The 72089-nt window shown below is 46.0% G+C and overlaps 1 long non-coding RNA gene across 1 annotated transcript; it reads left to right on the top strand.

The window, feature by feature from the left end:
* Positions 1 to 54251: 54251 nt before the first annotated feature.
* Positions 54252 to 67735, top strand: LOC129484088 (uncharacterized). The gene is made up of 3 exons (XR_008658352.1): positions 54252 to 54389; positions 55105 to 55203; positions 66596 to 67735. It is a non-coding gene; the product is annotated as an uncharacterized lncRNA (long non-coding RNA).
* The last annotated feature ends 4354 nt before the right edge of the window (positions 67736 to 72089 follow it).

Genomic DNA, 72089 nt, shown 5'->3' with positions numbered 1-72089 from the left:
GTAACTGTTGAAGTAGCTAATAGACACAAAACCAGTCAGAATTCTCACCACCAAACTCTGCTTGGAAGAGACAAATCACAAGTTGCAGACTTGATGAGAGCCTGGATGAGTCCTGTCCCCTCAGGAGAGTACGGAGTGGAAGAGGTGGTGTCTGAGGGCTGTCTGATGGGGTGGCCTCCAGGACTCTGATTCTGTGCCGGTAGTGGAGTGTGTCCCTTTCACTCCTTGAAGACAAAGCCCTTCCATACCAAGATGTCCATAGTCTGCAGTTGTTCACCTGACTCAGGTGAATTCTGTCCTCTTCTTGGAGTCAAAGATGAAGGGCCTATGATCTCAAGTTGGTCATTTTGAATTCAGAACCCGTCTTTGCCAGAGAAGCCTCAAAGGCAGCTGCTGCCTAAGATTCTAGTGCTTTTGTGCAAAATTCAGTCTGTTCCCTAGGAAGAGGGACAAGGGAGAGCAAGATACAGAGCTTGATTTTTTTTAGAGGAAAAATTAAGAATAAAGAGATGTTTTTGGGTGACACAGAAAACATGGGAAACGTGGCATTTTTGCTTAGGTCCAACAAGGCACATTTTACTCCTCACATTATTATGTCACCAGCATCTCCCACCTACACCTCTCTTGACCTCTATTCCCATCTTCCTCCCAGCCCATGAAGCACACCATTTTCCCAGCCATGTCAAACCTACCTTCCTTCCTTCCTTCTTTCTTTCTTTCTCTTTCTCTCCTTCTCTCTTTCTTTCTTTTTTTCTTTCCTCCTTTCTCTTCCTTATTTCTTTCTATTTTGTCTTTTTCTTTTCTTTCTTTTTTTTTTTTTTTTTTTGAGACGGAGTCTTGCACTGTACCTCAGGCTGGAGTGCAGTGGCGCCATCTCGGCTCACTGTAACCTCCGCCGCCTGGGTTCAAGCTATCTCCTGCCTCAGCCCCTTGAGTAGCTGGGATTATAGGTGCCCACCACCACGCCCGGCTAATTTTTTTGTATTTTTAGTAGAGACAGGTTTTCACTATGTTACCCAGGCTGGTCTCAAATTCCTGACCTTGTGATCTGCCCACCTCAGCCTCCCAAAGTTCTGGGATTACAGGTGTGAGCCACCACACCTGGTCCAAACCTCTCTTTCAAGATGTTTTTTCCTGGTCACTTTTCTCATTGCCTGAAATACCCTTCCTTCTCTGCGAAGTGGTTAATTCTCATTTGTATTCCAAAGGTCAGGTAGGCTCAGCATCACCTCCTCCAGGAACCTTCCCTAATGCATCCTTTTTTCTGGGTCCCCGTTGCACTCCATGCCCACCCATCCCTCTATCACAGTGCTCTTATGTCGCACTGCCATTTTATCTATATTCACCCATGCAATCTTAGAATGCACTATTAATAGTTTGAAATCTATCATCAGACATGTCTGAGCCAAGTCCAACTCATGAGGACGTATTTTTTAAATGTCATAGGCCCCAATATTAAAATAACTTCTCCAATTGCTTTCCAATTCTATTCTTCCCATCACTATCATGACCTACATCTAAAGGAGAGATGGAAAAGACATTGTTATGTCCACTGATCCTGTAACTTAACTTCCCTTAGTACCCACATAGGTTGTTGTCCTTATGACCCCATGCCATGCACCAGCCATCCTGAATTACCTAAAGCATGTTTATATAAATGTATATATGTATGTATGTATTTAATAACTGCAATGGCCTGGCACTGACCAATCAGAACTGGTGCTGGCCTACCAAGTGAGGTCTTGGGGCCCTGATGCACCAAAGGTATCAGATGTGGCAGGTGATGAGGAGGGATCTGGCACACATCACGGGGACTATTTAATTTACTTAACTGGTATGGAAATGTTACAATGTTTTAACCAGAATTCATCAGAAATGAGAGCCTTAGAGATGTTATAAACCAGAAAGGGGCCTAGATACTTACCTATTCTCATCATTGTTCACTGAGGCTCCAACTGGCCCCAAGCTAAGATGCCCACAGACCTGTAGAATACATGGCAAATTTTCAAACTGTTTTCTATTTTGCCTTGAGGAGGTAGTATCAGAGGAGTGGGAGTAAGACCAAAAGTTCAGAGTTCCCTCCAATGCTGTCTGCCTATCAGAACTTCACCAGCCCCCTTTAGATTCAAGTCTCTGAAACTAATCTGGTTTCTATTCCTAAACAGTGTTCAAGTCTTGGGTTGAGAGTTATGGCTGTAGTATTCTCTCTTTTCCTAGAAAGAGAAACTTTAGATTCTCAAGATAACTGATAATATTCTCAAGATGACTGAAAGTACTTTCTCCATTGATGGTAATTTTATGATTTTGTAATACCCATTCTTTTCAGTTATTTGTAAAATTGAACAGATAACACATGCACACATTCTTACAAATTAAGATAATACCAATAAAGGGAAAATACCCTGTAGCTATCCTTTCTCCACTCTAACTCTCCACAGAGTTAACCAATACCACCATTTTATCCTCTGTCCTTCTCTGCTTTCGATAAGTATGTACATGTATATATGTGCATACAGAAAAATAAAGATTTTGCTTAGTTGCTTGATTTTGTTTTGTTTTTTTTTACATAGAATTAAATGAATTATTCTGCAATTTTTTTTTCATTTAAAATACATTTGGCCAGCCGCAGTGGCTAATGCCTGTAATCCTGGCACTTTGGGAGGCTGAGGCGGGTGGATCACGAGGTCAGGAGTTTGAGATCAGCCTGGTCAACATGGTGAAACCCCGTCTCTACTAAAAATACAAAAATTAGCCAGGCATGGTGGCAGGCACCTGTAATCCCAGCTACTTGGGAGGCTGAGGCAGGAGAATCACTTGAAACTGGAAGGCGGAGGTTGCAGTGAGCCGAGATCACACTGCTGCACTCCAGCCTGGGCAACAAGAGTGAAACTCCGTCTCAAAAAAAAAAAAAAAAAAAATACATTTTAAAGATCTTTTCACCTACCTTGTTCATTTTTTTAATAGCTCTGGCTTGAATTCCATAGGTTAAATATCTCATAATTTTTTTAACCATCCTATAGGCAGGGCTGTGGTTTTCAGGTTTTCACTATCACAGACACTATTTCAATGAGCATTCTTGAACATGCCTATTTGGGCACCTGTATTCTTTCTGTAGTAGATTACTAGAACTTCCTTTGCTGGACAAAAAGTTATGTGCATTTTTACTGAGTATAAGCTCAGTACCAATTTGCTCTATTATGCCAAATAAGGTTTGACAGTACCTGCTTCTTAAAATGCTTGCCAAAATTAGATGATTTAATTTTTCTCAATCTGGTGGATAAAGCATAATGTCTCTTTATCATTTTAATCTGAATCTTCCTATTTGTAAAGCTAAACATCTTCTTTTAAGGTTGTACATCATAACTTTTTCAATGGATTGACCATTTGTATTCTGTGATAGGCAGACTGCTAAAATAGACCACAATGACCTTTACCACTTGGTTTTTATGCCCTTGTGTAATTCTCTTCCTTTGAGAATAGGCTGGACTTAGTGACTTGCTTCTAATGAATAGATTAAGGCAAAGATAATAGTCCTGACTCTTTCAAGGTCAGGTTACAAGAGGCCAAGCCTTCTGTCTTTTTAGCACTCTTTCTGCTCTTCAATCTGATGAAGTAAGCTGCCATACTTGGACTTTGCCTATTTTTCTATTTTTTTATGTGTAGGCATTCTATATAACACAGTTGAATATTCTTTGTGTGTTATATATGTCACAAATATGTTCTACCAATCTTGATTATCATTAACTTTGTTTATGGTTTTTTTTGTCATATCAAACTTTAAATTCTTAAAGTCTTCAAGTGTATCAGTCTTTTCTACTGTAGTTTTTAAATTTTGTGCCTTGTTTAAAAAGATCTTTGCTACCCCATAGTCATAAGCACTATGATAATTTATTCACTTCTTTCTCAAGACTTCCACTCTAAGTTCTATGAAGGCAGTGGCTCTGAGCCTTGCTCATCTCTGGATTCACAGCCCCGAGCATAGTGCCTTGCAGGGTGCTGGCTTTCAGAAACACTTGATTGCATCCACGCAGATGGACTTTACAAGTCCGCATTCCTCCCTCTCAGTGAAGGCTCTCTGGTGTCTAATCTCAATTCCTGGGCTGAAGTGTGTGCATATCTCTGCTTGGTCTTTGCTAAGAGAGAGAACAGATACCCTTTCAAACCTTCCCACAGCTTCCTCCCATTGCCCCATCAAGCACATTAATGCATACACTTCATTGTAACTGCAAAATTTTGGCTCTTAAATATTGCTGGTGTGCTGAAGTTCTAGCACTCTAAAAGGAAAAAAAAAGTGTGTGTAGGGGGGAAATAATCTCAAGATTTTACTTAAAGTGCTGGTAAGGATTCAATGCCAAGAAATGTAAAAATTTACAGCACGAATTAAAGTTACCAGAAGACACATCTGAGGAGAGACTGCCATGCTGAAAACAAGCCAAGCCTCAACCCCCACTGAGGCATTTACGTGAAGTCAGAGGCTAGCAGGAGCAATGCCAGTGGTAGAGAGAATTCAAAGGGGGAAGAGCCAGGCCAGGCCAGGGGACTTTTACCACATAGCACAAAAGAAATTGAGACCTAGAGAGGTGAAAGCTGTACCAGGCAACTGGGATATAATTTAATACAGAAAGGGATGATTTGAGATTATACACTTTACCCTGCCATCAATGCATGTATATAAAAACTGAGTCCCAGAGAATGAAGTGAGTTGTCCACAGTTAGGAGCAGAGTGGGGATTAGAAGCCAGTTGTCAGTTTCCCTGGTCAGGGATCTTTCCACACAGTTCCAGAGAGGAAGTCCTGGCTCCAGGCAGAAGAATGAATGTTGCACTCCACATTTCTAGAAGGCCCTATTCCTGGGGAAGTTGGTAGGTGAGCTGCTGCTATCAGCTGGCATTTACTCCCTAGGTTGTCTTGGTAGAAAGGGATTTTCAACAATCTTGTAGGTGGGAATTTAACTCAGGCTGTATGGACTCTGAGTCCATTCTCCCCACAGGCAGAGGTTGGCTGTATGGCCAAGTATGGTCTAGGCCTAGGCCACTCAGCCTCGTACCTCAAAAGTCAGGCATTGCCTTAAGGGGAAGAACAACCACGCATCACGCATGGTTGTTCTGGAGTAGGGAGTGGATTCCACAGCGGGGGGTGGGTGAAGGAGCTCAACATCTGATCAGCACAACCACCAGTCCCAGAGACAGTTTGTACAAATTAGAAAAAGACACCCCTTCATCAGGATGATTTACTACCTGCCATCTGTCAGAAAAGTACAATACATATACAAATCAACAAAGACAGGATATGCATGGCACGCCCTGGAGTTGCACAATGCACATCCATAACAATCGCGTGAGTCAGCCTCTGAGCCACCCTCACCTTACTCTCGTCCATACAGCTGTGCAGGTGTTGTTCCTGGAGCCAGCAGAGCCAAAGACATTCCAGCCTCAGGACATCCTTTGTGGTGCCTCTGGCCTTCAACTTCTGCTCTGTTCCCATGGGTGCCACCTCTTATGGGGCAAATAGATTTTTCTCCTAGATTCTACGAGATTCAGAGATCACCAATCTGGAAACACTGCAAGAAAACAAGTCTTGCATTCACCAAGTCCCAGCCCCTTGAGTGCAAAGCAGAATTGCCCCTGAGCCTAGAATAGACCAGTGACTTCCTAGGCCATGGCCAGCCAGGCCATGCCACCATTAACCTCTGTGTAAATGGAGGTGGCTGCCTGCAAATGGGACAGCTTCCATGGTCATTGCCTGTACTTACCGAAGTATGCATACTGCAGTTCAAAAGAATCAAATAATTGAAAGAAATGCAGGTACTAGCTTGTATTTTAGCAGAGCCTTGCAAAAAAAAAAAAAAAAAAAAAACTGAGAGAAAAGTAGATCAGATACTCAGGCTGTAATGTGTTCATGCAAACACGGTTAATTGTTTTTCACTTGTGTGGTTTTTGCCATGAAAAGATTTTTCATGCTATGTAGTTATCAGAATCACTTTGAGGGAAACAGGAATCTTTGTTCTCATTTTACTCAGAGAAAATAAAAAATGAAGCAGAAAGACTTGGCCAAGGCCTCACACTGAGCTGTTACCCAGTTTGGATTGGAACCTGAACTCCTCATCCAGTGCTTTCTTGGCCATACCACTCCCCCTGTACTCCTGTTCTGCAGGGCTTCCTCAGCCAGCACAGGCTCCCAGCCCACTCTCAGTCTCCCTTACCCTGGTTTGCCTAGGAGAAGAGGAACCAGAGATCTTCAGAAACATAGCAGGAAGGAGGGTCTTGGATGGCTTGGAAGGGTGAAGCCAGTTACTGCCTGAGAAGGGGCCACTCTGCACCAGCCCTGCCAGGAGCTGAAGACAATCAATATCCTGTAGAGTCCATTTTCTTCCTCCATTGTCAGAGTTAGTGGGTGAGTGCTCTCTTATCACATGCCACTTCTCTTCCATAGCAGAAAGACAAAGGCAAGTAGGAAATGCGATTTGAAGATATTAAATGGTCTTTCCCTTCTTCTCCTCTGCTTCACCAAGTCCTTCCCCAGAACTTAATATATGACTATTCATGACTCTTTGGTTTGGCATTAAGATAGTCCTCTCTCAGATATTCATGGGGAAGAAAAGAAAATAAAAGAAGCAAACATTTTAAATTGTGAATTATAATCCAGGAAAGTTCACATTTAAAATTCCACAAACACTCCCAGAAAAATGGTTAAGTTTTTTTCAAAAAGACTAACAATATCAGGTGTTGGTGAGGATGTGGAGCAACTGGAATGAATGCCTAAACATTGCTGATAGAAGTGTAAATTGGGAAAATCACTTTGGAAAACTGGTAGTATTGACTAAAGATAATTAAATGCTTTCCTTTTGACCAAGAAATTACACACTTGGGTTTACACCTAATAGAAATGAGTTATCATATCCTCCAAAAGAGAGGTTCAAGAATGTTCATAGTGCCTTTACTCGTGATAGCCCCCAAATAGGAAACAACTCAAATTTTCACCAACAATACAATAGATAAATTACAGACTATGTACACAATAGGATACTACATAACAATGAAAGAAAATATAGACAACATGAATGTATCTCACAGCCATAATATTGAACAAAAGAAGCCAGATGCAATACAGTGCATACCATATTATTTTATTTACAGAAATCCAAAAACAAGCAAGGTCCGTAGATGGTGATATAGAGCAGAATTGTGGTTATCTTTGGGAAGGGGCACAAGAAATTCTATAGGGTGCTGAAAATACAATTGTCCCTCAGTACATGCAGAGATTGGTTGCAGGGCCACACCTCCGATACCCACATCCACACATATTCAAGTCCCATAGCTGACCTTGTGGAACCTGCAGATACAAAAAGTTGGTCCTCTTTATAAGTGGGTTTTGCATCCCACCAATATTGTATTTCTGATCTGCATTTGATTGAAAATAATATGCCTATAAGTGGACTCACACTATTAAAATCCATGTCATTCAAGTGTCAACTGTAGCCTGGATCTCAGTTGGGATGGTTGGTGCCTACATGGGTGCACACGAATGCAAACATTCATCAAGCTATATGCTTAAGATATATGAACTATTCAACCTCAACGAAAGAAAACAAAGGGAAAAACTCACAAATACCATAAAACTGTGGTTCTCAAAATGTGATTCCCAGTCAGCACCAGGGAACATGTTAGAAATGCAAATTCCCTGACCCCGTCACAGACCCACTGAATCAGATGGGGATGGGGTCTAGCAATCTGTGCTTTAACAAGCCAGGGTAATTCTGACACATGCTAATGTTTAAGCATCCCTACCATAAGATGTGGGTATTATTAGCCCCACTTTGCATATTTAAAAAAGCTAAGGCTCATAGAGAGAAAGTAACATACCCAAGTTCAGCCAACTGCTAAGGAACTAAGTGTCATGAGCTGCACAAGATAAGATATAACCAGGGCCATGCATGTTTGTGTCTTTTCATAAGGTCAGATTTATTGATGCTTATTCAACCATAAAAGCCACAAGCTACATGGAGTTCCCAAGAAGGCAATTCTTAGTACTACCCATTTGCTTGGTAGTCAGAGACATGGCACACAGGCTCAAGCCATTGCACAGGTCAGTCAAAATTGCAAAACCATGCATGGCATTATACTCAATATATAAATGTTATAGATTACATCAAACGGAGTAACATTTAACATCAAGAGAAGAGGGGTGTATTAGTGAGGGTTCTCTAGAGGGACAGAACTAACAGGATATATGTATATATGAAAGGGAGTTTATTAAGGAGAATTGGTTCACACAGTCACAAGGTAAAGTCCCACGATAGGCTATCTGCAAGTTGAGGTGCAAGGAAGCCAGTGGTGGATCAGTCTGGGTCCCCAGACCTCAAAACTGGGGAAGCCAACAGTGCAGGCTTCAGTCTGTGGCCAAAGGCCTGAGAGCCCCTGGCAAACCACTGGTGTAAGTCCAAGAGTCCAAAAACTGAAGAACTTGGAGTCTGATGTTCAAGGGCAGGAAGCATCCAGCATGGGAGAAAGATGAAGGCTGGAAGACTCAGCAAGTTTGCTCTTCCATCTTCTGCTACCTGCTTTATTCTAGCAGCACTGGCAGCTGATTAGATGGTGCCCACCCAGATTGAGGGTAGGTCTGCCTCTCCCAGTCCACTGCCTCAAATGTTAATCTCCTTTGGTAACACCCTCACAGACACACCCAAGAACAATACTTTGCATCCTTCAATCCAATCAAGTTGACACTCAATATTAACCATCACAAGGGAATTTAAAATGGGGTTAATAAGCCAGTCCAAGGAGAGTGAAGTGTACAGAGAGAGAGTGTCCCAGGCTGATCCGGATGGGAGTCAACGTCTTGCAAGGAAGAGTCCTTGATTTGGGCAGAGACTTCAGCAGCAGATGCTGGGTGCTGAGGTGCTGAGTGACAGCAAGACAGTGTCTATTAAGGCAGCCACATTGAGCTGGTGGAGTCCTATTCATTTTATAGCTCTTGAGTTCGCTGGTATAAATTGATAGTGAAGAATGCGAATGGTCTTGTCCTTATCTAGTTGGGTGTAATCTCTATTGATTAGGCAAACATCCAGTCCCTATTGGCATCATGCCTTTTGAAATGTAAGACAGAGTCTTTTTCTAAGATGAAGTTACTTATGTCAAGGGTGCTGTATACACTAAGCTAGCATTTGAACCTGTATCTGCCTCAGTCCTGTGCTCCTTTTGCAAAACCACACCATCTGCCTCTGTAGAAATATGGCTTCGCCAAGAGGGATGTGATATGAGGCCATGTTGTATCACTTCATTAATAAAAACAGGATTCTAGTTCTGGGTTCCTATAGGCAGACAGGGCAGAAGGGCATGAAGTTCAATTTCACAGGTTTTTTGCAATGGAGAAAGCCAGCTGAGACCTATTTCCTTGTTTTTCTAAACTGGTCTGATGCAGGAAAAGTTGCTGGAGGTGAAGCTGGAAAAAAAGTCAGAGCCTAGGGTCTGGCACACCTTTTAAACCGTGTTAAGGAGTTTGGACTTGGACCCAGGAGCAACAGGAAATTCATCATCTCTTCCCACTCTGACTGTAAGCTTCATGAGGGTGGGCACTATGTTTCATTCACCAGTACATACCCCACCCTAGCGTGGTGCCTGCCAAGTGGTAAACGCTAAATAAAGATTTGTTGAACTGATCAATTATTTTATGCTGGGGATGAAGTGACCCATTTTCTGTTTCTGAAAGCTAGCCCTGGCTGAGGCATGGGGGATAAATTTAAAGAGATCAAAGTTGGAAGCCATGAGACAGACTGGTTGGAAGACTAGTATAAGAATCCAGGCCACAGTGGAGGGGTCATGGCTAAGGTTGATGTCTGCAAGGATGGAGGGAAAGTAATTTATCTGCCAGCCAACCAAGTGAGGCATCTTGGTAGGAAACTCAATGTCTCTGACTGCCTTTCCCACTTATAAAATGGGGGGAATTGTAGTATATACTTTATAGGGCTATGAGAATTAAATGAGATTGTAGACACAGTGCCTGGTACATAACCAGTATTCAAAAATGTTAGTTTAATATTGCTGCTGTTGTTTCAAATGCTGGGCCCAGGAAAGAGCCCTGCATTGCCATTCTAGTGATCTTGTCATGGCTCTGCTTGACTTTGAGCCTTATCAATAAAATAAAAGGTGTGATGAGCTGACCTGGTGGGCCCTCGCAGTGCTCCTATTCTTTATTCTTTATTGTTATTATTGCTGTTTTTTGGAGATGGAGTCTGGCTTTGTTACCCAGGCTGTAGTGCAGTGGCACGATCTCGATCTCAGCTCGTTGCAACCTCTGCCTCCTGGGTTCAAGCCATTCTCCTGCCTCACCCTCCCAAGTAGCTGAGATTACAGGTGTGTGCCAGCATGCTCTGCTAATTTTTGTATTTTTAGTAGAAATGGGGTTTCTCCATGTTGGCTAGGCTGTTCTCAAACTCCTGACCTCAGGCGATCCACCCGCCTCGGCCTTCCAAAATGATGGCATTACAGGCATGAGCTACTACGCCTGGCCACAGTGCTCATATTCTGCACACACTAAAGCTTTTACTAGCCCTGACAGACAAACACTGCATTACAGGAGAGAGGTAGACCCTCTGCCTTGGAAAAGTAGCACCTGCAAAATTTTTGGTTTGCTCCCTCAGACTTAGAGCTGCCCAGTGCCACAGAAGCAAATTGGAGGACAAAGAGTGTTAACTGTAATATCTATTCAAGGGCCCTTTATTAGCTTCTGCTATTAGTAAGGGGAGGGGGGGGCATCTACACATTTCTGAAATATCTGTTTTCTTCTTGCAAGACAGGGAACAGAATTCAAGCTTTCAAACTGTTTATAAAGTAATCAGCATTAATTTGTTCTGTTCAGGTTTTAATTATACACTGTAGGCCATTCTGACAGGACACCACCACCGCTGAGCCTGTCAGAGGAGATAATTTCCCACCAGGATGACCACATACCTCATGAATTATACATGAAACTTTGTTTCCTTGTGACTGTTGCTAAAAGATGCTGTCAGCCTCCTGGAATCTCAAAAGATGTGCAATTGTTTTTCGATAAGTCTAATTAGCAGGAAGTAGGTGGCGGGGGGGCGGTGTTAAGAATGACTTCCCAGGGATGAGAGCTGCGGAGAGACGCCGAAAGGGCCCTTCCTCAGCTAGTGACCCTGGCAGCCTCAAGGCAGGGTTGGCCTCCGCGGTGAAAGTCAAGTTGGGATCCTTGCTCCCACAGGCAACAAGATTTACACTTGTTCTCTCTGGGACTGAGCCCCAGCAAGCCAGCCTGAGATTCCAGACATAATTCTGTTATTCAAATGGGAGAAGAGTTTGATAGCTATACTAATGACTTTTATCTGTGAAAACATAACTAATAGCTTGGTTTACATTTGCGTACATTTATGAGCATAATTTTAGCACATAATTTTATTGCACAGTAAAACATAATGCAGCATTAGTTGGCTTCACTAAAAAAAAGGGGGGGATACCTTAGAGTGATCTGCATGTAAACCTTCACACTGCATTTATATGACAGTATCATTTTAAAATGTTGATCCATTTGAATTAATGAAAGAGTTTCCCAGTTAACAATTAGCTGCATAAGGCCATTTCCTGTAGACATAATATTTGGGGGCAATGCTTATGATTTGCTGCATAATTCATCGCAGAATTGATTGCTAAACATTGTTTTTCAATGCTTTTATTCTTACAGTTAAATTGGATTGAATGAAGGTGAGCCTTCTCTTGTGCATGCATGTATATTCCTGGAGCCTCTGCAGTGTGGCTCCCATTTGAGGAAGGCAGAGACACCAGCTAGGCCAAAAGGCTCCCTTTTGGTTTGAGGAGGGTAAGACCTTGGAGATGGCATGAGAACACTGCTTTGCACAAGAGAACAAATGAAGCAGAGCTCAGAGATGGAGCTTGGGGGCAGAAAGGGGTAAGGCTCCCAGAGTGAAGGCTACGGTTGCAAATGCCAATGTGAAACAAGAGAATAGCAATGAATAGGACATTGTCAAGGAAGGAAGAAATCTGAATGACCAAGGATGAAGGCAGAGTCAGGGCAGAGGGCAGAAGCAAGGAAGTTTGGTGATGCCCAAGGCTAAACACAGCCATCATTCCTAGGCAGCCCACTGGGGAGCACTGGCTGGACTGGATGTATTAGCCAAGACTCTTTCTTGCAAAGGCAGAAACCAAAGTACTTCAAACAAGGATGGAATTTTTAAGCTCACATAACTGAAAAGTCAAGGCGTGGGTCAGCATCAAACACAGTTGAATCCTGACTGGTCCAAAGATATCATAAGGGACAGCTCTCTCTCTCTCTCTCTCTCTCTGTCTCTCTAGCTCTCCATTGTTTTATATTGTGCTGACAGAATTCTGTGTAAGAGCCTCTCCCAGGGGTGGGAAAATTAGCCCTCTAGTAGCCTCAGGCTTACATGATAATTACAGCTCCTAATCATAAATTAATCCCTATAAGAATCCAACCCTACACACTGTGTCCAAGGGTATGAGGTATTCTGCCTGGGGTCCTATGCTGTCTCTTGTGGTGAGAATGTTTAGACCAATCTTGAAAGGGCCCAAAAGCAGTTCCTACATAGAGTACCTGGAAGAAGCAAGGCTATTCCCTTGGGACCAGGAGACCTTAGGGATGATGACAGCTCTCTGCAAATACTGAAAGCCTGCTTCTCCCCATAATTTTGGAAGGAGAGAAAGAGCAGTGGGTGAAGTTACAGGCAGGCAAGCAGGGTTGACATAGTAGATGGCTCTTATGGACTGAATGTGCCCCTCCAATCATATGCTGATATACTTATCCTCAATGTGATGGCTTCAGGAGGTTGGGCTTTCAGGAGTGTGGAGCCGTCATGATGGAATTAATGCCCTTACAAGCGACGAAAACATGAGATCTTTCTTTTTCTCGTACCATATGAGGCCACAAGAAGACAGCCATCTAAGAAGCTGAAAAAGAGCCCTAGCCAAGAACCCAACCATGCTGGCATACTTACCTCAACTTCCAGCCTCAAGAACTGTGACAAATGCATGCTTGTTGTTTAGGCCACCCAGCTTATGGTAATTTGTTATAGCAGCCCAGACTGACTAATACCATGGCCAAGATAAGGTCCTCTTAAACAGACAGAATCTAACTGAACAGACTGTCCTGGGGTTGGTGAGCTTTTCATCTTTGAATAAACATAAGTAAATGCTAGAAAATCCCTCTGCCAATATGTTGTAGAGACAAAATCAGAATAGAGAGAGAGAGAATGGATTAGATGACCATCTACTATAAACACAGGGATGGGGAAGGCACTTGCTGCATACGGCCTCAAAGCACAAGCATCTTCAGGCTGAAAAGGGAAGGCTGAGATGCCCGTGTCCAAACTCTCTGAATGTTAAAAAAAAAATAAGTAAAATAAACAAGGCTGGAATGTGGAGATGTCAAAGAGAAAATAATGGATTTGGAAGATCAGGTGAACAGATAAAACTCAATAGGGAGAGGAACAACTTTCTGAATAGAACAGGAGAATTGAAAGTTAGGAGAAAAGAGACAGGAAGGCAACCCCGGTGTGAACAATTAAATTGTCTTCCCCGGGGGAATACTGGAGAGGGGGTTGGGAAAGACCAGGGCCTGATAGAAAGCAGACTAGACTAGTATATTCATTCCCTAGGACCGCCATGACAAATTATCACAAACTGCATGGCTTACAGCAAGAGATATTCATTCTTCTACAGTTCTAGAGGACAGAAAGCCAAAACTAAGGAGTCAATAGAGTCACACTCATTCCAGAGGCTCTAGGAGAGAATCTTCCAGTCTCTTCCAACCCAGGCAGTTATCAGCGATCCCTGTGGCTGCAGTGCTCCAGTCTCTGTCTCCAGCTTCACATGGCTTCCCTTCTTTTCTGGCTGTATCTTCTTCTCTTCTGCCTCTTATGAGGACACTTGTCATTGGGTTTAGGGTCCACATAAGGTAGTCCAGGATGAACTTATCCTGAGATTTTGAACTTACTTATTAAAATCTTAACCTTTTTCCAAACAAAGTCGCAATCACAGATTCTGAGCAGGCCTACAACTTGTAGGGGCCACCATTCAACCCATTACAACAGGCAACCAGCCAGAGTTGAGGACACCACAGGAGGACAACAAGGTAGGCGGTTGTGGCTGAGAGGAGAGATGCTGACCTCAGGCAGAGCTAAGGCAAACTCCTGGCTTCTTCCAAAATTCAGCATCCACAATGAATGCCCCGGATAGGGTAAAAAGTGGAAGTGTCTTGTATACTTTTGCATGTTCCTGAGGATAAGAAATAAAATGCCATGGATTACAAACAAATTTTGAAGACTGAAGTCACCCCAGAATTCTCAGAATTCATCTTTTGATGAGCTTTGTAATGTTAGATACCTATTTACCTCCTAATCAAATATTAAATCTAATATAACTTCTGGTAAAAAGTGTTCATTTGTGTTTCAGATTTCCCAGGAGTGTTGGTAAATAACATATGCCAAGAGAGTAATTATGTGGCCAATCCATTAGAAATCTCACAGAAAGCACCCACCAATATAATCAATTATCAATGTTAATGTGAACAGCCACATTCACCAGAGAGTTGGGTGAAGGAAATCACTATAAAACTTCATGGTTCAGCAAGCCCACAGTGTCTGAAGAATGGTTCCATCTACCCTGATTGTGAAGTCTCCTATTGTACAATATGCTATTTTGGGGCTAAACTGAACTTGATGGTTGTGCTGCCATCCTTGTCATCACCACTCCAGTTGAGGACACCCTCATCACCACTGTTAACCAACTCCCTTAATACAATGAGTGTGGTGGGGCCACTGAAGGCAGGCAAAGACAGCTGTGATGTGGTGAAAGGACTCCTAGACTTGGAGCCATTTCATTGTATCATTCCACTGGCCCTTTGTGGCAGGTACGATTGTTCTATTTTGTTGTTGTTGTTTGTTTTGTTTTGTTTTATTTTTGAGATGGAGTCTCGCTCTGTTGCCCAGGCTGGAATGCAGCAGCACAATCTCGGCTCACTGCAACCTCCACCTCCTGAGTTACAGCAATTCTCCCTGCCTCAGCATCCTGAGTAGCTGGGATTACAGGCACCCGCCACTACGCCCAGCTAATTTTTGTATTTTTTTTAGTAGAGACGGGGTTTCACCATGTTGGCCAGGCTGGTCTTGAACTCCTGACCTCTGGTGATCCACCCGCCTCAGCTTCCCAAAGTGCTGGAATTACAGGCATGAGCCACCACGCCTGGCCGATTGTTCCCATTTTCCAGAGAAGACAATGAAGGCTTTGAGAGGCGAAGTCATATACCCAAGGTCTCAAAAATCTGAGGCTTTCTTGACTTCAATATTCTTTCTTTGTGTAGCTCTGCTAGGGCACACAGGATGATAATGAGTTCACACTGGGCCTGTGTCCTGGTAATCAACTCAGTCTGCAGGTTCAGGTCACACTCTCGGTTGGTCTGTCCTAAGCACATCTCTGAAGTGGTTGCTAAGGGAGATTCCTATTACAAATGTCACATACAAGCAAGCCAAAAGAGGCAATGCAGTTAATTATTCTTGATAAGTTGGCTGATTTCAGAAGATGAGAAAGTTACAGTATTTTTAAATATCTAAGGAGGTAAGAGAACCTGTAGGATGTAGAGGAAGAACACTGCCTAGAAGTCCAGGAACTCTTCTTTTTCCAAACCTGGCTCTGCAGGATTTAGGACCAGCTATGGTTTAAAGATTCCTATCTTACTGGTATTCTAAAAGCTTCTTTTTCCTCATGGCCCCCACAATTGCAGAGAGGCCCAGAAATTTCCCACTGAGTTTATTGCTTAGGGAACTGACATTTGGTCCCAAGTTAACTTGTCTTTACTTTTTTTTCTTTTTTTCTAACTTTTACAATTTCTTGTCTTTGGTCCTTTGTCCATCCCGCTCCTCTTTGTAATTAACCCTTTTTTGTGTCTCTGGGGGAGGTAGACCAGCCCTTTACAGGCCTCTAATGACACCTACTTTGCCTCCCACTGAGCCGCAGGAGATAATGGCCTGGAAAGCTCTCTCGGCAGCACGTGGGCCTCTCCCTCCCAGCCTCTGTGTGCCCCAGCACTGGGCAAAGTTTTATATTCATAGACACTCAGTTTAGAAAATGACACAAAGGCAGACAGCTTACCCTGTTGTGTCTAAAAGACACAACACCACGTAAGTGTCTTCCTGTCCCTGAAGCCAAATGTTCATGAAGTAAGCTCAAGGCTCTTCTCTTCGACTCCCTGGGAGGTTCAGGTCAACCTTGACTAACCAAAGTGTTCAGGAAGGGGGAAGAGGGAGGAGGACAGTTATAAGTAATTGGAAAGTTCTAACTTACTGAAAGTAAGCCAAAAGAGCTTTTTTTCCCTAGCCTGTATTTCAGCCTTTTTCCTGAAACAGTGAAATCTCATTTTTGTATTAGGGTAGACTGGTGAACATAGTTATTGTTCTCTTCTCAACTTCTTCAAGAAGGGATAGTTGAATCTTCCTCTATGTTCCCAGGACTCTGGGTTCAATTCCATTAGCCCTTAGCTCAGGCTATTCGGGTTTCTCTTTTGTATCCGTTGTCATTCCTCCACACTTAGAGAGCAGGAACTACGTCATATTCATGTACCTAAAGCAGCTTGTTTTGGCCCAGCCATTTTGGCCACAAGGGTATTTGACCCCAAATTTTATCTCCTCCATTTGCTACTTGCATAGCCAATGACACAGTAAGAACACAGTAGGCAAAGAGATGAGAGGCAGAGAGACAGACTGGACTGGCCATGCAATAGACCAGTACGGAGTAAGAAAGCAATTCTGGAACCCCAAGCAGAATTGTTCACAACTTCCGCGAGGATCAGCTATAAATAATTATTAACTATTTTATGCGAGTCTTAATGAATACTACCTGTAGAATAGTTAACATAAAATATTATAGAATGAACAATAAATAACATTTAGATATGCACAATTTGACCCAGAAAAATTGAACTTTATGGAAGTAATGGCTAGAAGAAAACAAAAATTCACCTAAGCCAAATCTATTATCAATATAATTTGATATGAATCAACAGATCTCTACTGCAAAATTTTCAGGGCAAAAAACTTAAAAAAAAAACCATTATTTTAGTAATATAAAATTAAGACTAAAATCATGGAGATGGTTTAATAGTTTAACTACAAAATATATTGAGGATTTGAATTGTCTTAGGGGCTTTTGGGACTGGAAAATATTTTCACAATAGAAAGTTATCAACATTATCATAATTCTTATTTAAATATTTATAGTTTAAAATTCCTGCAGGTGGCAGGTTTGAACATCCTCCACCCCCATTATCTTCAGTGCGTTGCACTGGAACTCAGTTCATGGAAAAGGGTTTTTTTTGTCTTTTAAACATTTTGCATTTTTGTATTATTTGAAATTTTCACAGCAAGCAGGAATTAGTTTTGCAATTAGTTCAATAAAAGATGTTCAAAATGTTAAATGGATAAAATCATGAATGAGTGGCATGAACTGTGATGAGTCTGAGCCTGGTTTAAAAGTGTGTCTTTATCCTACTTGTGAGCTAACAAGTGAGGAGTTAGGCTGCCATAATTTCATGGATCCTGGCAGAAGATAAGAGAATTCAGTAGCAGCAGCCAGAGTATTTTCATTTGCGCCATTTTCCTGAGCCCCACTTCCCACAGGACACGGCGAAGTGGGCCAGATGATGCATGTACACATGTTGGAGTGAGTCACCGGAGAGGGACCCCTAGCTTAGGGAACCCAGATATTTTATAATGGACAGTAAGCTTGCCTGAATTTTGTTTGAGGGAGGCACTATCTCTGTCTTCCAAACTGTTAGCTATACAAACACCCTTGAAAAGATAGTCCAGAACAAAGGCAGCCAATGCCTCTGCTGGCAAGACATGTAAAGATGCAAGACATCCCTGGAGAATTGCCTTCCAATGATGAGCTGATAGGTAAACTTAAATCTCTCTGTGTTAACTCTCACGGGTCTTCAGGCCAGCCCTCCCATACTCTGATTATTAAATTTCAGACTTAAAGATGGAGAAAGAGCAAAAGACTGGCCCAAATAATTTTTGGGGAAAGCCCCTATTTAAATTTCTATGGCTGCATCTATTTTATGCCTATATTGCCTTTGAATGGGAAACTTAACCATGGGCATTGCATTCTACTTTGAAGAGATTTAACTGTGCCAAGAATAGACAGATTATTCGTGAACAAAAACCTATCAAGGGCTAATTATGTGCCAGGTGCTATTTTAGGTAGCGCCACCACATTGAAATCTATCATTATATTGTACATGAATGCTCCCTCCTAAAGCTGGGCAACATCTTAGCCCAGGGTTCTAGATGCTAGAAATGCAAAGCTTAACAAAAATGACCAAATTTCCTGCCTCTCTGGAGCTTATATCCCAATGTGCAGAGACATACAATGAATGTTTAAAATATAAGTAAAATAGTATGACAGATGATGATAAATGCTATGTGGAAAAAATTAAGCTGGGAAGAGGATGAGGGTGGTGATGTGGAGTACTTTTATAGAGGATGATCAGAGAAGGCCTCACTGAGAAGGCCACATTTGGGCAAAGACTTAAAGATGAGGGATCAGGCCATGCAGGTATCTGGTGTAAGATTGTCTCAGGTAGAGGGAATATCCCTGAGTCTGCAACGTGGCTAGTGTATTCAAGGAACAACAAAAAGGCCAGTGTGGTTGAAGTGGGAGAGTAGTAGGAGAAGAGGTCAGGCAAGTACTGGCCTAGTCATACAGCAAGGCCATTGTGAAGACATGCAGAAGCAACAAGGCTCTGAAACTGGCCATCCGGGCAGAGAAAGGTATTGAGTTGACTCAGTCTATTCAGTACTGAATGCACGTGTTGAGGCTCTTCAGGGAGTGCATGATCATGTATAGGGTGCACATGGAAACCATAAAGAAGATCCTCCAAGCCTTTTCTTGAACTGGGCATCACTGCTGGTTAGAGATGGAAGGGAAGTTGGAAAGTCATAGATTGGAACTCAGAAAACCAGAGAAGAACCTAGTTGCTCAAGATCACATTGGGATTAGTGTGAAAAACAGGTCTAGAATCAAGGATTCTTGGGGCACAGTTCAGTGATCTTTCCTCAGTCTCTCTCCACTCCATAATTTGAACCATAATATTACATGGTCAATCTCTTCACAGGATTGTTTTGAGAAGTAACTTTAATCTATCCTGAGATGAATTACATCAGTGAGTACCACTGAGACAGAGTCAGACACATCTTGGATGCCCACTGGCCTGGGGCAGGGAACACATGCATGGAGAGAAGGGGAATGTAAGAAGGAGGGAGGGAGGAAAACAAATGGAAGACGACGACAGCATGACACTTGTTGGGGATCTTGGGCACCCAGTCTAGCTAATGGAACTTTGGTCTAAGCTGCATGGAGAGAGGACCTGCAGGCAGAAGAGAGAGGAATGTTCAGAGGAATTTGATAGAACATGGTCTGTAACCAGCACAGTCTGTGACTCAGGCAATACAGAGGCGGGTGGAAGGAGGAAGAAAGGACATCTTTCTACCTGTAGCACAGTCATGTTCCAATGAACATGAACATGAAGGGTGGCAGATTGACAGCCATTTGGGGATCCAGCCCTAGTCACTGACGCCAGAGCTCTAATGACTGACATGGTTAGGAGAGCAGGATGAGAAGACCCTAACACAGGATGCATGGTAACAACAGTCAATCAGCTGGCTTGGGATCTGCTGGATAAGCATCCTGAGGACCTCTAAACAGGACCAGGGAGTTCTGCAGGATGAAACATGAGCTATGATCATCACAGAGACCCCCATCTAGGCCCATAGGCTGGAGAGACCCTAGACAAAATTGAAATATACCTGCAAATTGCCTGACACAGAGTAGATGCTCAAACTAATCATCTTTTTGAACCCAGTACTTATTGAACTTTCAAAGCAGGGGCCCAGACAAAAGTCCATTCAGCTGGAGTGACTGTGAGTAAATTCCATAGAAAGATTCTTTGAGGGTCCTTGGTGAGGAGGAGGATTATAAATCTTGGGGATTATAGTCTTCCCTCAATGGTTGAGAATGACCCCCATTATGAACCCTAAGACAGTTGCCAAGATTGGGAGGTGTGTGTCTGGTGTGTGTGCCTGTGAAGGCATATGTGCCAAACTTACATGATTACTAGGAAGGGGGATTAGAAAAGAGAAAGACAGTAAATAAAGATGGGCAGTGGAGGCAGCCTAGAAGACCAGACTGGATCCAAGGCATGGGGACCACCCACCCATTGGGAGGGCATGTCCAGGCTCTTGAGGCACGTTGTCTAGTGTGAGCTGGAAAGGAAGTAAAAGGAAGCTGAAGGCTCTCCATTCAATCTCAGGCCAGGCAACTAATCATTTCTGATATGGGCCAGAGTTCTGCCAATAATTGCTAGGCTTATCCTCACTTTCAAAAAAAAAAAAAAAAAGGTTTTCTAACATCTGTTCCAGATTTCTTTTTGACTTCAGGCCGACCTTGATCCCATTATCCTTGAGCATTTGACACTAGCGATGGGAGCTGGTGGGGCTTAATGGTGAAGCACCTCACAGGGATCCCCCTGGACCCATCCCAGCTCCCTCACTCTTAAGAAAGGGCTACCAGGCCCCTCTGCCTCACTTGACAGGCCAGGAGAGGGACTTCTTCTGCAGATGGGACTGCCACTGATGCTCCAACGCCAGCCTTGGAACCCCCATTGGGTCCCTCTGTTCACATCAGCACCACCCCCCTCTATTTCTAGTCTTTAGAAATTACCTTAATGTCCTGTTGCCATCTCCTCTCTTCCAGTCTTTTAAATTCCTCCAAGAGTCTCAGAGTCTTGCTTTGCAAACCAATGTCTTGGTGCCTGGGCAGGTGGCAGAATAGAAAGGTCCGGGATCTAACAACATCCCTGTGCCTCTTACTGGACGCAGGAGGCCACGAGGAAGTTGTTTATTCTCAGAGTCTCAGCTTTTTTATCCCCAAAACAGATGTAATAACCACCATCTTGCAAAGGTGGATATTAAGCCAAGCACAGTGCCTGAAACACAGTAAATGCTTAGTAAGTATTGGCCCTCGCCCGCCACCGATAGAATGCATGCTCCACAAGGGCAGAGATTTTCATCTGTTCTGTTCACTGATGTCCCAGCACCTGGACTGGTGCCTGGCACCAGTAGAAGCTCATTAAACATCTGTTTTTTAAAAATTTTTAAGTTCCAGGGTACATGTGCAGGATGTGCAGTTTTGTTACATAGGTAAACGTGTGTCATGGCTGTTTGCTGCACCTATCAACCCATCAGTTAGGTATTAAGCCCAGCATGCATAAGCTATTTTCCCTAATGCTCTCCCTCCCCCAATCCCATGCCCTGATAGGCCCCAGTATGTGTTGTTCCCCTCCCTGTGTCCATGTGTTCTCACTGTTCAGCTCCCACTTGTAAGTGAAAATATGTGGTGTTTGGTTTTCCATTCCTGTGTTAGTTTGCTGAGGATAATGGCTTTCAGCTCCATCCATGTCCCTGCAAAGCACATGATCTCATTTCTTTTTACAGCTGCATAGTATTCTATGGTGTATATGTGCCATATTTTCTTTATCCAGTCTATCATTGATGGGCATTTGGGTTGATTCTATGTCTTCGCTATTGTGAAGAGTGCTGCAGTGAATATACGTGTGCATGTATCTTTGTAATAGAATGATTTATATTCCTTTAGTTATATACCTAGTAATGGGATTGCTGGGTCAAATGGTATTTCTGGTTCCAGGCCATTGAAGAATCGCCACACTGTCTCCCACAATGGTTGAATTAATTTACATTTTCACCAACAGTGTAAAAGTATTCCTGTTTCTCTGCAACCTCACCAACATCTGTTGTTTCTTGACTTTTTATAATATTGATTCTGACTGGCGTGAAATAATATCTCATTGTGGTTTTGATTTGCATTTCTCTAAGTATCAGTGATGTTGATCTTTTTTTCATATATTTGTTGGCTGCATAAATGTCTTCTTTTGAGAAGTGTCTGTTCATGTCTTTTGCCCACTTTTTAATTGGGTTATTTCTTTGTTTCTTATAGATTTGTTTAAGTTCCTTGTAGATTCTGGATATTAGGCCTTTGTCAGACAAACAGATTGAAAAAATTTTCTCCCGTTCTGTAAGTTGCTTGTTTGCTCTGACGATAGTTTCTTTTGTTGTGCAGAAGCTCTTTCATTTAATTAAACCTCATTTGTCAATTTTTGCTTTTGTTGCAATTGCTTTTGGCAATTTTGTCATGACATTCAGGACATTGTCCCACACCTATGTCCTGAATGGTATTGCCTAGATTTTCTTCTAGGGTTTTTATAGTTTGCAGTTTTACATTTAGGTCTTTAATCCAAAATTAAAAATCCATAATCAAAAATCTTGAGCTAACTTTTGTATAAGGTGTAAGGAAGGGGTCCAGTTTCAATTTTCTGCATATAGCTAACCAGTTCTCCCAGCACCATCTATTAAATAGAAAATCCTTTCCTCGTTGCGTGTTTTTGTCAGGTTTGTCGAAGATCAGATGGTTGTAGATGTGCGGTCTTATTTCTGAGTTCTCTATTCTATTCCATTGGTCTATATGTCTATTTTTGTACCAGTACCATGCTATTTTGGTTACTGTAGCCTTGTAGTATAGTTTGAAGTCTGGTAGCATGATGCCTCCAGCTTTGTTCTTTTTGCTTAGGATTGTCTTGGCTATACAAGTTCTTTTGTTCCATATGAATTTTAAAATAGTTTCTTCTAATTCTCTGAAGAATGTCAATGGTAATTTAATGGGAATACATTACTTTGGGCAGTATGGTCATTTTCTCAATATTGATTTTTTCTAACCATGAGTATGGAATGTTTTTCCATTTGTTTGTGTCCTCTCTTATTTCCCTGAGCAGTGGTTTGTAATTCTCCTTGAAGAGGTCCTTCACTAACCTTCTTAGCTATATTCTAGGTATTTTATTCTCTTTGTAGCAATTGTGAATGGGAGTTCATTCATGATTTGGCTCTGCTTGTCTATTGTTGGTGAATAAAAATACTTGTGACTTTTGCACATTGATTTTGTATCCTGAGACTTTGCTGAAGTTGCTTATCAGCTTAAGAAGCTTTTGGGCTGAGAAGATCCCTTTCTAGATATAGGCTCATGTCATCTGCAAACAAAGACAATTTGACTTCCTCTCTTTCTTTTTGAATACGTTGTATTTCTTTCTCTTGCCTATTGCCCTGGCCATAACTTCTAATACTATGTTGAATAGGAGTGGTGAGAGAGGACTTCTTGAAGGAATGCAGTAATTTGGGAAGAATTCTAACTAGCTAAAATAGAAGCCACCTACATTCAACCTCCTTCACTCACTTATCTTAGTGCTCCCTTCATATAAAGAAATCAAGACCTTCTCAAATATTATTGCATTTCTCTCCTTCCCTTCAAATCCAAAAGCCATCAGGTGGCCCTTGATTTATGTCTTCTCTCCCTGCACAATTGCCCATCCTAAAGTATATAGTATTATGGTCCTGTTTCAGATAAGGAAACTGAGGAGCTAGAGAAGTAAGTAGCTACTTAGTGGATAGAGAAGCTGGGATTTAAACCCAGTTGAGCTAAGCTCTGGTGCTTCTGTTTTAACCGCTGTCCATCCTCCTGCCCTGCTGCTTCAGACTACTCACCCATAATTTTCTGGTCCCCAACTCCAACTCTTTGGCCTCTCAGTGGGAAGCAATTGCACCTGCCCAGTCCCTTTTATCTAAGTCAGCCTTCAGCTCCCATGCCTCACTCTGCTATGCAAGGGGTTCAGAGGGATTTCTGTAATAACTAGTCATATCTCTTTTCTCCATCCAAGTTAGAGTCAATTACGAAATAGGATACTGGAGTCAGGCAGATAGTGTGAGTTTGGATAATTCAGCAACTATTTATTCCCCTCTCTGTCTATTGGAGTGGAGAGAGCAGATTTCCCTGGGCCACTGAGGCTGTGCTTGGCCCCATGATTTTCTTTGGCCAGTGGAATGTTTGCAAATGTGACACAAGAAGAGGCCATCACTGTGCTTGAGCAGTTTAGCTTGGCTTTTGTTCTAGGTGGCCCACTGGTCCTGGAGGAAGAAAAGATACATGAGGCAGATGTGAAACTCAGTTCACAAGCTTTGAGGTGGTCCCAGCTGAGCCCAGCCTAAATCAGCCAATGGCCACATAACCCATAGACACATGAACAAGAGGAAATGATTGTTGTTTTAAACCACTAAGTTACAGAGTGTATAGAACTATTATAGCAACAAGTCAGAGATATGGATGGTGGTCCAAAAACTAGATTCATGGCTGATAAGTCTGTCTGGGTAATCCTGACATCCTCCCCCACAGCCACACCTGTCTCTCTGTCACACTCATCACTCATGACTGTGCCCTGAGTGGTGGCATACAGCCAAACACACCCAAAGCTCCATCCAACCAGCAGCCATGCCCAGAGAAGTGCAAGATGCTGTGCATTGGATCCTTAGATAATCGGGGGCTCACACCCTTTACATTTCCACCTTTGTTGCTGAAAACCTCTGTGAAATAGGACCATCCACTTCCTTGATTTAGCATTGCCAAGGCCACAGCGTCAAGGCCAAGACTGAATGTTTGTGTAGGGATAGGTGTTGCAGATGGGGCTGTGCTGACCCTGGACCTCTCCTGAATGACTTCTTCTAGTTATTGCTGTTTGCTTCAATGGACTCCCGGATCTCAATTTGATTTGTGATCATTTGGCTTTCAACTGAGACGTAACATGGGGGGGAAAAAGCAAATCACTAAGGAATCCACTATTTTGTTTCTAGCACATGGAGGTTTTTCTGCAAAAGTAATGGAAAAGATCTCCTTGTAAGTCAGTAAGCCATGATGACCCTGTGGTTTCCTGGGGGTGCCCTCTCTGAACCTGGGCAGGTCATTCACCTCTCTCAGCTTTTTTCTTACTCTCCTCTTCCCCAATATGGAGATAATGACAATCCCCCCACTCCCTCCCAGAGCTGTGCTAAGCTGCAAATGACATAAAGTCAGATTGTGAAAGCACCTGAAAAATCCTAACACCTGGCACACGCAAAACAGTACAATTCTCACTCTGGCAACCTTGTTCTCACTTTAAGACGGTCAATAAATTTAAACGTAACTTCATTGGATCATACTTCTTTAACAAGAATGTCTGTCCTAGTCTTCATTCTTCCTGAAAGAACTGGTCTTTCTATTCTTGGTATGTTCAAAAGAGCGCAGGCTTTGAAGTTAGAAAGATGTGAGTTCACATCCTAATTCAAGTATTTATAGCTGCGCAACCATGGGCAAGTCAAGTAATCTCATTGAGCCTGAATTTCCTCTTCTGTAAAATGGGTATAGTAATAAACATCTCTTCAGATTGCTGTGAAGATCAAAACAGACATTGGTGTCACAGCACCTTATGAATGAAAACGTGATGTACAGGGGTTGGATCTCTCATTATAATTTTTCAAGCAATGGTTGAGACCTAATACGTATAAAGAGGCTATGTTTGATGCTCTGTATGACCCGGATCTGGCAGTATGGGGACACCTTGTGCTGTTTTCCCTGGAACCTCTGCTCTTTTCCTTTGCAGGTGACTTTTACAATCAGGAAGTGCTCTTTCTGTCCTCAGCAGCCGCAACTGAAAGGAGAAAGCGGCAAGAGAAAGAGAGGTGGGATGAAGGAACTGAAGACTCTTGAGGTGGCTGCAGCACTGCCGTGGCTTCCAGAAAGCTCTCGAGCATGCTGGGTCTCCTCAGGGACCAAGAAGACGAGGTGTGGAAGCTGCTGCTGGGTAACAGCCTTAGTCATAAAAGTAACACTGTGAAAAATCCATTTTGTGGGTAACAATGAGAAGTTAATGCAAAGACTCATTACCCTTCATTAGTAAAAACTTTGGCAGTGACCTTCCAGGCTCCCGGGAAGCCTTTGGAGAATGCTGCTTCAACCCAGAAGCACTTCATCATTTATATGAATGAAAATGAGTGCAAACAGATTGTCGAGATGTCTGTTCACATCACCTCTTTTTTCTTGCAAGGAATCCCCTCTGTAATTACATTTTGCCTGTCAGTTCATAAATTTTTCTTATTACAAACTAGCCATTATTGATTGCTTTTTAAAAGTACTAAAACTGGGCCCAAAGCAGTAGATCTCTCCGTAAATTCAAAACACACTGTCTTCAGTCCCAATCACTGGTGAAGAGTGAAGGGGAAAATCTCAGAGTTCACCACAGGCTCTGTGCAGAGGCAGGCCTACCATACGTTTCAGTTTAGAGACTTGGCTTTGAGGGCTGCATGTTCTAAGCCACAATGAAAATAATAAATAAAGGATAAACTTCTTTGGCAACCACTGACACATTGAAAGCCAACCTCCTGTCATTGTTCTTCATTGGGTCCCACTGCTCAAAGGGTTCTATTTGGGTTTTTGGCACTTATGACCAAACATCGTAATGAGCAGAGGGGGAATGGTGAGAGAAGATAATAAAGACTTGGAGTCAGAGTTTCTGAGTCATCAGTAGAACGTTTTCCTAAAAGTTCCTTTTAAAAGGAGATGGTGTGGCTCTATATTTAGACTTATCTGGTAAAAATGTGAGAGGAGCAAAGTCTCAGGGGATTTTCATGTACTGGGAAAAGAATAGGAGTTTCTCATTGTTCACAATTTGAGGGAAGTTTCTAGAACCTTTACTGGTTACAAGCAAAAGAACATATCAACAGAAGACACTTAGATTCCAGGCCTCTGCTTTGGGGTGAAGATCTGACCAGGGGGATCACAGGACAGCACCCCCAACCCTCTCGTCCAGCCTTCTGAATACAGTGTTTTTAAAAATCATGACAGGCTGCCATCCCCCAGAACCCACCCCTTTAACTTGCAACTATGGAGAATGAGTCAGGGGGAAAGCAAATGAAAATCTGGACGTGTGTGATCAGTTCCTGATTGGAGCTGGATGGAATCAAGTAATCAAAGCAAGCCACAGCGCGGCCTCTGTCGGGCTGCCAATCTTGGACTGCTCACTCACTAAAAGCAGGCAGCGGCTACCGATCTGGCCAGGAAACAATGCCCCATTCAGCTCTCAGAATCTGTTCTTAATATTAAGACGCGAAACCAGGGTCTCTATTGGTGAGGAAGCGACGTCTGGGCCAAGGAGAGCAATTACACCTTAACCAACCAAGTGAACAAAATGGGAGACATAAAAACATTTTTAAAGTGGAAATAATTTAAGGGCCTTCTAAATATCTTAACAGCACACTTGGCCATGCTTGGGATTAGGAAGCGATATTTTATGTGAGGCAGCAGGCCTTTTGTCTTGTGTGCGTGTGTTTTTCTTTTTCGCCAGGGATCTGCAGAGAGGACTGCATTCTGTCAAAGTGTGGCACCCTTCTTGAACCCCTGGAGGGGATGCCCATCCCAAGCATTCGACAAGTAGTCAGAGAAGTCCAGGATGAAACAGACCAGTCAGTGTGCCTGTCTCGGGAGCTTTGAAGCATACCCTTTCCACCCCTCAGCCACCAGGAGTCTTGGTTTATGGGAGAGGGCTGCCCTCAGAGTAAAACCCCGGAGACGGCAAAGCTCCTGAGCCCAAAGCCTTTGGCCATGGCCCCCAGAGCAGGGTGGAGCTGGAGCTAGGACACCCTCTGTTTTCTGTCAGTTTCCAGATAAGATGAGAAAAGGTCGCGGCTGCTGGGAGGAGCCAGTAATCCCAGCAGAATCCCTCAGTCGGCCCTAATGTTGGCCTCCAGGCTATAAATCTGCTTCCTGTAAGAAGCGGCCCCTGCTCTGTGTCGTCAGGCGGAGGCTCGCCACTTGACTTCTGAGCAGCGCCTCTGTGCTGGGTACTGGGATCAGGGAGAAACAAGGCTGGCCTGAAGGGAGGCTGAGAATAAGAACAAGAGATGGTGATGATGACGAAAGTAATGATAACTAACATTTATACAATGCTCACCCTAGGAGCTTTACAAATAATAACTCCTTAAATCATTAACCCAGTGAGACAGGCATTATCCTCATCCTCATCTTACAGATGATGAAACCACAGCACAGAGAGGTTAAGTAACTTGCCCAAGGCCACACAGGCAGAGTCAGAATCTGGACCCAGAACATCTTGCTCCTGGGTCCATGTTCTTAACCGTGTTGCACCTAAAAAAGTTGAGGGTAGGAAGCAAGTTAGAAAAGACTTCCTGAAGAAGGCAACCTGTCAGCTGAGTCTTATAAGAAAAGTAGGAACTGAGGTTCCACCAGGGCAGTTCTTCTATTATTCCTGCAAATTGAGAACGAGCCTGTGAACTGCTGAGCAGCCAGGCTAATGCCTCCTGAGACACAAGGCCCGGTCTGTTAACACTCGGGCCCCTCACGGGAGAAGAAAAATGCTTGATTCCCTCCCCTCCTAGCAATGCCAGGCCCTGGTACTGTCTACAAAGTATGGCTCAGAGTCTACAAGATGAGAACAGTGTCACTCAAAGTGTAGTCCCTGAACGGCAGCATCAGCCTCATCTGGGAGCTTGTTAGAAACGCAAATTCCTGGGCCTCGATCCAACCTTCCTGAAACAGAATCTACTTTTTAACAAGCCCCCCAGATGATTCCCATGCACTCGCAAGTTTGGGAGGCCCTGATGTAGAACATAAGGCTGGACGTGCCCCTGGAGGTGGTCTGAGTGGCGTGCCCAAGGCCATAGGGACAGTCCACGGAGAGCCAGTGTCAGTGTCGCCCGTCTGACTCCCAATCTGTGCCATCTGTGCTGCCACAGCCAAGTTGGGGCTGTGACTTGCCTCATCATCACAGAACCCGTCTGACGATAGGTGGCAGCCACTGTCTTACTCCCCCAAGATCTTCCCACAGCTGACTCCTCTATAGAGCCTCCTTCAAAAGGAAGCCAGCCCGGACTTCCACACCAACCTTTATTTAGGGAGGGATAGGACAGCAATGGTCTTTGCCACCTCACTCACTAACCTCAATTCCCCTTCTCAAGGGGCTTTTTCTGTCCTGTTTTTCCAACCAAGATGTTGTGGCAGAGCTCAGTTCCTGGATGCTCGACCACTTTCCCTTTCCCCACTAGGAAGCTGCTTCAGGAGCAAAACAAGTCCTGGTGGAGATTTTGAAGTCAGAAAGAACAGGGTGCAAAAATCAGTTTCATTAACCTACCTGTGTGATCTTGGGCAGGTTGCTTAACCTCTCTGAGCTGCATTTTCTTCATCAGTAAAGCGGAGATAAGATGATCTATTTCATAACCTGATGAGATAACATGCATCTAATGCCTAATGCATTGTTTTCTTCCCTGACCAGTTCCCATCACTGACCACCAGGCCTGAGACGCAGTGCATAGAGTCAGGTCTTAGGAGCCTCTAGGCCAGGAGTGATTAGTCTTCTCTTTACACTCATCCCCACCCCCATCACATTCCTGTCACTCCATTGGATGAAACCACAGCCCAGTCACCCTTCTGGGCTCACACACATGTTAAAGGGTGCAGGTAGAGCCCAGGAGCACAGCTCCTGTGGAGTCCTGACGGCACTGGCAGAGCCACCTTCATCAGGCTGGTGGTCCAGAGGAAAGCAAAGGAGACACAGGGGAGGCTGAGCCCCAGATCCCTGTAATTCTGGGGCTGGAGTTGGTAACCCCCAGATGATCTTCTGGATTGACAACCATCCACATCACCCCCAAACACCCTCTGAGCCACCACTTCTCGCATCCTGGCCCAACACAGTGAAAAGATTCCGGGAAAGCTGTCAGGGACCACATCTAAGAGCAGCCCATACCTTTCCACCCACAGGCCAAACATTACACATAGACATCACATGCAAGCGTCCCTCTGGCCAGAGTCAGAAGGACAAACAGAGGAAACAGCACAGCTCGAGAAAGGTGTTGCCAACACGACCTGGGGTCCAGCCTCCCTGCCATTACCTTGCAACATCGCCTGCAACTCCATCACTCCTGCCTGCATCTCTCAAAATGCACGTGTTCTAGGAGTGTGAAGTTCCTCATCGTTCTTTAGGGCTAAGGTTAGGAGGCAATTTTTCATTAGGCGTGATGAGACAGCACTGGGACCTGGTGCTGGAAGGCGTTAAAGAGACATTTAGAAACCCAGAAGATTAGAGATCCATGGCCAGCCAGCCTACTGCCTTCCCAAGCAGGAATCCCTTCTGGAATCTCACTCCTTAAACACTTCATAGGATGCTTCTCTCTCAAAATAAGCACAATCATATTTAGAATCGCTGCTATTTGTTAAGCACATACTATGTGCTAAGTATTTTATGTAATAGATTACCCAAATTAACCCTCGCAAAACCCTATGAAATAGAAAGCATTATTTTCTCCTTTTGCAGATGAGGAAGCTGAGATTCAAAGGGAAGGAGTGAAGTATTTGCTCCAGACCACATAGCTAGCAGTATGGAGTCAGAATTCCCGCTCAGATGCCCCTAACTCCAAGGTCGTGTTCATAGCCACTTGGCTAATGGCTGTCATCAGAAAGATTTTTTCCCTTTTCTTAGTTCTGCTTCTTAACTGTTAATTAATAAGTTGTTTAAAACATAATCCTACTTCCCTACTACCTCCTCCCCAGGGCTACCACTTTGTCTATAGTGCCCCTCAACTGTGGAGATCCACCCCACAATGAATCAGCTCCTGATTTCATTGGAACTGACCAATAGGGAGGTTGGCAGGACTATCACCTTCCTCATTCAGCATGCTCTATCTATATTAATATGACCCAAGACATCAGCACTCCAGGCAATCTCCCTTCCCTACTGACACACACTGAGTTAATACCAGTATAAAAGTCTAAACGTTTTTTTCTCCTTCACAGGTTTCCAGAGGGGTTGTGAGTGGGTTGCCCCCTTCTCAATGGGGTCTCAGAATCAGGGCACAGCAGAGCAGTCTCTGGAATGTTCTCTGCCATTTCATCCTGTCCTTGCTGCTCTTCCTTTGCCGTGAGCCTGTAAACTCCACATCCCTCATTAACAGCAGAGTCAATAATTGCACTTCTTCGGCAAGCAAGAGTCAGACCCATCCCCAGGCACCCTAGATACCCTAGTCCTGTGTACTTTTCCAGAATTTATATTAAAAAAAATAATGATTGCCTACTCCCAATAGCAGATTCATTCTCCTAACCTGTGGCTTTAGATTTTGCTCCTGAGCTCAATTCAGAGGCCTGGAGCCAAAGGGCCTTCATGTAGATTCAGAAGTTTCTCTGCAGCCCATAAGGCAGCCCCTCCTCATTCTTTCCCTGGTAAATGATACGAAAGTTCTTCCTAATTAGAGTCTCTCCTTTAAGTTCTGTAGACTGCTAATGAGTAAGAAAGAGAAGGCACTTGGGAGCCCTGAAGAAATTATTTGAAAGCAAAACCAAGTGGCCTCAGTAAAATTCACCATTTCAGTCAAAGGGATTTTTTTTTCTTACATATGACCACCTGACACAGCCCAGCTGGTGCATATTGAGAAATTAGAGACACTGGCTTTCTTCAGAGAAAACAGGACTCTACTTTATACTCCTGGGGCTTCTTTTGCTTGGCAAACTGTCTCCTTATCAATTTGACCCTTCCCTGACCCTCATGTCTCCCAGCAAAGGCAGGAACTGATATCTCCTTTTGCTCAATGCTCTCCCAGAGGTCCAGAGAGGTTAAGGGAATTGTTGAAGATGCACAGTAAGTTGACAGCAGGGCAATAACTGGATCCTAGGGCTACAGGTTCTAGGACATTTCATTCCATCACTAATAAGTGTGAGCACGCATGTGTGGCAAGAATGATGCTTCACAGGCACTAACTTATTCATGTATTCCTTTTCCAAATAGTTATTTGATTTCTGGACCTAATGAGCCAAACAAAACCTAAACAAGGTTTCCAGTCTCCTGAAGCTCATATTCTAGCCAGAAAACCAACAGTAGATAAATACACAAGACAATGTCATCCACTGCTTAGTGGTATGAAGAAAAAGGCATCAGAGTAAGAGAATAGAGAGGAGCTGAGAATGCTGTTTAGAGAGGGAAATTGAGGTGGCCTCTAGGAGGAGGTGGCATTTGAGCCAAGATTCAATAAGTGCTGAGGGAAGCTATGTAGTTATCTAGGGGAAAAAGCATTCCAGGTGAGGAATCAGCAGGTTCAAAGGCCCTGAGACAGGAGCCTCTTTAGGAATGGCAAAGAAGCTGGCTGCCAGCAAAACACATGCAGGAAATCCAATGAGATGAGAGAGAAGAGGCAGCCAGGGCAGACCACTTAGGGTGTGGCAGCCCATGGCAAGGGCTTCGGCTTTTATTCTAAGCATCCCAAGTTGTGTACAGAGAGAGAACAAGTTCAGACTTCAGTTTAAAGTCCTTATGTGGCTGCTCTTTGGGGAACAGATTGGCAGGGTCAAGAGCAGAAGCTGGGAGTTCAGTAAGGAGCAAATGAGCTCAGCAAATCCTGCAGCACCCCTATAAGATAGGTCCTGTGATTATAAGGCAATGGAGGCTCAGAGAGATTAAAGAACTTGATCGAAGTCTCCTGCTGGTATGTGGACAGGCTGGGAGTGAACCCACACTTGACCAAAGCCTGAGCTGCCCTAGGGCTGAAAGCTCAAAGACCCAAAGACACCATGTAAAAGGGCTCTGGTTGCTGTCTTTAAGGCATGAAGCTCTCATTTCAGGCTTGCTCCTAACCAGATACCCTGAGCCTCGGTTTACTTTACAGCCACCATTTACACGGGCCTTACTGTGTCCCAGGAACAGGCTGGGGCTTTGACGTACAGGATCTCATTTAATCCTCACTGCAGCCCGGGCAGCGGGGTATTATTATCCCTGTGTTACCAGATGAAAAAGATCTCATTTTCTCAGTGGAGATAGCGAAAACATTCCAAAGCTGCTTTGGGGTTTAATTCACAGAAACCTCCGCATTTAATCTACTAAACCAGAAGGTAATCCTCTCTTTGGCCGGCCCTGGCAGCCTGGGTCTGCCCACAGTCGTCAGAGGGAATTGGTAGCTCACACTTGCACACGTGTGCACCCACACACACATTCCAGGATCCAAACCCCAGCCCATCCTGAAGCATCCAAAAGGTTCCAGCCACCCTCACTGTAAATGTGTCTTTAATGCTCCCCTCCCCTTCTGCTCCAAAGCCCTTCTCCCTCCTCTGTGCACACTCAGCCAATGGCCTCCCTCAGGCCACCTGGCAGCCCCTAAAGCCCACTCTCTGCTAACTCTGGCAGCAGTAATGAGGTCATACCCATTCCACCCCTCACAGAACACTGCGGCTTCTGGCCCAGTCCTCTCCCCTCCCTTCTCTCAGCCTCATCCAGACCTACCAGACCTACGTCTGTGTTTTCCAGGACCCTGCATAACTAACGTGACAAGCTGTGCTGGACTCGGTTGCAAATGGCTGCCAGAAAGTTATTGATACCAAAATCTCAGGTAATCCTTTTGGCTTTCAAAGTCACGTTCTCTGACAATCATTTGGTCCTAGGCAGTGAAGATAATGGAGAATGATGCTGCTTGTGGCAGGCAAAGAGAGAGAAAGGGTTACAGTAGGAGGTTAGGGGCACTTCCTACAACTCCATTATTCCAAGACTCTTGACGTTGGAGAGAAACTCAGCCTGACAATGATTGAGTTTTTTTAAGCACTTGTTATGCGCTAAGCACTCTGCCTAAGTTTCTCACCATCTAGCAGGGAATCAAGTGCATGGACAGTTACCATGACAGGGCGATCTGTGCAGCTCTAAAATTATGTACATGATCCAGGAGGGTTGAGGAGGAAGGGATTAAATCTCTCCTGGGAGGGTCTGTAACAACTTCTGGAGTAGGTTTAATGAAGTATAAATATAAATGTGTTCACGTGGCTCATAAAGAGGGAAGGGCTCCAGCCAGAAGAAACTGAGAACAAAAGCAAAGAGGCGTGAAGCTGCACAGTGCATGGGTATTGGGAGAACTTGTCATTGCTAGTATGGATGGGGGTGGGGAGAAAGAAGAGGATTTTTTTCTGGTGTAGTGTTAACATCTTGATTTTCTTCTATGAATTTATCAGCAAACTCCATTTTCCAGAATCCCAGCATTGCACCCTCAGGTAAGAATGTATAAAAGAAATTTCGTTGGCTTCAGCAAGGTGATGGTTTTCTGAGGGAATCACTATCACGCTCATATACCCTCTATGGCTCCCTAGTACCTAGGGAATTGAGTTCATATGAATGAACAAAGACTAGGAGACCATGCTAAGTTCCCAACAGCCTTTCCAAGCTCTGACCCTTCCCCAAACTCTCCTGCCTTCTCCGGGAAGCTGTCCTTGATTCTTCCCTGCTTGGAGGGCTCCCTCCCTGCTCCATGATCTCAGCCTAGTTCCTCTCTTATGACACTGCCCTGGTCGTCCCTGTGTCACAGACCTCTGTGGGAGCCCCAAGCTGACCTGGTAGGGAAAAGCAAAGCTTGAGGCCCCCCACGACCTGGAGGCTTTGGGGAAAATGAGCAAAGCTGAGTCCATGCAGTGCAGCAGTTAAACCCACGGGCTCCAGAGACAAGGCTCTCAATTCTGGCTGAACACATGCATGGCTCAGTCTTTTGGTATAATTTTCAAATATTGATGCCCAGTCTCATGCCCCAGAGATTCTTATTTAATTGATGTAGAGTGATATCTATGCAAGGGTATTTTTTAAAAGCTCTGTAGATGATGTCTATGTGCAGCCAGAGTCAAACCACTTGTCTTAAGAGCCTGGATGTGGAGTTCAAGTCCTAGCTCCACCATCATTCGCTGAGTGACCTCAGGCAGGCAGAGTCCCCAAGTCTCCATTTTTGAAACCGGCAAAGGGGATAACACAGCACCTATCTCTGAGGAGTGCTGGAAGGCGTAGCTTGGATAACACGTGTCAAACTCTCAGCCCCAACTTGACATGTGGCAAACACTTCCTATTAGCTCTCATTAACCTTATTTTAGGCAGGGTGTGCTGGACCTAGTTCTGGGTCCCCCGCAGAGCCTGCCACAGGAGAGGAACCTGGGAAGAATGTGTTCCTTTGGAATCAGTTTAATTGAGCTCCAAGGGTAGCCAAGCACCACCCAGGCAGAGCCCAGCTTCCGGCCAGCTCTGAGGCCTCCCTGAGAAGACGCTTTTAGTCCTCCATAGCAGGTTGGCAACCTGGGTCCTCTCCAGCACCCTTTCAAGACCAGCTCAGGTACACACAAGTGACAGCTCAAGGAAACCCCAGGACACCTCCATCTTCTCCTTCTTCACCTCCCCACAGATGACTGCCCTGTCATAGACCCTCCTGCCACCCCCAGCCTGTTCCTGGGGAGGTTTCAGGCTGCAAGCCCAAGCATCCCAACCCCTCAAACGCAGAGTGCTGGGGGCATGCATCAAGGGTAGCTGGCCTTTCTCCTGCCTCATGGGATCTCTGACCCCCGGTCTGACCAGCTGAAGAACTGGTTTAGCTGTGCTAACCCAGCCTTTCTCAGGATTCTGTCAATCCAAAAACCTGCAGGCCAGCACCCTGGAAACCAAACCTCACATTTTCCAGGAAGGCTGTAAAGATGCCTGTGGGCCTTCTGCTGTTACATTTGTCAAAAACTGTAAAATTAAGAACATGTAAACATTACAGGACAATGGCCAGGAATTTATTTCATTGTTGTTGCTAAGGCTTTACAGCACAATTCAAAGAAATTTCTCTAGGGGAAAAAGAAACCTTCCATCCCTCTCTTCTGACAACCTTTTCTCACTCCCTCTCGCCACGAGCAGGACTCTTGATCTGCTGGATGAGGCCACGTTACTAGCCAGCAGGATCACTACCCGCAGCCCTGATACCTACAAAGCCCTCCTCTTCTGCTTCCTGTGGCTTCTCAGTGCAGTTGGTAGAGTACCAATGGTTCCCTCTCTTTAGGGCGGCGCCTGCTGACTTTCTCACTTGGCATTTCTTACATGAGCTACAGCAGTGCTACTAAAAATGTGGTTTATGAACCACTGTCAGTCTGTGAGCTGGTTTTTACCGGGCTGCAATGAGATAAGGAGCTTGTGCCAGAATGTAAATCAACTGTGTCACTAAGCACATTGTTTGGTTCAGCTGACATATTTTTCATAGCAGGACTTTCTTGATGAAGGAAGTGGAGTGTTGATTTACATTCTCCATGTGATGCTTATCTCATTGCAGACGAGTAGCGATGTGTGGAAGGCCTGTGTTGTGTAGCACTGTGCTCTAGGACAGCCCTCACTTCAGATATAATGATTGGCTGGTGGTAAGGTTTGGATTTCTGCTTAGATGGGGAGAAAGAGTTTCCACTGTGTTCCAGCCCTGCCTTGCCAGGCCTCTGCACTGGAGACACCCAGCCTGTCCCAGCTCATAATAAAATGGTGTTTGCTATTATTCCTTGTGTGTGCCCACCCCTAACAGCCTACTTAGAAGGAGAGGTGATTGGCCAGGCAGAATTCAGGCTCCAATACAATCCTATCTCTCCAATGTCCCTAAATGATTGCATTTGTATTTTAAAATGTATGACATATAGTGTGGCAAAGGTTACCATAAGAGAACCAACAGGCAGAATCCACATCAGGCAGAATCCAGGCTTGCAGCCGGACCTGAGAGACCAAACAGTAAGAAATATTAAGAAAACAAACAAACAAACAAACACATATCCCACAGAGGCGTAGAGAGAAAGCCACCAGTTTAGGCAGCCTACCTGATGTTCCGGGGACCACAGCTAAGCACTTGGGTCGGTTATGACAGCGCTTCCGATAACAATCAATGATAATGCTTCATAGCGTAGTGGTAGCAGCTGCAAACCCTCACTTGTGTGTTGTGTTTCATCTGTTCACCACTGTGGCAGATAGTTTAGGTTCTGTAGTATCTCAGAATGCTCACCCAAGCACTTACTCTATGTGTGACCCTAGACTGTAGCCGAGACTCAATTTCCTCATCTGTGAAATGACAGTAAAATAGACATCATGGAGAGGCATATGTGGGTTTTGTGTAGGGAAGAACTTTCAGCAGAGGATCCCAGGAAGGGCTTCCCAAAGCTGGGCTGACTCTGAGCATTGGAACAGCAGTTGAATATCTCCCTGAGGAGAAGGTGGACGAGCAGAGCTGGAGACTCCTGAAGTCCTTCCCAATAGAGTCGGCCATTCCTTGTCCATAGCTCCCTCTGGACACCAAGAGATCTCAACAGCCATAGTTGTAGGAAAATCCACCAGCTTTTAACCAGACACCCTGGCCCCTATATCTGTGTGGCCTGGCATGATGTGAGGGGTCCTTGTATGTGTGTGGCTACTCATTTTCACTTATTTTTGCTCAACCATTAGCATGCTATATTTAATGATGTCCAAGTTGCTGAGGGGGCCTGCTCAGCAGATTTCTGCCTGCACACTTTAGATGGGGCAGTGAAACGCCTCCAGAGGAAAGTGGCTCAGACCCAGGTCCTGATGAGATGACCAGTGCCTCCAGCCACCTCCCCTGCCCCTTCACTATCATGTCCCCCATGCAAGTCCAGAGTGACTAAGATGGGGCCAAAGGCCTCTTCCCAACCTCCAGTGCCAGATCTAGTCATTTCCTAGGGATGCCATAACCAAGTGCCACCAACTTGGAGCTTAAGACAACAGAAATTTATTCTCTTATAGTTCTGGAGGCCAGAAGTCCAAAATCAAGGTGTCAGCAGGGCCATGCTCCCTCCAAAGGCTCTAAGGGAGAATTCTTCCTTGTTCTTTCCAGCTTCTGGTGGCTTTGGACATTCCTTGGCTTGTGGCTGCATCACTGTAAGCTCTGCCTCTGTCTTCCCATGGCCTTTCTCCTCTTCAGTCTCATAAAGACAGTTATCACATTTGGGTCCACCCATGTAAACCAGAATGATCTCATGTCAAGATCCTTAACTTAATGACATCTGCAAAGACCTTTTTTTGAAATAAGGTCTCATTCACAGGTTCCAGGGATTAAGATGTGGACATATCTTTGTTGGAGAGAGGGGTACCATTCACTACACCAGCAAAATGCCATCAACACTACCACAGTCCTAATGTTTGTGACCCCAAAATGTATATATTAAAACCCTAATCCCCAGCAGATGGTATTAGGAGATAGGGCCTTTTGGGAGGTAACTAGATCATAAGCTCTGCCCCTGTGAATGCGATCAGTGTCCTTATTCTTATTACAGCCCTTATTCAATGACCCCAGGGAGCTCATCTGTCCCTTCCACCATGTGAGGACACAGAAGGAAGGTGCCGTGAGAACTGGAAAGTGGGTCCGCACAAGACACTGAATCTGTCAGCACCTTGACTTCCCAGCCTCCAGAACTGACATAAATAAATATCGATTGTTTATAAGCCACCCAGTCTGTAATACTTTGTTATAGCAGCCCAGACTGACTCAGGCAAACAATAAGAACAGCTCCTAACATATAGCGGAGACTCAATAAACATTGTTGAATGAAATCATGAATCTGCTTGGTTTAATTCAAGGACATTGCCTGCTGCCTGTCCTGAGCTAGACCCTGTGTCAGCTGCTGAGGACACAGGCATGAGACATAACCCTGAACTTGAAGATCTCAATCTAGAGGAGAAGACAGTGTCAGACAGGGCTGTGCGAATCCCAGCTTCACCTCCTGCTACCTGGGCAGCCGAGGAACTCAGCGTCTCTTCCTTACCTATAGAATAAAGAAAATAACACCTGTGTTCAGGGAGGGAGTAAGGAGTTGCGAGGTTTCCTTACTTGTAGAGGGCGTCACAGGCCCATAAGGACTGGGCTCTTTCTGCCTCAGAAAAGTGAGTACATACTAGGTGCCCAGCCAAGTTCATCTGTGCCATTCTGTTTCTCTTCTGTCCACAGCACTCCCTCCAAAACCCCCATACTGGGGAAGCACCAAGGCCGGCACGGAGGCTGCTGGCTTCTGCACCCCCTGAGCCTGCTCGGTCCCACAGCCAGGGCCTGAGCCTCAGATGCCGCCTTTCCCATGTGGGCAACAGCCTGGGTGGTAATCAGAGATTTCAGCGGAGCCTTTGATGCCACAGCCGGTGCGGCGAGCTGGGCACTGTTTGAAGTGCCTTCCTGTGTAATAAGGATTTCTAATTCGCTCGAACCAAAGCAACATTTGCAGTAAAGATCATTTTTGGAATGAAAAATAAATTGTGACTGGAGGGTCTGGGTTTGTTTCAAAAAGGGAGATCACCCACAAGCATCGTGCTCTCTGAGAAGCCACCCGCCCGCGTGTTTTGAGATGGAGTGCACGCCACTCAGAATTTCAAAGTGCTGTTAATTAAGAGCAGTTTATTAAAATGTCAATCTTTTAAACCAAAACAACTCTCTTCCCCTTGCTTGCGAGTGGGCTTCCCAGCCACTCTTCCCAACCCAAATAACCCAGCTTCTCCAGAGCTCCTGAAAAAGTATCTGTCTACATATTCTCCTAAAACCCCGGGGAGAACTGCTCCCAGGAACAGCCCGGCACCTGTCATTCTGCTGAAAGCCACCCTCAAGGAGCCTGCCTTTCAAGAGACAGGATAGCCTAGGCACTGAGTGCATGGCCTCAGGAGCCAGAATGCCTAGGCTCCAATGCTAGACCTGCCTCACTAGCATGTAACCTTGAGCAAATAGTTAACCCTTTTGTGCCTCAGTTTCTTCTTCTTTAAAATGGAGTGAAGAAAATAGTACAGTCAGTCCTCTGTATCCATGGGTTCCACATCTGTGGATTCAACCAACCATGAATCTAAAATATTCAGAAAAAAACACTGCATCTGTACTAAACGTGTAGACTGTTTTTTCTTTGTCATTATTCCCTAAACAATACAGCATAACAACTTTTTCCATGGCATTTACATTGTATTAGATCTTATAAGTAACCCAGAGATGACTTAAGGTATATGGGAGGCTGTGCACAGGTTGTATGCAAATACTATGCCATTTTGTATCAGGGACTCGAGCATCCATGGATTTTTGTATCTGAAGGAGGTCCTGGGACCAATCCCCACTGGATACCGAGGGATGCCTGTAGCTACCTTATAGGTTGTTGTGAGGATCAAATGAGATAGTGTATGTAAAGCACTTTAGGCTGATACCTAGAACATAGTAAGTGCTAAAGGGGCATTAGTCCAGTTATTTCCCAATGAGCATTAGCCCGGTTACTTCCCCATGAGCAGGCACTAAATTTCACTTCTACGTTTACAGATCTGTCTCCTCTTAGGCAGGAAATGTGCCCTCTTTTCCCTGTTTCGCAACTCCAGCAGTCAAGATCTGCACACAGTAGTTGCACAGTAAATGCCTGTCAAATAAATAAACAAGTCAATAAATGAATAAATGCATGCTAATTCCCATGCATGTTTGGCAAACAGGACAAGGTTAGCTGCCCTGCAGGAAGTCATGATCTAATAACTGCCAAAACAGTACAGGGCTATGTGGTGGCTCCCAGTGATCCCACCTCCTGGGATACACTCTCTTGTGTAATCCTCTCATCTTGTGTGTGGGCTGGACCTGGGGACATGCTCCTGATGAATGGAATGCAGTAAAAGTGATGGAATGTCACTTCCCTGATTAAGTTATAAAAACTGTGACTTCTCTCCCTCTGACCCTCTTCCTCCTCGGCTTGCTGGCTTTGATGAAGCAAGCTGGTAAAGAACTGAGGACAGCCTCTGGCCCACAGCCAGCAAGGAACTGAATCCCACCAGCAGCCATGGGAGTGAGCTTGGAGTGTTCCTTCCTCAGTTGAGCCTTGAGATGACCACAGCCCCAGCCAATACTTTGCAGCCTGTGAGGGACCCTGACGCTCAGAACCCAGGTAAACTGCACCTGGATTCCTGACCTATAGAAACTGTGAAATCATACATGTATTGTTTCAAACCACTAAGTTTTGGGGTAATTTGTTTCACAGCAATAAATAACTAATGCAGGTTCTAAGGGAGCAGAAGAATCTTGGGGAGGGAAGGGAGAGGCTGCCTTCTGCCTTGTTTGAAATAATCTGCCCTGCAGCTTGCTTTCTCCATCAGTCACACCAGAGCCATAGGGGACCCCCAGGAAGAAAAGCATTCAACTCAAATGGGCCTGGCTTTGAGACCCGGCTTTGCTGCTCTCTAATGTGTGACTTTGGGAAAGTTCCCCAATCTTTCCAAGGCTCTGCCTCCTCCTATAAAGGGGGATCACCATACCTGCCTCATGGCTGTGTTGAACAGATTGAGATCATGTATGTGAAAATGCCTGGGCCAGGCGCGGTGGCTCACGCTTGTAATCCCAGCACTTTGGGAGGCCGAGGCGGGCGGATCACGAGGTCAGGAGATCGAGACCACGGTGAAACCCCGTCTCTACTAAAAATACAAAAAAAAATTAGCCGGGCGTGGTGGTGGGCGCCTGTAGTCCCAGCTACTCGGAGAGGCTGAGGCAGGAGAATGGTGTGAACCCGGAGGCGGAGCTTGCAGTGAGCCGAGATTGCGCCACTGCACTCCAGCCTGGGCGACAGAGCGAGACTCCGTCTCAAAAAAAAAAAAAAAAAGAAAATGCCTGGCAGAGCTTTCTAGACCTTTTGGAGTAGAAGCAGCTGGAGAGACCTGCGTCCTCAGGTCTGAAGCCCTCAGTTGTCCCTCCAATGATTCAACACATAATCTTGGAGCATCTACTATGTGCCAGGCACTGTGCTAAGCATGGGAGAGACAGCAGTAAACAAAACAGCAGAGTCCCTCAGCGTTCCACATAGAGCTGATTCTCTAACAGACAGACATCAAACCAGTAAGGGCAAGAGTGAGATGCAACAACGGAAGCCCAGAGGCTCTGGGAGGGTAGAATGTGGGATGGAAGGTGGGGAGGTAGCGAATGTATTCTGGCATGAGCAGGGGCCTCCCTGAAGAAATGGCCTTTGAGCTCCCAACTCAAGGGTTAATGGAGTTAGCTGAGTGAAGAAGATGGTAGAAGGCCCAGGGATAGTGAATAGCAGAGCAAGCGTTTATTCAAGAATTATTTTTTATTTTTATTTTTTTTGAGATGGAGTCTCGCTCTGTCGCCCAGGCTGGAGTGCAGTGGCGCAATCTTGGCTCACTGCAAGCTCTGCCTCCTGGGTTCCCGCCATTCTCCCGCCTCAGCCTCTCCAAGTAGCTCGGACTACAGGGGCCCGCCACCATGCCCGGCTAATTTTTTTTTTTTTTTTTTTTTTTTGTATTTTTAGTAGAGACGGGGTTTCACCATGGTCTCGATCTCCTGACCTCATGATCCGCCTGCCTCGGCCTCCCAAAGTGCTGGGATTACAAGCGTGAGCCACCGCGCCCGGCCTATTCAAGAATTATTGACTTAGCATATACTATGTGCCGGACCCTGTTCCAGATACTGAGGATACATTAATCAGAACAGCAAAGTTCCTCCCTCATGAAGCTTATATTTTAGTGGAGGAATTATCTGTTCCAAATATAACAAGAAGGATAATTTAGGAAACTCCAAAAGGGGTGACATTTGAACTGAGACTTCAGTGATGTGAGAGGGCACGAAGCACTTGAATTTCTGGGGGAACAGTATTTCCTGCAGGGGATACAGCAAGTGGAATGGTCCCAAAGCAAAAATGGCGTGGCTGCTAGAACCAACAAGAGGGCTAGTGGGCTGCAGTGGAGAAAACAAGGGGGAAATAATGAGAAATAAAGGCATTGAGGTGGACAGGGTGATCCTACAGCATCATCCAGAGCATGGAGAGGAGTTTGGGCTTTTAATTCTAGGGCGAACAGGAGCTGCTAAAGGTTCATGAGCAATGGGTTTGAGTTCTGAAAACAGACCTCTTGGAGTATGAGTGGGGCAAGAGTGAGATGAGGGCAAGTGGCCAGGGTGGAAGCCGTTGTAGGATTACTGGTGTGACAGGGACAAGTGGCAGTAGAGGGGATGAAGAGGAGGGCTGGAGGAGGGTCCCTGCCCTAGATTTCACCCTGGATCTTCCTGACAGGACTGTTCCCTCCTCCATCACTGACCTTCCATCAAAAGCCTTTACATAAAGGATAGTAGCACATGCTCTGGAGACAATTGCCAGGGTACAAATGCCGGCTCTACCACTTAATAGCTGTGCGGCCTTGAGCAAGTCTCTTAACCTTTCTGTGTTTCAGGTCCCTCAACAATCAAATGGGCCTAGAAGGTGGATTTCACAGGGCTGTCATGCAGATTAAATGAGTTCAAGTGCTGAAGCCCTGACACACATGCGTGCTTGTGGTGTTAGTGATTACAGGATTATAGAGCCTGCAGGCTGTGTGCCACGGGTCTCTGTGACCTCCTCCTCATCAAACTTCAAATCCCCAGAGTTTAGAAAAACAAATGACAAATGATATGTCCCCACCCAGTCTGGGCTAACTTAACAGGTCCCCCAAGGAACCCATGGATTTCTCACGTGCCCCAGCCTGCACTAGGCCCAATGCACCAGCACGCAGGTGTGTTCTACAGCTACTCCCAGAGCACGCTGCAAGCAGATGGGCCAGGTGTGTTAGGCAGTACCAGCAGTTCCAAGTCCATCTTCCCAGCAAGCCTGTCCTGGGTATGGGGTCTAGGGAGGGCTGAGACTGCCTGCGTTTAGTCACTGATGCATCTTAACACCCACTCCGTGCTCAATAGCTCTGCTCTAAACAAACGAATGAATAAATACAGTCACGGGCCCCACAGTGATGTTCTAGTCAACAATTGACCGCATATACAATGAGATCCCATTAGATTATAATACTGTATTTTTACTGTACCTTTTCTGCATCTGGACATGTTTAAATGCGCAAATGCCATTTTGTCACAATTGCCTACAGTATTCAGTACAGTAACATGCGATACAGGTTTTTAGCCTAGAAGCATTTGGCTATACCAGGATAGCCTAGGTGTGTAGTAGACTATACCATCTAGGTTTGTTAAGTTCCCTCTGTGATGTTCACATGACAACAACATCACCTAACGATGCGTTTCTCAGAACTTATCCCTGTCATTAAGTGATGCATGACTGTACAGAAATGAATGAAGTAGTGAAGGAACGAATGTGTCTTCAACAATATGTGGGTTTCTTAAGGGCATTCATTCATTCATTCAACAGATATTATTGTATGTGGATCTTCTCCATGTGCTCCTCTCCATCCCGGCTCTCCTCACTCTGTGCAGGAGGCTGACTTTCATGGACTGTGGTACTTAGGCACCCTTGCCTTTCGGCTGCAGGAGACCAGACGCTGAGAGCAGAGAGAGACTCCAGCCTTGAGGGGCTTCAACTTGGCCATGGCCCTGCTCCTTCCAACAGCATTCTGGTAACTACTCTTGCCCACATTGCTAGTCGGGGGATGCTTCCTACCCCTTGGTGGTTTCCCTTAACTATGCACAACACCACTGCGAATTAACCCCCATATGGCCTGTCTTCTGAGTGCTCTCCTTGGAGGAAGCTCTTACTGCCAAGATTGCACAATTCACTTTCAAGAGAGCTAGTGCCCAAGGTTCCTTGCACCCCCAGGCAGCCCCAGGCTACAGAGAAGCCCTCCACCCCGAGGAACCCTAGTCTGTGCAGCCTGAGGCCTGCCCCCCTCCCCAGGCCCCTGCCCCAGGATCTCACTGGCTGACCACAGACCAGACCAGGCCTCTGTGGAGGGAAGGGCAGGAGTGGGTGGGAGGGCCAGCAGAGGGCAGCCCTGCCCGTGCCCTCCGGAGCCTGTCCCTGGGGAGTCTCTCTCCCTTTGGTGATTGTTTCCCAGGCTCCCTGGAGCCAGAGGAGGATGGAATGTTCTTATCGCTCTCCAGAGGGAAGGCTTTCTTCTTCCTTCACAAAAATGTTAAGCTTTATAATCCGATAGGGAACCTGGACAGCCTGCAGCTGGAGGCCTGGGTCCCACTTCTGGGAACTGTGGGGAGAGGAAGAAAAATAGGAGTGGGGAGGGAGGAAACGAGTCCCCTCGAGCAGGGCCAGGGAAGGGAGAAGAGGATGAGGACAGGGGATGGGCAGACCTTCCACATAATGAAAGGGAAACCTTGGGGATGGTCCCCAGACCCCAAGACTGCAAGAGCTCCCTTCCCCATGACTCACTCCACTCCGCCCTGTGAAGGAGGAGGAGCCCAACCTCAAGGTTGAAGGTTGCTGGCCTGTTCGAACACCTCTGTGGACAGCCAGCTCACTCTCAGGGCGTCTTGTTCTGTCCCTTGCAGGAAGCCATGAGTCTGAAAATCTCCCTCACAGAGCTGAAAGCGTAAGTTGCTCCTACCTTTTCAAGACAGAGGCCTGCATCAGACAGGACAGGACAGGTCACCTCGGTGGGGCCTCCCTCCTCAGAAAGTCTGAGTTTCTTGAGGTTAGAACGCTGCCATTTCCTGCAAACAGGTCCACTTCCTGAAGTGGGTTGAGTGGGACACTCCCTGAGACTCAGAAATGCTGCTAGAGCCAGAGTTTAGGGACAAGGTGACATAGGCCATTCAGTCGGCCTTATTCAGCAAATATTTATTCAGTGTCTCCTGGAGAAGAAACCAGCGAGGCACTAACTGATAAGTAGTTGCTGATCCCCTACCTCTCAGCTTGATCCAGGGCCTGTGAAACCCCCCAGCTTGGCCTCTGGAACTGTCAATGCCATGGGGACCATATGCTCCGGGAGGCCAACAGGCCTGGCCACTTCTTGGGGCTCCCCCAGGAGGACAGCCCCACTCTTACCCTGTGCCAGGTCAGTAGGGTAGAGAGAGAAGGGGTGATAGAGTATATTAGTCTTTTCTCATGCTGCTACTAAAGATATAGCCGAGACTGGGTGATTTTTAAACAAAAAGAGGTTTAATGGACTCACAGTTCCACATGGTTGGGGAGGCCTCACAATCATGGCAGTTGGCAAAGGAAGAACAAAGGGATGTCGTACATGGTGGTAGGCAAGAGAGCTTGGGCAGGGGAACTCCTATTTATGAAACCATCAGAACTTGTGAGACGTATTCACCACCACGAGAACAGTATGGAGGAAATTGCCCCCATGATTCAATTATCTCCACCTGGCCCCGCCCTTGACACGTGGGGATTATTACAATTCAAGGTGAGATTTGGATGGGGAAACAGTCAAACCACACCATGGAGGGACCCAGGGCCAGGCCCCTCCGAGCTGAGCCAGTGTGCCTCTCCTTCACCTCCTTCTATATGGCCAACCACAGCTTAAAACGCTTGGTCCTGTTAGCTGCTGGACCCCAAGAACAGTTGTGCTAAACAGACAAGAGCTGTGGCTCAGGTCCACCTTCAAGTTCTGTGCCTGACTGCTCAGTCTTGGCTAACATTCCTCCTGTGACAGGGAGCTCACTTCCTCCTGGGCGGCAGCCCATCCAAAGGTTGGACGTTCTATTAGATAGTCCATTTCGTTTTAACCAAAATCAGGTATAAAATAATGCAGACGCAGACTGTCATGTGAACTGGCTTTTAAAAACCAACACCGTATTGTGTGCATCTTTCCCCATATGGATGTATTTCGTGTGTGTCTGTGTGTGTGTGTGTGTGTACCTTTATATATATACGGAGATTGAAAAAATTTAACAATGATTGTCTAAGTAGTAAAGTTCCATGTCAGAGGACTCTACACTTTCTAATTTACAGATTTATACATTGCTTGAATTTTATAGACTATCCATTACTTTTATAATAAAAAGGACATTTATACTCCAAAATTAAAAATAATAACGTTGTTTAAAAGAAGGTGCTGGGTGCAGTGGAGTACTGTGATAACCTGAGGAAAAAGACACTGTTTAATAGAAGTGGGAGATGGGGGAGTGTGGGACAGAATATGCCTGACATACCCCAAGGCCATGCTTCCCAGAAGAGGGGTGACTCATTCCCAGCCAGAGCACCAACTTTCCTAACCTAGGCCAGGTGGATGGAAGGCTCCATCCTGCCTACAGGGCACTGCCCAGGAGGCAAGTTCAAAGTCAAGCTAAAGGGCTTCTGGACATTCCGCGTGTGACACCAGTCTGTGTTATCTTTGGGAAAGATGAATGTTCACCTGGGCCAGATGTGCTGCTGTCACTGCAAACTAGAGAGGAGCCAGCTGCAGTCAGCTCAGCAGACCCTGAGGGGCACCCCCTCTGCCTCTGCTCACAGAACAGGCTTTGTGGCCACCCTGAACTGTGGGATCAAGCAGAGGAGAGCTTTCCTTGAATCTGCTCAAAGTTTAAAGGTGCTCAAATTCCCAAATTAAAAAAATAATAATAATATAGGACCATAGTGGGGAGGCTGGAGATCAAACTTAAGGGTGGGAAAGAGAATGATTTCCAGGGTCAAGGAGGTAAGAACATCTGACTGCAGGTCTCAACAGAGAGAGAAATGAGAGGACACTGAGGCAGGAGGGGAAAGGGGGCATCTTGGTATGCTGGGCTTATCTAGCCCTGCCTTTGGGAGAGCAACATATACATATGCTGCTCTTTTGAGAAGGCTCTGCACACCTCTGCAGTGGTCATTTGTCACCTTTGAACATTCCCCCCGTGTTTATGGAATTCTCCACTCAGAGTCCTAGTTGGAGGCGGAGACCACCTCTTTGTATGGCAGCCAGACCTCCACTTTCCCAGCCTTCTTGCAGTCAAAACTCAAGCCCGTGACCATGCCTTGATCACCAGGATCATCCACATCAAACAGAATCGAAAGCAAAGGATGCAACCAGGCAGACGCCACCTGGAACCCATTCCAGTGAGGGCAGCAGTAGCCACCACACTCATGTTCCAGAAGAGCCAGGGCTAATCTTCCGGGGCCAGCTGGGATCTGGAGCAGGAAGAGCACTTAGGTTGTCACTGACTGCAGTGTCAGAGCCTGCAGTGAAGGCCTAGGTGCTCTCCCTGGACTGGTCAGTTCTGCAAAGTGATTTTGGATGTTGTTCTTCACTGTGGGCCTCCAGGCCAGGTCCTCTGGCCCTCTAGAGATTCTGCAAGTTTCTCAAAATCCTTTTAATACATCTTTAGTTCACCTAAATTAGCCAGCTTTGGTTTTCATAGTTTCAAAGGCAGAAGTGAGGCCTGAATTGGAGGCCTGCTTGTTCAGAGGAAGGTAAGGAAGACAGGAGGGTCTCAAGAACAGACAGTAATGGCTCCAAGCTGCCCATGGACCCACTGCCCCCTGAGGAACTAAGACTGTCGGTGGGTTATCAGCATCAATAGAGAAGATCCCTCTTCCAACTCCACTCCTTCCTCTGTTCAAGAAACAATAAAACTCATTCCTGAGTTGCATCAGTGGATGGCACAGACCCCCAGGTTGTGCAGGCCCAGGGTAAGCTAAGTTCCCCATGGCATCTTGTCCTGGGTCTGAGCTGCTCGCGTCAATGCTGCCTTGGGGCACAACCCCAGGGTGCGCATTCCTAGTGCATTCTATGAGAATCGCTCCTTACTTCCAGGCGCTGGGGTTCCATTGAACTCAGTGTGGAATAGTGCTCTGGAGTTGCACAAGATGGTGGCCCTGGCTGTCAGAGGCAGTAGAGAAATGAGTTCTGAGTTAAGACCCACAGACCTCTGCAAAGCACATACTAGCTAGGAGTAAGTATGGAAGGACTTTGCTGTAATTAGAAGGTTCCTGCACTCCCATAGCCTCTGGCCTTTCAGCATCCACATCTCTGGGTCCTGTCCTGGATGTCACAACCCCAGAGCCTCCCTGCCTCCCTTGGCCTGAGCATCCACTCTCCACACATACCCTTTCCTGAAAGCTTCCTCCATCATTGTAATGTCTGCCTGAGAGCCTATTTCAAGGCAAGTGTTGGAGAGGCTAAGGGAGGCTGAATTGTGTGTGTGAGCCCCCCCATGCTGGGGAGCACAAGCCTTATCTCTCTGGAGGCTGGCCGGGCCCTGAGATGTGATCAGCAGCTCCTCCCACTTGCTCTGTGGGAGCCAACGCAAACAGAGCCACAGAGCCACCCCCAGGCTGGCCGCCCAGAAGGCCCACACCTCCGTCCCACCCTCTTGGGCAGCAACCCCTGGAGCCAGGAGCCAGGTATCAAGCTTCAGCTGGCTGGACTCCCGGCAGCGCCTGCCGGCCCGCGCCGGGCCTGCAGCCCAACCTGCCCACAGGCGCTGGCCACGGCCTGGGCAGCGGGGCTCAGAGCTCAGCCTGTTAGCACCCACCAGCCACCTCCCTCCTCTGGCCCCGGGAGCTGGCTTGGCAGTGGAGCAGGGTGAGTGGATGGGGGTGCCCTGACTCACTAAGCTCCCCAAGACCTCCAGGTTTGCTCCAGGACCCCTTCCACGAGGTAACATGAAACCCAAGCACTCAGGCCAGAAACAGAACGTTTTGAACAATTTGAGGGGAAAAAATTATTCGGACCAATTTTAAGACATCTGAGAGCTCAAGGGGAAAATCGCAGCCACCTCTTCAGGCACTATTGTGTGTCCGCGCCAAACCCAAATGGCTTGGACAGAAGTAGCACGAAGGCTGAGAGTCCCTGCATCCCTCCAGCAGAGGACTGGCCTGACGCCCGGCATCTGGTACTCCGGTCCTCTGGGCCACTGGGCACATTCCCTCCTCTGTGACTCCACACCGCCGACTTATTTTCTGGAGTCCCATTGTGTGTGCTTGATGCTCAGAGGTACCACCCACCAGCTAGAGCCATCTCCTTGTCCTTTAAACTCAGCCAGACATTGCTTCCTCCTAAAACTTCCTTGGCCCCTCCAAGACACCTTGCTGACACGTTAATGGTGCCACGTGGTCCCTAGGACTACCCTTCTCTGGGCCCCTACCAGGCACTGAGCTCTGAGCAGGAGCTTGAAATAGGCCACCTGGGTTAGAGCACCATCACCTTAGGAGGTGGGCGGAGTCACTCATGTCACAGATGGGGACACTGAGGCTCAAAGAGTTTAAGTCCTTTACCCAAAATCACAGCTAGTGGGGCCTGCAGCTGGAATTTAGAACTGGGCAGTAAAGAGCCAGGGGCTATGCTGTTAACCCTTTCACAACACTCGCCTGGAGGGGAGCAGAGAGGGAGCCACCAGCTTTGCCTGGGGAGAGACAAGAGTGAGGAAAAGCAGAATAAGCAGAACGGAAACGTTAACAGTGAAAGCAGTAATTAAAGGAGGAAAGGACAGCGTCCAGGCAAACAGGCAGGGAAGAGCACTCCGAGGGGAAGCAGAGACCGCAAAGGCCAGGAGGAAGGAGAAACGGCAGCCCTCTGCAGCTCTGGGCTGCTGCACATGGGGCAGGAGGAGAAGGAAATGGGTGACAAGGCTGGAGAGGCAGGCCGGACTCTGGCAGCACCGCCAACCCACAGCCCCTCCACACACACACACAGACACACACACACCACACACAAAACCACACTCACACACATACACGTCACACCGGCCCTACACACAAGCGTGCACACCCCCCCACACACACACATCTGCCCCCCCCACACGCATCTCACACACACCTGGCCCTCTACACACACATATCACACTCACACACATACACACATCACACTCAGCCTTACACACACGTGTATGCACACACACACGCCACACACACACACACCAGGCCCCACACACACACACACACAGACACACACACCTCACACTCTCCCCTACACACCTAGCCTACCAGACACACACACATCCCACACCTGGCTTGACACACACACACACATACACACACGCCCCACACCTAGCCCTCCACACATACACAGACACCCCCCACACACCTGGCCCTCCATACACACACCACACCAGGCCTTCCACACACATACCATGCACACACATACACACACTACACTTGGCCCTATACACAAGCATGCACACACACACACACACACCACACAGACACACACCACACCTGGCCCTACACACACACCACTCACATACACATCACACTTGGCCTGACACACAAGTGTGCACACACACATACCACACACCTGGCCCTCCACACACACATACCACACTTGGCCCTCCACACGCACACATACACACCCCACACACACCCCACATCCGGCCCTCTGCACACACACACACACACACATCACTCTTATACAGATACATCTGTTGGCCCTACACACACACACCCGGCCCTATACACACATGCACACACACACACACACCACACACACACACCACACCACACACACACTTGACCCTCCACGCACACACACACATCACACACACACAGACATATATACACAACACCCATCACACTTGGCCCTACATACACAAACACACCACACACTGGCCCTACACACACACACACAGAACACACATCACAGTCAGCCTTACACACACACACACACCCCACATACACCTGGCCCACCACACACACTCATACACACACATCACATTTGGCCCTACACACACACACCCCACACACACCAGGCCCCCTACACACACACACAAAAAAAAACAGACCAGGCCCCCTACACACACACACACACACACACACACAACAGCCAGCCCTAGGGGCTTAGCCCTTGTTCTCTGGGTGCGGAGAAGCCATGGTGGGGATCCATGATGGGAAGAGGAAAGCTCAGATCTGACTGGAGACCCATCCCTCCCTCAACAACCCCTGTGGAGCCCATTCTGGGAGTCATGCAGAGCCACGTGAGCACTGCTGAGGCCAGCGCAGATACAAAAGACATGTCTGGGAGGCATTCAAGAGGCATAACTTTTTAAAGTATATTGTTGTCTGGTTTATACGGCATTTGATCATATTCACGTGGAAGAAAAATCTTTGGTTTGATTTTTTCCCCTTTAAAAAGTGTTATTCATGCTTATAACAAAAACAGTTTTTTAAACAAGCAAAAGTATATGAAGTAAAAAAGAGAAAGTCACCTTCCTGTCCTCCCCAATCTACTCCTCTGCCCAGAGGTCAACACTGCCATGAATTTGGTCCTTCCTGAACCTTCTATTTGCACAAAGGTATGTGACTATGCATATGTAGAGGGTGCTTTTCTTACTTAAGAGTTATACATACTCTGTATCTTGCTTTTTTTCACTCAATAATATATGGTAAGCATCATTAGTCAACCATTCAATAAATATTTGTTCGCATCCCACTGTGCAGACAGGGAAGTCAGGTTCCTGCCATCACGGTTTTCACAGACCCGGGTGGGGGAGACCGGCAATGGGAAGGAAGTCATTGAATAATTACAGATTGTGATTAGGGTTGTGACGGTGCAGTGTGAGACAGTAATGGGTGCACTGATTTGAGACAAAGCTGAGGGGAGTCCTCTCTCAAAGGAGACATTTAAGCTGAGACTGAAAACATAGGAGCCAGAAGAAAGGCATGTGAGATAGGGGGGACAGCCTGCACCAAGGCCCTGCACAGAGCGGGGAATGGGCAGGAGCTCAGCAGGCTCAGGCCTGTAGGGATCCCAGTGCCACAGGGGCTTGGTGATCTAAGACAAGAGAGGCAGGTGATGAGGCTGGGATATGGGAAAGGTCTGTCGACCAAGGTAATGAACTTGCATCTTGTTCTAAGAACAGTGAGAGAGTTTTAGGCAGGAGAATGATATTATTTGACTTGTGTTTTAAAAAGAGACTGTTGTCTGCTGCTTAGAGAAGGGATTACAAGGGAACAAGAATGGAGGCAGGCAGACCACTTAAAGATAGGACTGGCAAAGTAACACCTCCCCAGAGATGTCCACATTCTAATCCCCAGACCTGTGAATGTGTTAGGTTATGTGGCAAAGGAGATGCAAGATGGAATAAGGGGGATGCAGATGGAATTGAGGTTACTAGTCAGCTGACTTTAAAATAGAGATATTGTCCTGGATGGATTACCCAGACAGGCCTAGTGTAATCACAAGAAACCCAGAGAGTGGAAGTGAGAAGCAGAAGAGGAGGTCAGAGTGATGTCAGATGAGAAGGACCGGATGAGCATTGCTGGCTTTGAAGAGGAACGAAGGACACTACGAGCTGAGAAATGCAGGAAGCCTCTAGAAATTGGAAGAGGTAAGGAAATTGAATCCCCTCTGGATCCTCCAGAAAGGAATGTAGCCCTGCTGACAGCTTGATTTTAGCCCAGTGAGACCCCTTTCAGACTTCTGAGCTATTGAACTATAAGATAAAAATTTGTGTTGTTTTAAGCCTCCAAGTTTTGGGTAATTTGTAACAGCAGCAAATAGAAGACTAATTCAGGAGGCTAATGCAGGAGGCTGAGTGAGAGGTGCTGGGGCTTGGACCAGGAAAGTGAGAAAGAAGTAGAAGAAATAAATTTTTATACTTACAATGACAAAGAGAGAGAGACTCATGGGCTGGGGGAGACTTGGGGACCAATTGGATGCAGATGTTGAGGGAGAGGGAGTCCTGGGTGTCCCCAGGTTTGGGGATAGACAAGTGCATGATGGTGGTACTTGACTATACCGGCCCAGTGACGGCAGGAACTTTGTGTCATTCACTGCTGTGTCCCCAGCACTCATCCAAATGCTGGAACATAGCAGGTGCTCAATAAATATCTATCTAATGAACTGATTAAATAAAAGAGAGGATCTAGAAAGCCCAAGGTTGGGGAAAAGCAGTGAGTTCAAAGCTCAGCACTACCTCTCCCAAGCAGCTCTGTGGTCCAACACAGCTATCAGTAGGGTAGGAAAGATGAGACCACCATGGAGGAGCTCTTTGGCTGCACCTGTGCTTGTGGGGTTGCGCTCAGAGACAGTAAGGCCAGCTTCAGGGTCCCCAAGGCAGGCAAGGCAGACAGGAGGCGGCTCAGTGCTGACATTACCCACTAATAGGAGGTCCTTATCACCCAGGATGGAGCCGGGTGCTCTACTTAATTCAGGGGAAAGCTACTCTCCGGGAAACAGGTACCAATTTGCAGCAATCACAATAAGAAACATGCTCTCTCTGGCTGATGCAAGCCAACAAGGTAATAGGGCATTGTGCTGTGGGGAGAGATCAAAAGGATTTTTTTTCCAGGCCCACGGTGGGCACTTAATCCATCTTTTGCTCTCTCTCTCTCTCTCCCCCTCCATTACAGCCGTGGATGTACTATTTACAGGACCTACATTAGCTGCCTTTTCAGATATCGCACTTCCTCAAAACCACTTCAGAAGGAAAGTGAATTAGAAATGAATTTGAGACATATGCAGTGGCTTTCACTGCCTCCTCCCTGCTACTGGCCAGCAACCTGCGGAGCTGGGACCCACACCCTCCCAGCACTGGGTGACACCGTCCCCCAAAGTCTGTAGACACACTGACTCCGGCCATGGGGCTGGTGTGGAGCCCCGAGGCCAAGGGTGAGTGCAGGGCAAAGTGTGGGTGAGGAATTAGAGCAGGAAAGGCTCACCCTGGGCAGAGGCAGAGGTCGGAAGTGAGGCTCAAAGAACCAGATCCCCGGAGGTGGTCATCTTGGACAGCCATCTGCCTTCTGTAAAGCCCCCATCAGGGACAGAGGCCCAGGCTCCCAAATGGGCCATCCCACTTTTAACTGTCCAGGCTGCCTCGCTCCTGCCATGGTCCCTCCCTGACTTCCTGGGGGCCCAGGCGCTATGACTAGTTCCGGCAGTCGCGGGGCGCTATGTTGGTGGAGCGCCAGGGCTGCTAATGCTCCCGCCCCTCTTCCTCTTTGGCTCCCTCTCTCTCTTTCTCCGGACACCTCGAGGAATTCAACAACCCCTCCCCTACGCACAGACTTCTTCCAGGTGTGAAATTCCATGAAGGGCAGAGGGAAGGCAGGCATGTGGGAGTTTTCTGTCCCTTGAGTAGGAGAAAGTTTCAGCACAGGAGAACGTGCAGTCAGAAATCGCCTAGCTTGGGCTCCTGCTTGTATAGAGGAGAAAATTTGTGAACGAAGTGACGCCTAGAATTCCTAAAACTAGGACTAGAACCTGACATTTCTGACCCACAACCAAATGCTTCTGCCTGTGTTTGATGAGTTTAAATCAAAGTGGTACAACTAGAAAGAAACTTGGACTTCATCTAGGCTGAGATTTTGGACGTGAAGTTGGAGCCATGAAGGGAAGAAGGGAATCCGCTCCCACTCCAGCTCCCTTTAAATCGTCTTCTTTATTGGGATTTCCCCTAAGAGTCTGGAAGTGAATGAACTATTTCAAGAAGGGGAGAAGCCAAATGCACACCTCAGGCCATGGGCCTCCTTTTCCACCACTGTGTTGATGTCTGTGGCAGACAGACTCTATAAAGGCCCCTAGTGATCACTGCCTCCTGGAATCTGTGCCCTAGTAATCCCCTCCCCTCGAGTGTGGGCTGGACCTAGAGACTCACTTCTAACAAACAGAACATGGCAAAAATGACGGACTGTCACTCCAAGATTAGGTTACCCAAAGATTCTACTTGTATCTTGCTCACCCTGTCTTACTTGATCTCACTCTCTCCACCTCTCTCTCTGAGGGAAGCCAGATGCCATGTTGCAAGATTTCCTCTAGAGAGGCCCTCTTGGCAAGGAACTGATGTCTCTGGCCAGCAGCCAGCGAGGACCTAAGATCTGTCAACAGCCATGTGAGTGAGCTCTGAAGCAGATTCCCCAGAGTCAGGTTGACGATGACTGCAGCCCTGGCTGATACCTCGACAGCATCCTTGTGAGAGACCTCGAAACCTTGGGAGGACACAGCTAAGCTGTGCCTGGCTTCTTGACCCACAGAAATTGTGTGATGATAATACATGCTTGGGGTGATTTGTCACACTGCAGTAGATAACGAATACAGGCCTTTCTGGAAGGGTGTTTTTCATGAGCAGGGACAGCCATGAAATTGCCACACTCTGGTGTTAGACTCATGTCAGGAGACCCAGAGCCCATTTTTGGCTCTGCCATTAATTCACTATATGGCCTTGGCCAAGACCTTAAACATTTATGGGCCTTAGTTTCTCCCAGTGCTCAACTAGGGAGGACTTCATGATGGTTCCAATTGTATGTGACCGGAGAACTAGGAAAGGGAAGTTTCCATGCCTGAGATGACTGCTGACAGTCCTGAGAAAGGAGATAAAGGGGCAGATGCCTGATGGGTGCTGACCATCCCTTTTGCTCTTTTCTCCAGCCGTGAACCCCATGGCTTGAGGCATGGCCTCAGTCTTCAGTGACATCCTCTGACCTCAGAGGCCCTGGGTCTCAAGACCTGACAGGATGAGACTCAAGACACTGGCAGCTTCCTTGGGAGGAAGAGAACTGCCCTCCCAGCCCCACAGACTCTGTGCCCAGCATGTACCCTGCTTTCTGCCCCAAAGAAGCCTTAATTGGTCTCCTCTAGCTTTCTGTCCTCTCAAGGTCCCACAGAGACTCCTAGCTCAACCCTCTACCCCCAGGTGGAAAACTCCCTCAGGGAACCTGAGTGCCCAGAGGAAGTTTCAGAGGCAAACACCCACCTCTTCCTTTCCACAGACCCCTAGCAGCAGCACAGGCCCCTGCAGAGAGACAGGGCCCCCAGCCTTCCCCTCTGTAGCCTAGGTGAAGGGCAGATGCTCTTCCCTCCACACTAGGCCTAGGATGGTCCCCAAGGTTCCACTTCCCCCTCTTGAGCAGCAGGAAAGCCTGGGAAAAGACAGGCAGCTGCACCACTCCTAGGGGGATAAAAACAAGCCCAAATAAGGGTCCATTTATACCAACATTCCTTCAGGCTGCAAGGGAATGCCAGACCAGGGCAGTCTCCCCGCTGTGGCCTCCCCCTTACTGGGGCCAGGCCAGGCCTGAGTCTCTAGGCCGGGAAATGCCTTCTTGCGCCCCAGCAGGCAGGACTGCGGTGAGCAAACTCTCTCTTCTTTGAGTGTGCTTTTTCCTCTCACTGGGTCTCCCGGGAAGTTCCACTGAAGGTCAGCATGAGTTAGGGATCCCTCAGGGATTCCTGAAGCCCTGACAGGCAGTGTCAGTAGCTTCTGTGATCACCACAGAGGGCTCCTACCACCTTTTATGCTCTGGCTGCCTCAGCCACCCTCCTCTTTTTCTCACAAGCTATCCAATCCTCCTAACTCAGAATTTCTCAACCTCAGCACCTCTGACATTTTGGGCTGGCCAATTATTTGTTGTGGGAGCTGCCCTGTACATTACAGATTGTAGAGGAGCATCCCTGGCCTCTACCCACTAGATGTCAGTAGCACACCCCCACCCCACTGGTTATAACACCCAAAATATCTCCAGATATGCCAAATACCAACCTCAGTGGAAAACCACTGTTCTAAATTTAAAGGGCACTGATCAAGTGTCCTAGCTGCAGGGCTTTGTGAGAAGAAAGGCAAGTGGCGGAGAGGAAGGGATCCTCACTGGACCCATGGCCGCAAACCCCCCACACACTCCTAGCTCTCTCCCTGTCTCTCTCACTCCTTCTCTCTCTCTCTCTCTCACATACACACACACACACACACACACACAAAATAACTTGAAAGGCTGGTGTGTGTTTCTCTGTTGTATGAATGAAGACCAGGAGAAGGTTAAGTGGCTTGCCCCAAACCACACAGTTAGGCAGAGGCAGAGGTGGGACTCAAGCTAGGCCCACAGGCCCTGACCCGTACTGTTCACTATATTGCAGTCCCCCTTCTACAGATGAGAAACTCATGGCCCTTGGACTCTTCTGGAGCCTAAGAAGAGACTGCACCTCCCTTGCAGCTCGTGCTCCCCAGGAGTGTTGGTGTCTGCCCCCTACTTCTAGTGCCAGGCCCCCAGCATTCTCCAGCTCAGTCTGGGTTTCCTGAACCCCCTTGATTGAGTTGTACCTTCCAGTTTCTGAATTGTCCTGATCTTGGGTGATCGATTTGCATACCGTATCGATCTCAAGGGCTGTGTAATATGTTTGATTTGTGGCACTTTGCATAATTTTCTGATTAAGTTACTTATTTAACCTATTGACCTTTTCTCTTAATTACAGTATCTGGGTACTGCAAATGTTGAGTAGTAATCAAGTTTCTCGTTTCCCTGAGTGGAATTGCGTCCCTGCCACTTCCCTGCTTCTTCATGATGCTGGCTTCCTTTGGAGTGGGGCACACTGAGCCAGCTGGCCCCCACCTTAACCGAGAGGAGGAAGAGGGGTGCAAGTGGGGCCAGGTCTTTTCTGATCCCTGCTGTTCAGAAGTTCAGGACCAGGCCAAGACAAGGGACAGCATTGGTTAGAATAAGTACAATAGTCTTGTCTTATCTCCAGGTTTGCTATCCAAGGTTTCAGTTATTCACGGTCAACCATGGTCTGAAAATAGGTGAGTATAATACAACAAGAATTTTAAGAGCGACAGAGAGCATATTCACATAATTTTATCACAGTATATTATAATTTTTCCATTGTATTACTGGTTATTGTTCATTTCTAACTGGTCCTACTTTAGAAATTAAACTTCATCATAGATGTGTATGTATGTGTGGGGAAAAAATAAAACAGATGCTCCTCTACTTAAGATAGGGTTACAGTTTCTACTGACTGTATATCACTTTCACACTATGGTCAAGTTGAAAAATCCTAAGTTGAACAATTGTAAGTTGGGGACAATCTCTCTATATATACAGGGTTTGGAACTGTCCTTGGTTTCAAGCATCCACTGCGGTCTTGGGACACAACACCCGAGGATAAAAGAGGACGACTGTATTGACAGTTGAGTGGATGAATCAAGACAGGGGTGTGGCCCAGAAGTTTGGACACCGTAACAGTTAGCTGTGGTTTGTAACAAACCACCCCAAAATGTAGTGACCTAAAACAACACCCATCTATTATTTCTTATCAAGCTATGGGTTGGCTAGACATTTTTGAAGATCTGGGTCAGACTGGGGTGATTTGGGCTGACTTCACTTATGCATCTGCAGTGAGTTAGTGATTTGCAGGGGCCTGACTGGTCTACCCCTCAGCTGGAATTACTGTGATCTACTCTTCCTGTCTCTGTCTCTCGTGTCCCTCCAGCAGGTTAATCTGGGCATGTTCTCATGAGACTATAAAAGAGCAAGGAGCAAGGTGGCAAGAGAGCAAGCCCTAGTGTACAGAGCTTGTGAAGCTTCTGCAGGCATCGCATTTGTTCCCATACCATTGGCCAAAGCAAGTGACCTAGAATAAAGGGGTATGGCGGAGCACCTTGCCCACAATAGGAGTAAAGAAACAGGTCTGGCAAGCCTTTCTCTGTCTGCCTCAGCATAAGAGGGACCCTAATTAAGTGTTGAGAGTCTTGACACAAGTGCACAACACAGGTGAGCCTCCTCTTCTTGCTCCATCCATCTGAGCACCCGCCCCCAAACTCTAAAGCTGAATGCTGTGAGCTTAGGCTCCAGGGAAATGAGGGCTCAAGGTGCAGTTCACTACTGCCTCTTATTTTGGCATCTACTTCTTGGAGGAGCTCAATTAAGATACCCTTTTGGAGCTGTTACAAACCTGCTTGTTTCCTAGTCATAGTGGGGCAGGAGAAGACAGAGAGGCTGTCTCAAGCTCTTGGTGGCTGCGATCACTGTCCTCTTTCCTAGTGGGGTATGTCATCTTTGCTCTTGCTTCTCTGGAATAAGTGGAATACTGCTTCTGCCTCCAAGGGATCTATGCAGGATGGGGCACAGTTCTTTCCTACTCTCTGATCTCTAACCCTATCTGAAAGGGGAAGAATTGGCCCCATGGAGGACCCCAGATTATTTTCAGAAATCCCCTCCACCAGCATCCAAATACCTCCTCTCCCCTGTTTGGTAGAATGTCCATTGTCTGCCAAAATCTACTCTCTGCTCCTTTCATAGAAAGAGCTTTTTGTTTGTTTGTTTGTTTTGTTTTACAACTTTATTGAAGTATTAATTACATACAACAATCTGCACATATACAATAAAGTACACAATTTGATGAGTTGGATGCATGGACACACCCATGAAACTACTACCATTATCAAAACAGTGATCATAGCCATCACTCCAGAAGTGTCTTTCTGCCCTTTTGTAGTTCTTCACTTCTCCTCAGCCTCCCTCATGCCCAGGAAGTCACCAATATGCTTTTTTGTTACTAGACATTGGATTGAATTTTCTAACATCTTATATAATTGGAACCATGCAATATGTACTCTTTTTGGTACACTCACCATAATTATTTTGAAGTTCATCCCTCTTGTTGCATATACCAACAGTTCATTCTTTTTTATCATGGAGTAGTATTCCATTATGTGAATATACCACAATTTGCTTTATTCATCCACTTGTTGAAGGAAAACTTGAATTGTTTCCAGTTTGGAGCTTGCTGTGGTTTGAATGTTCAAAGTCAAATGTTGAAACTTAATCCCCAGTGCAATAGTATTAAGAGATGGGACCTTTAGAAAGGGATTAGGTTATGAAAGCTCCACCATCATGAATGGGATTAGTACCCTTATATAAGGATACACAGCATTCACCCCCTTCCACCATGTGAGGATGGAACAAGAAGTATGGTCTTTGAAGCAGAGAGCCCACACCAGACACTGAATCTGCTGGTGCCTTGATCTTGGACTTCCCAGCCTCCAGAACTGTGAGAAATAAATTTTTGTCATTTGTAAGCCACTCAGTTTAGTATATTTTGTTACAGCAGTCCAAATGGACTAAGACAGGGCTATTACAAATAAAGTTGCTATATTTATATACAAGTAGACATATGCTTCCTTCTCTTGGGTAAATATGTAGAAGTAGATTGTCTGGATCATGCAGTAGCTGTATGTTTATCCTTGAAAGAAACTGCCAAGATACTGTTTGAAATGGCTATACATTTTACATTCCCACAAGTGGCATATGAGAATTCTAGTTGCTTTATATTCTCACCAACATGTGGAGCGATCAGCCTTTTTAATTTTAGCCATCCTAGTGGTAGAGTAGTAACATCTCATTGCAGGTTTAATTTGTATGTGTATTTGCCATCCATCTATATTATCTTCTCTTAAACTGGGCATATGATTGTTGAACTACAGACTCTATTTTTCAGCTTCCCTTGCAGCTATTTGTGGTCATATGATTAGTAAAATATGAAAGAAAATTATTTTTCACTCATGCTTGCTTAAATGAAAATTGCTTGCCCTCAATTTGTACTTTGTATCAATCAGCTATTGCTGTAATAATACTGCATAAAATCACTCAAAACTCAGAAGCAAATAAACACAAGTATCTATTTCTTATTCACAGGTCTGCAGGCTTTTGAGTAGCTGCTATGTTCCTGGTTAGGGGTTGAGTTCAGGTCAGTTCCACATGTTTCATTCTAGCACCACAGCTCCAGAAATAGCAGCTACTTTGGGCAGGTTTTGCTCATGTCTGAGGTCAGAAGCTTCCAAAGGATCAAACAGGAACTCATGATACCTCTTCAGGCCTAGATATAGAGCTAGAGCAGGGAAGTTTACCCAACCTGTTAAGCTGGATCAAAAGGAAGTTAAAATATATTAAATAATATATAATCTACCAATGCACTCTTCCTCTTCCCTTTAGCTGGAACATGGATGTGTTTGTAATCCACTTTTGGCCCTATGGGTTATCATTCTAAGGGAGCATCAGGATGGAGGGAACCTAGGTGCCTGAGAGTTCTTGTGGAGTAGAACCACCTGCTGAACTGGATGGCGATGCTCACTTGATGATTGTTAAGTTAGAATAAGATAACCTCCATGTTTTTAATGACACTTTATTTTTAACCCTCTTTGTTTCAGCAGCCTAGATGCTACTCTAATATGTGCTCCAGCTGTTTCTTTTCCAGCACAAGGAAAATTTTTGTTTTGCTTTGCTTTAATCTCTTTTCAGGTGGAAAAAAAAATGCCTAGGAAGCATTCTTTCATGTCTAGCCACCCAGAAGAGGGAAGGTCCTAGGGTCAAAATGCAAAAGTTAATACTTCACGCTACCATCTTGCCACAGAAGCTACTCCCCTGGGTGTTCCCAAGAATCCTGGGAACCAACTTGCCATATTCAGAACACTTCCTTCCCTGGTCTTCAGTGCACATGTTCACTTTCCTCTTAAACTGAGCTCCTTGCCTTCTCTCGTCACTGAGTTCTCTCTTCCCCAGGCTTATGGCTGGTCTAGCAGAATCAGGTGCCAGGCCTGGTGGGAGACTCCTTGTCTCTTAACTGACAGTGCCTCCACCTAGCCTTGCAGCTCCACTCGACAAATACTAAATAACAGGCTCTGGCATCTGCTGAAGCTCTGCACTCATTAACACACTGGGAGGTAAGTGCAGGCAACCAGGGAGAATTTACTCTGCAGCAACAGGCTTCTCATATAGAAGCCAAACACACCCCAGCAGGTATCAAGTACAGAGGTTGGGGGCCTCCAAATGCCGCCAAAATTGTTCCATTCTTCCTCTCCATAAAGCCAGCCCTTTCCTCTCCTGCCTGATGTCTTCTACAGCTCTGGCCCCTTTCTGATGCCCCTTTTGCAGATGTAGCTGTCAAGCTCTTCTCCAGGGGAGTTTTCTAAGAGCCTGGAAAACTGCAGGCCTCATCTGCCACTTCCCCTGTTCCCTGCACACACTGTCTGGCCACTAGCAACTCCACCCCATTCTATTTAGCACCCAGATCTCACTGCTTGCTCTTCTGTCATTCTGCAATGCCAGTACCTTCCTATTCACCTGGCAAACTCCTGTCCATCCTTCAGGTCCTGATCAAATGACACCTCCTCCAGGAAGCCTTTCTCTAGGCTTCCAAACACAGTGGCTATTTTGTCCTCTAGTTTCCACTGATTGACAACCATCTTTCTGTTCTAGTTTCAGCTTCTCTTCACTATTGTTAACTATGTATCTGTTTCCTTCCACCTACCAAGCTGTATGTACTTTGAAGAAATGGTCAAGGCGATTTTTATATTTTGGTCTCCAGCGCCTGGCATAGTGTCAGACAGATTGCAAGTGTTCAGTCAGTATTTGCTGATGACTGGAGGGAGGAATGAATGACCAAAAATAGACAAATGAATAAACAAATAGGTATATAGAAGCCTGCTCAGATGTCTTTTCCCCTTCTAGCACTTATTTCTGTTGATTGCGTATTATACATTCATTTTTTGTCTCCTCTTCCACTCTACTGTTAGCACCAGGAAGACACAGGCATCTGTTTTATTTACAGCTGTATCGTCAGTGTCCAGCTCAGAGCCTGGGCCTTAAAAGATACACAAACAACTGTTTGTCTAAATTAAAAAATAAAAGATGACTACATTGGAGTACACATAAAAGCATGAGTATATACCAGGTTAAAAGCAAGAAGATCCAGTCCGTTTTGCAAACTAGAGAGACTTGGGAAGTTCTTCTTGGGGAAAGACTGCTCTTTTCTTGGGAGAAAGAAAACTATAACTGGCCTCTCAGTTTTATAAAGGCAAGGCTGCAGGCATACTGTAAAAGTGCATGTTAAGGAAATTCAGGGCCAAACTTAAGAGTCTGCCCTATGAATAAGGGTGTGTATGTATTTGTACCTTAATTGTATGTATGTGTGTATGTATGTATTTATTTATTTATTTTGAGGCAGAGTCTCCCTCATGTAACCCAGGCTGGAGTGCAGTGGCGTGATCTCGGCTCACTGCAACCTCCATCTGCTGGGTTCAAGCCATTCTCCTGCCTCAGCCTCTTGAGTAGCTGGGATTACAGGTGCCCGCCACCATACCCAGCTAATTTTTGTACTGTTAGTAGAGACGGGGTTTCACCATGTCGACCAGACTGGTCTTGAACTCCTGACCTTAAGTGATTTGCCCACCTCAGACTCCCAAAGTGCTGGGATTACAGGCGTGAGCCACTGCGCCCGGCCGTTAATTTTTTTTTTTAATATTAAAAGAGTGGCAGTTTTTCATTTTTGTTCTGTTTTCTTCTTCCTGATGAGTAGGAAGGTAGAGGTTCCATGGCTTTGGGCCCAGATAAGAGAAGACCCTGAGTTGAATGGAAGCAGTAGTGCCCCTCCTTGGCCGCTGCCTGGAGACGGAGGCCACTAGGATCTGGAGAAGGAGGTGAAAGGGCTCCTTGTGATGGGCCATAAATAGTAGGCCTTGGGAACTTTGTCATAAAAGGTGTAATTTTAAGTTTTCCTTCTCTGTGTTGCCATTCTCTTAGAATATCCTCAATACAATCCATGACTCATGACAACTTTGTGTCACTGGAGACTTGGAGAGTAAAGGAGGCTCCTGTGTCCATACTTGGGGCAAACACGGGGAGAAAAGGGAAGGGTCCACAGAAGCAGGGACAGCGAGAGAGCATGCAGAAAAAGCTCAGGCCTATAGCTCACAGACAGAAGTGTCGAGCAGCAATGGCTGCAGGCCAACACTTCCCAGAAAGCTTCAGAAAGTCCGGCTGAGATGCCCTCTGGTCAGGCAGGGTGAAGGCTCTGGCATCATATTTGAATGGTAAAGGAAAGAGGGGCCACAAGAACCTGGAGAATGGAAGAAAGGAAGGAATGGAGGGAGGGAGGAAAATAAATGGATGGATGGTTGGGTGGGTGGATGGATAGCCGGATGGGAGGGTGGATGGATGGGTGGGTGGATGGATGGATGAGTGGGTAGATGGATGAATAGATAACTAGCTACCTACCTGCAGGTAATAGACCCAAACAGAGTGACTGGCCACTTGGATGTCTGAGTTAAAAGGAAATGGGTGAATGCATTACCCATCTGGAACTCACTTTCCTGCCTAGAATCCTAAAACACAAGCCTGTCTCTTCTGCTTCCTGGCCCTCTGCCCTGGCAACCCTTATCCCAGGCAGAGAGGGATTGTGCCTCAATCAGCCCAGGGGAGGAGAGCTCTAGTTAAAATATTCAACTGCAACAGTTAAGAATGCAAACTGATTAGCAGAGTGCATTCCAGGCCCCACTACTGCACTCCACAGCAGTAGCCTGATTAGTGAAGGAGGCCGTTCAATCAGCACAGCCCGCAGCACTCAGGGCCCTGGCACTGCCAGCTCCTCACAGGCTGGCCCTCGAGGGCGGATGGGGCAGGAAAAGGGATGTGGCTGTTGCTGACTCCTAGGCAGTCAGCTTTGCTCCCAGCCTTCTGCCCACCCCTCTGAGACCAGGACCCTGAGTCTTCCAGGCACCTACCATTTAACCACTTAATTATCACAGCACTTTGAAGCTGATATTAATGCTATTCCCATTTTATAGATGAGAAGACTGAGACCATAGTACTAGAATTCAAACCCAGGTCCAAAGTCCACATTTAATAGTCCCTGCTAGAGTGAAGGAGCTCAGTCAGGCACTGGCAGGGGCCCTTTAAATCCAAAAGGCTGGCCAGGTGGGGTGAGGCTGATGGGGATGGGATTATTCCTTTTGTGGGCTTGTCTTGGTTTCTACAAAGCAGAAGACCCCACAGACCTCCATTCCTGGACTCACCTACAGCTCCCTGGACACCCCATTAGTCCCTCAGACCACAAGAACTGCCCCTTCCCCCTGCCCTACCAGCTGACCTCACAGCCCCGACGTCCTTTTGCAGCCGTCATGTCCAAAGCCAGGAACCCAGCCTCCTGGTTTTCCTGAGCTGGCAGCACTGGCTCTAGGGGACCCCTTCATATCACAACTCCTCTTCTTTGTGAGAACTTAACAAGGTGCTACAAAGCTTCCACTGACTCTGAACATAGGCGAGGGTGGCCAAGTCTCATTCCTACTGCTCCTGCCTCTCCCAATTCCTAGTCTGGCCCAGACGACCCTCTTCAGTCTTCCCAGCATCCACCCCTCCTTTCTTTTCTTTCCTCATATCCCATCTGCATCACTCCCACACCCCACAAATGCTACAAAACTCACCTAGGCTGCTCACTCTGCCATTCAATTCCCTCCTCTTCCTCCTACCCATCCATGCAATAAACACCAGCTCCTCCTTCAAGACCCAACTTGATGGCCGGGCGTGGTGGCTCATGCCTGTAATCCCAGCACTTTGGGAGGTTGAGGCGGGCAGATCACAAGGTCAGGAGATCGAGACCATCCTGGCTAACACGGTGAAACCCCGTCTCTACGAAAAAATAGGAAAAATTAGCCAGGCATGGTGGCGGGTGCCTGTAGTCCCAGCTACTCGGGAGGCTGAGGCAGGAGAATGGCGTGAACCCGGGAGGCAGAGCTTGCAGTGAGCCAAGATCGTGCCAATGCACTCCAGCCTAGGCGACAGAGCAAGACTCCATCTCAAAAAAAAAGACGCAACTTGCGTATCCTTTTCTTGATGGAGCCCTCTTAACCCCTCTCCTCCACCATCCCATGACTTAAATAGTTACCCCTCCTGTGGGTTATCCTGGGTCCGTTCCATCATCAGAGGTCTGAGAATACCCAAGTGTTCTTTTTTATTCTCATGTTTGCTCCTCTGCCAGGTTGTCAGAGTTTGAAGGCAAATTATCGGTCTTCTTCCTCTTTATTCCTCCAGCACCCAGCTGGGAGTAGGTACTTAATGATGTTGGATTAATCACTGATTCTCAAAACCCTTCTGTCCACCCTAGCACACTGCCTGGGACATTGTATTAAATAGTTGATTAATAAGTGAATGCGGGTGGGTAGGGACTGGGGAAGAGCCCATTGTTCAAGATAGGTTCAAGTTTTTGCAGAGTAAGCATGAGCCGTGAGTCCCTGGCAGTGAGACATTTCAAAAGCCTCCTCTGACCCACTGAATGCAGTGGATTCAATGTTGCTTCAGAAGACCTTTGTGGTTGAGGCTGGGCATGGTGGCTCATGCCTGTAATTCCAAATTTTGGGAGGCCGAGGCGGGTGGATCACTTGAGGTGAGGAGTTCAAGACTAGCCTGGCCAACATGGTGAAACCCCATCTCTATTAAAAGTACAAAAATTAGCTGGGTGTGGTGACACACGTCTGTAGTCCCAGCTACTCAGGAGGCTGAGGTGGGAGAATCCCTTGAACCCAGGAGGTGGAGGTTGCAGTGAGCTGAGATTGTGCCATTCCATTCTAGCCTGGGTGACAGAGTGAGGCCCTGTCTTATTAAAAAAAAAAAAAAAAAAAAAAAAGCCTTCATGGTTTCATGGTTTCGTGTGGAACCCACACTGCTTTTACTTGTCTCCAGGCAGAAGGGACAATGAATTGTCACCCGGAATTAATCAGACGAGACCTGATGACAGAAGTACATCACAGAGCTAGGAAGAGAGATTACTAAGCAACACGGTGAGAGCTCCATCCTCTGGGTATTCAGCCAACTACAGATCACTCAAAGGGAGACATTCTGGGATTTTCCATCCATCAAGCTGACTCAGAGTACAAGGCCAAAACCAGTGAATGACAAAGCAACCCCATGCCCAGCTTAAGAGTTTCCTCAGAGAGTTTGTCTTGTAGGAGTCATTAGATACTAATTTGATTCTATTTGCATGTGCACACCCTGCCCTTTGCCGAGCAGGGAGAGAATCACACTTGAGAGCTAGCGCTCAGCTCAGTCTCTTCTCCACACCATGCTAGTGGACCAAGAACAAGGTTATAGGTGTGGCAAACAAACAAACAAACCCTGCCAATGCTCTAAGTATATGTTTGATGTAATCTTATTTCTCATAAAATTAAGAGGATAATATTTTTAGGTGATGCAGAGTATGAGACTGTCATTAGGTTACTCTGAATCTCTTTCTCTCTCTCTCTTTATGGTAAAAATTAAGTTCCATTAGGAAAATTCTTCCTCCCCTTCCTTCCTCCCATTGGTCTTTCCTCCTAAGATCCAGGTAGCTCTGAGAAAGTTTGTTTCATCTATGCTTTGGCCTGGGAATCCTCCTTTTGTTAATCTACACAAATAAAATCACCTTAAAGATAGAAAGCTTTTGTATAAAAATGTCCTTCATAGTGTTTTCTATATTAGCAAAATGTTGTACAAATAATATATAATCTAACATCTTAAAAAAGGGGAAATGGTTAAATAAATTATAGCACAAAAATTCTGTGAGATATATAGGCGATGATTAGATGACAATGTCAGCTCAGTTCAATAAATACATGTTCATTAGTTCCCATATGCCAGGCACTGAAATAGGCATCTGTCTTATATGTATACATATGTAACAAACCTGCACGTTGTGCACATGTACCCTAGAACTTAAAGTATAATTTAAAAAAATATATATATAAAGAAAGATAAATAAGATATGGACCCCTAAAGGAAACTCACTAACTATTTTCAGATTATAAGAGAAAACATTTGCATATATTAAATTGTAAAAGAACAATACATGAACTATGCTGGAAAATGGTTTCTTTCATGTATACACAGTATGTTCTTCACACCATTACATTTCTCCTAATAACCCCATTAACATAACCCACACTCCCATCTTGCCACTGTGAGATTGTCCTTCACTTCCTATCCTGGGTCAGGAAGAATTGCACTCCCAGGGATGTTCACACATATAATTCAGTCCTGGTCATCCTTCTCACCGTGTGTCATCTTGAGCTAGTGTATCAGTGTTTGCAGTAGCCAGAGACTCACTTGCAGCCCATTCAGGGGAAGCCTTGGCCAGATCACTCTGCTAACCATCACTGCCTGCCCCAACATTGTCCCCAGGGCCATCCAAGGAGAAAGAAGTGGAGAACAAGGGCAGTTTGCAGCCTCACAGAGTTGTTATTAGAAACAGGCAGTTTCACATGGCCTCACACAGACCTACGCTGCCCCTGTCCATGGCTGTGATAGCACCTTAGATAGATGGTTCTAGGGAGAGGAAAGGATGAAAGAGTGGGCCTCTCAATCGTGATTGCCACCAACTTGGGCCTGGGCTCTTTACTGTCACTAGCAGAGAGATTAATCCCAAAGAAAATTCTTAGGGCTGGGCTGGGTGGTCAGGAGAGGCTCCTGAGCCAGCCTCACACTGTGCCCCACGACCTTTCCCCAGGGCAGTATCAGCTGTAATGAGGAGCGATGGCCAACAGACCAGTCATCCCTTGCCCTGGTGGGGTTCCCCTTTCCTCCATGGTAATGTAACTTCTGTATTTTAGTATCTGAAGAAAGACTACATCTCTCATACTCCCCTGCGGGCAGGCAGGATAAGTTCTGGCCAATGGGATGCAAGCAAAAGGGTTACAGCTTCCTTAAACCTTTCTTAAAAGGAAGCTGGGATATACCCTTTGCCCTGTTTATTTATCCCTTCCTCCATCTTGTTTTCTGGAATGCAGATATGCTGTGTAAAGCTTTAGTTGCTGTTTGAATCATGAGAATGAGGACCATATTCTAGAGATGGAGAGGCATGAGCTAGGAGTTGCTTAAGAGGAGCAGAAATGCCTTACCAGCCATGCATTGCTTACCAGGCCCAAGTTGGTGCCAATCACGCTTGAGAGGCCCACTGTTTCATCCTTTCCTCTCCCTAGAACCATCCACCTAAGATGCTGTCACAGCCATGGACAGGGGCAGTGCACATCTGTGTGAGGCCATGTGAACTGCCTGAGAGCAAAATAACACTTTCTCTTCCTCCTCCTCCTTTTTTATTATTTTAAGCTACCGCTTATTTGGGTCTCTGAAATTTGCAGCAGAATCTAATACAGTGTCCCTTCCTCCCCGTAATCTTGTTGGTATCATCTCCAGAAGCCTTCAAAATGGAATATGGTCAGCTTCTCCATCCTTTCTTCCTCTCTCAGTAAGCTCCATAATTCTTATGCTGATTTCTTCATGACCACCTCAGTAACCTTTGAATACCTCATACCAAGGGAAGTGGGAGGTATAACCTCTGTCAAACCAAAAACTTGTGTTATAAACAACCTAAGTATTAAATATGGCAAATATGATTAACTGTTAGTCATAGGATGATTTTTATTTCTTCCCATTTCTAAATTTTCCTATTTTCTTCAATGAGCATTTATTGCCTTTATAATTAAAGGTAAACAACCTAATAAAAATGATCTGTTATGTCTCAAATCAAAAAATGTAGAAATGCCTCTGAGGATGTGATGGTTAATATTAGATGTAAACTTGATTGAAGGATGCCTAGATAACTGGTAAATTATTGTTTCTGGGTGTGTCTGTGAGAGTGTTGCCAGAGGAGATTGACATATGAGCCAGTGGATTGGGAGAGGATGACCCACTCTCCCTCAATGCAAGTGGGCACCATCCAATTGGCTGCCAGTGCAGCTAGAACAAAGCAGACAGAAGAAGGTGGGATAAACTGGCTTGCTGAGCCTTCTGGCTTTCATCTTTCTCTCATGCTGGATACTTCCTGCCCTTGGACATTAGACTCCAGGCTCTTCAGCCTTTGGACTCTTGAACTTATACTAGTAGTTTGCTGGGGGCTCTCAGGCCTTTGGCAACAGACTAAAGGCTACACTGTTGGCTTCCTTACTTTTGAGGTTTTTGGACTCGGACTGAGCCACAACTCGCTTCCTACCTCCTCAGCTTGCAGATGGCCTATCATGGGAATTGTGATCGTGTGAGTCAATTCTCTGTAACAAGCTCCTTTTCATATATACATCTATTATATTACTTCTGTCTCTCTGGAGAACCCTGACTAATACAGAGGACAACCGAAAAGTCCAGAGGATAATAGATATTGTCAGAGTGGGCAAAGAAAGGAGTGATGCCCCTCTTAAGGAACCATGTACAGAAGGTGAACTTGGCCAGTTACCATGCCAAGTGACTTGCATGTGCTATCTCTAGTATACATAAACCCCAAAGACAGGTACTGTCTCTGTTTCATAGATAAGAAATTATAAGGCTCAGAAAAATTAAATATTTTCCTCAAGGTCACACAGCTGGATAAAGTTGGAATTTGAATTCAAGACTCCCCAACTAGAAAGCCCATACCATGTCACCATAAGAAGCTATTTTACTTGCCTAGATATTTTCAGAATTGGACCCACCATATCACCCTTATGAGAGTCAGAACTCTAACTGTTGGTTACACATGTAAGAAACCCCAACCCAAGCTACAATAAGAAAAGAGAATTAACTGGCTCACAAAGCTAAAAGTCTGGGGGCGGGGGGTGGGGGGTAGTTTTAGCTTCAGCTTGACTGGAGCTCAAACCATTTCATCAGAACTCATTTTTCTGTCTTTCAGCCCTTTTTTTTGAGACATCTCAGTTGACAACCTGAGCAATAGCTCTAACCTGGAGGCATCCGGCTTTATAGCCAAAGAGAAAAAGCACAGACCTTTGTCCCAGAATTCTCATCAAAGGTGTCTTTCATCTCATTGGCCCTGTGTGAGTCATGTGCCCACCCCTAAACCAATCACCATGGCCTCAGGAATGCATTGTGTTGAGTAGTTTAGGCTGGGGGCAGTTTTATCCCCATCCAAACAACAGAGCTGAAACCCGAGGAGAAATGATTTCCCAAAGAAAATTCCAAGAATCATTTAACAGAAGAAATGTGCAAGATACTGGGGACAGAACTACAGGCATCCCCCAAGCTCCCAAGCCTTGTAACAAACCTCCACTGCCCTAGGACTCAGCCTCCTAAGGAACCACTTCTCTGTGTAAATACTTAAACCCATCCCATGGCTGACACGCACGTGGCCCATGGAAAAATGGCTTCTGTAGGACACGCCTCCTCCTTTTCCCAAATGGACTTGTGTTCTTAAAATCCTTTAATGAGGAGCAAGCATCACTCATCTATCTGGATGTGGACTCAGGGCCAGAGGCATTTGATGATTTATTAATTGACCTACCAAATCTAGTTCGTCCCCATAGGCCAATGCTAACAGGCCATTTCATTTATTACTTGGCAAAGTTAGACTTCATGAAGCAGATCCCTTTTCAATTACTTCTTACAGAAAAATTTCCTTTGGCAATTCAGTGCATTGAACTTTTATTAAGCACCAAGTGTGTGTCATGGACTGCTGGGCTGGGTACAAAGATGTGCTCACAACCCAGCAGATGGGACAGGTCTGTGAATGAATGAGTGCAGTGCTGTTCAGACAATGTTCTATTCATTTTCTAAGGCAGCCATAAGAAATTACCACAAACTTGGTGGTTTCACACAAAAGAAATTTATTCACTCACACTTCTGGAGGCCAGAAGTCTGAAATCAAGGCATTGGCAGGGCTGGTTCCTTCTGGAAACTCTGAGAAACAATCAGTTCCATGCCTCTCTCCTAGCTTCTGGTTTCCATCAGCAATCCTTGGCATCCTCTGATTTGTAGACGGGTCGCTGCCATCTCTCTATCTCCATCTCTGACTTCTGTCTCCGTCTTCACCTGGACTTCCCCTCCGTGTCTGTTAAATCTCCTTCTGCCTTTTCTCATTGGATCTTGGGCCTACCCTAATCCAAGATGATTGAAACTCAAGATCCTTAACTTAATATTATCTACCAAGACCCCTTTTCACAATAAGGTTGCATTGACAGGTTCTGAGTGGGTGTGTCTTTTGGGAATCCACCATTTCACCCACAGCAGTTGCTTTGCAGGGTGTGGCGATGCATCAGAGGGGAGAGTGGCTTTCTGTCTCTAGAAAGTGACAGCAGTGGTGTCCTCACAGAGGAGAGCATTTCTGAGCTCTTGACAAGGACAGAGGGGGTTATCGGGAAGGAAAGGCATTCCAGGAAATGCAGGTGTTAAGGCAGAGAGAAGAGAAGGAGCAGTCACCTTCAGGGAACAAACAGTCATGTGG

Source organism: Symphalangus syndactylus, chromosome 6, assembly GCF_028878055.3.
Source record: "Symphalangus syndactylus isolate Jambi chromosome 6, NHGRI_mSymSyn1-v2.1_pri, whole genome shotgun sequence".
Taxonomy (NCBI): Eukaryota; Metazoa; Chordata; class Mammalia; order Primates; family Hylobatidae; genus Symphalangus; species Symphalangus syndactylus.
This window is presented reverse-complemented; position numbering and strand designations above follow the sequence as displayed.